Consider the following 64,032-nt stretch of genomic DNA (forward strand, 5'->3'; position numbering starts at 1 on the left):
ATGACTTCATCATATATACAACCTTTGATCATCATTTATGTCCAGTTGAGAATGAATCTGTGCACTCACATATTAAATGAACTGAAATCAGTAGTGTGATCTCCAGTCTTGATATAAGGAATGAGAGAACTGACAGCTGTTATTTTAATCAGCCTGTCTCAGTTGTTTTAACTCTAAGTATCACAAAGTAATGCGGTAACATCTGGACTGACGAGTTTACTGTCAGCATTTTAATCGCTAGTTTAAAGGCTGTAGGTTGCAGCCGTTGCTCTAACACTGTATAAATGTAACAGGGCTCAGTGCTGGTTCCAACAGTCTGAGCTGCTTCCAGCTTTATTTGTGAAGAGCACAGCAGCTTACAAAACACGCAGCGAGCTCGTACAGCTGCGACGTAAAACTTTCATAAGCTAAGATGTCCTCAAAATAACGGGGCTACGTGCGGTGATGCTAGCGTTAGCCACGTTAGCACGTTACCTTCAACAGGTGGTCAGACTGCGAAAACAGGCACTCAGTCAGAGGTTGGGCTCTCCGTTTCGCTGCAGAGTCCCTTCATTCTTCACATATCCGTGTCGAGCCGAGTGTAAATCCCGAGGCTGAACGGCCTTTGTACAAGCACACACGCTTCTTAGCAGGGAGAAGCTATGAGCTAGAAAAATCCAGGCAGACAGCCTGTGTCTGACCAACCAATCAGAGAGCTCCTTACATCCCACGGTGTGGCTAATTTGAATAGCCTCCAGTAAATTGTTAATCGAAGAGCTAATCCAGCAGCTAATCCAGCACCTAATCCCGGAGCGAACAGGAAAGGGAAATGGATTTTGAACTGCAGTTTATTAAATTGCAAGTGGAAAAAGGATTTTGAACTGCAGTTTATTAAATTGCAAGTGGAAAAAGGATTTTGAAATGCAGTTTATTAAAGTGCAAGTGGAAAAAGGATTTTGAAATGCAGTTTATTAAAGTGCAAGTGGAAAAAGGATTTTGAAATGCAGTTTATTAAAGTGCAAGTGGAAAAAGGATTTTGAAATGCAGTTTATTAAAGTGCAAGTGGAAAAAGGATTTTGAAATGCAGTTTATTAAATTGCAAGTGGAAAAAGGATTTTGAAATGCAGTTTATTAAATTGGAATTCAAAAATGAATTTACAATTGCAGAATTTATTCTACAATTCATTATTTAAGCACAGAAATTTTTATTTCGATGCGCGTGGCTCTTGTGGTCCTCCATAGTATGTACATGTACACTATTTTTATTAATAGAGGTTTTACTACTGAGGTTAACAATGATATATAAGTCACTTAGATCACTTCTAAATGTTAATGTTTGGTTTATTTCAGTGTTTTATTTGTTCCTGAGTAAACCGGTTTGGCTGTGATTAAAGTTAAGCTTCATAACATGTTACTCACAGTTAAATTAAGAGGGGACGGCAGTAAAAACTCCGGACCTGTGACATCATCAAGTACGCTGGTACGCTCGCCGAGAACGCGAGTACGTACTCGCGTACTTGAGAATTGAGAAACGGCCGATGGTTAAAAGTGGCAAGTATGGCACGGATGTAAACAAGGTCACGCCCTTGACCCTTACAAAGCGGGACTTACTGTAGTATAAAAGTGGGCTTTGCTTTCTTGCACCTGATCTGAGAGATCGGGTGCAGGTAGGTAACTGATTTGCTTTTTTAAAGCCACCATTATGTGGTGCGCGTGCCCTGTATTCCTCCATCGTTTTTTCTTGTCTGCCAGTTAGAGTTAGCTGGCATGCTAGCATGCCAGCTAATATCCAAGTGTTTGTGTAGACTTTTTTCCTTTGAAGGCCCTACCCAATCAAACATAGCAAAACTTAACAATAGAAGTATTTTGCTAGGTGATGTCTGGATATTTTATTGCTCTTTATGTAATTAGGATTTGGCACTACCTTCCAGCTGACTTTTTAAATGGCTCCGAGGAGATGTCGTGGAAAAGACGCCCAGCACAACATCTCCCGAAAAATTAGTTAATTGTTTTCTGCATTGTTTGTTGGGATCCAACGTCATTTGTACTGGTATTGGAGGCAGTTAGAGCCAGTCTTCTCCTGAACTATGTGTGTTTGCACTGAAGGGAGGGGGGGATAAAAGAAGCCAGAACAGGAAACAAAGCTATTGGAAAGTGCTCTCCAGAACGTCTCACTTTTCAAGTTGTTGGGGCATCTCCTTCTCTGTAACCTGTCAAGCTCCTGCATCCATAAAACAGACATGGAAGTAAAACGTGGACCAGTAGTGCTGTGAAAGCAAGTTCCTCTGTGTTTTGATATCGACATCTTTGATATTGCATGTCTGAGGAAATTTGAGTGTTGCTCACCTGGTTCAAGAGCAGCAGAAGGGGAGGAGTTTGAGAGAAACTGTTTACTGAAACATGTCTTCTGACAGTGGTGCCGACATAAGTGGGATGATGGCCTCTCCATCAAGTGCCTTCAGAGAGCACACATGTCTGACCAACTACATGGGATTCCTTAACTACGTAAGAAAACAGGTGGGTGTTTAAGAATACAAAAGCCTGTAGACTAATGCTGCCAGACGGCACGACTGTGGTTGTTCCCGTCTTGGTTGTTGTGCTTTGTAGTACAAAGCAAGGTTGACAGGTTAGCGACGCATACTGATGTTAAGGTCAGAATTTTCTGTGTCACAAAAGTAACACAGGAAACTCTGATTTACCTGACTAAATAATTGGCGTCTCTACATTGGTAATCTCTGACTGGGGCTTTAGGTTAGGGTTAGGTAAGGAAAGTTTGACAAAGTTGAACTTGCTATCTAGTACACCTCTTTGATGACTGATTTTCTCCAGGGCAACCTCTGTGATGTGACCCTTGTGGTTCAGGGAAAACGCTTTGCAGCACACAGAGCAGTGCTAGCTGCAGCCAGCCATGTCTTCAGACTTATGTTCACCAGTAAGGGTAACACAAAACTACACAAAAGAACACACATTAATACTCTGCCTTGAGGCCTTACTACAAAACTGTCTCCAGAGAAACATCAGAGGAGCATCCCTTAGGTTGAGTAAAATAGAAAAAGAGACATGTGAGCCAAAATTTAAATATCTTGTAAAGACTAAAAATAAGTAACTGTGTGATGAGTTGAAGAATAAGGGTAAATCTACTTTGGTTTTGCTTGCCTTCCTTTTAATTCACAATATACATTTCATTTAATAAAATGGACTGCATTTGACTTCAAAAACAAAAGCTCAATGGTTTATTTCAACAAAGATGGCTAATTTCTGAAACGCGTATGGCTGTTGATGTAGTTCTGTTAATTGTTGTTAATTGGAAATGTTTTTTTATTTGTTTGTTTGATTTTCTTTTCACTTTCAGCCAGAATGAAGGAGTCGGTGTCTCCTGAGGTGGAGCTCAGGAGTGTTGAGCCTGAGATCCTTGAGCTGTTGCTTGAATATATTTATACCTCACAGTAAGTGTGTTTAAAACAGGGCTATACTGTGAAGCAAGTTGAACCTAGTAAGGCTTTGTTTGTGTTAACTTGCTTGACAAAGCCTAAAACCACAGTCAGTGGTAATGGGTATCACAATAGTAGCTAGTAGTTTTTTTGGGTTTTTTTTGTTTGTTTTCTTTTAAGCCAGCTTTCTGCTTCAGACTCTGTGTGCACTCACATAAAATGGGATTTTGACGTGTCACAAGTCTTATTCTGCACAGAATAATCCCTACACCACGTTCCAAATTATTATGCAAATTGTATTTAGTGTCATAAAGATTAGATATGTTGTTTTTCAATTAAACGCATGGATGGCACTGTGTCTCAGGGCTCTTTGGATCACTAAAATTAATCTCTAACACCTGTGACTATTAGTTTACCAGGTGAGCCCAATTAAAGGAAAAACTACTAAAGAAGAATGTTCCACATTATTAAGCAGACCACCATTTTCAAGCTATATGGGAAAGAAAAAGGATCTCTCTTCTGCTGAAAAGTGTGAAATAGTTCAATGCTTGGCCATGGAATGAAAACCTTAGATATTTCACAAGAACTTAAGTGTGATCATCAATCACTGTTAAGAGATTTGTGGCTGAGTCACAGCACACACGGGTTCATGTAGATAAAGGCATAAGGAAGGTTTCTGCCAGACAAATGCACTGGATTAAGAGCAAGCCTTTTTTTTTTTTTTTTTTTTTTTTTTTTTTTAATAAATGCTTGGCTCTAAACACATGCTGTAAATAAAAGAATTGGAGAAAACATGGCATTTTTGTTCACTTTTAAACCAGAAAGCCTTAACATAACTAGTGCATTAATTTTACTTTGCAGTACACTCATCATATGGCGATAAAAGATTGTTTTGTTTTTTCATACTTTGTGTTTTGCCGTGTCCCAGAATCACAGTGGACAGTACTAATGCAGAGTCATTGCTGAATGTGGCCAACCAGTACCAGATTGAACCAGTGAAGATGATGTGTGCGAAGTTCATTTTTGGACAGATTGATGCAACAAACTGCCTGGGTAACAACAGAAACACAGACCTGCCATTGTGGATTTCTTTGAGTGATTCCTGTTCTGTGCTTTTGCAGGTATTTCAGTACTCGCAGACCGCATGAACTGTCCAGAGCTGAAGGCAGCAGCAGAGGAGTTTTCCTATCTCCACTTTACTGATGTCTGCAGACTGGATGAATTTCTGCATCTGGACATTGCACAGCTCACGCATCTACTGCACCAGGACAAACTCACTGTCTACTGTGAGACACAGGTACCACAGTGTCAACTAAAATTTTGTATTTAAAACAAAAAAAAAATGTAGCTAACTGAAATCAAACTAGACCTGAAATTTAACTAAAGCAAGTAAAAAAAACACTGTGGAAAGCCTTTGTTCCCACATGTTGCTCCATTCAGGTTTATGATGCTGCAGTGCGCTGGCTAAAGTATAACATCTCAACTAGACAACAGCATATTGTGGATGTTTTGGGGTGCATTCGCCTGCCTCTGGTCCCCAAAACCTTCCTGTCAGAAACTGTAAAGACTGAGCCGCTCTTCCAGGACAACCCACGCTGTTTACAGATGATCACCTGTGAGTACCAAAAAGGAGAGCTTGCACTCAAATTCAAGTTTAAGACATTAATGCAAGAACAGTGGCGTAACCAACATTCCCAATGAAATGATCTGCATCATTCAATGGAAGCAAAAAGTTTAAACTGATGAATTTCGGTAAAACTTGTTATACATGTACAACATAATATTGTGGCTAATTGAATTCCAGGGTTTTGCTGGAATATTTTCTGGGGTTTGTGTATATGTTGTTGCTCTAAATGGCCAGTATTGGTAATTTGGCTCGTCACGTGATACAGGCAAAGTTCAAATAGTTGCGATATTGCTTTCCACTGTGTAGATGGATATATTCACTCATTCACAAAAAGACCTCATTGCTTTTGCCTTAGGTGCGATGTGGGGCCTTGGAGAGCTCAGCCAACCACGTCGCAAGAAGTACGACAACTGCATTGGTCTGTTTGATGGTAACCGCTGCTACTTCTTTGACCCCAAGGTAACAACAAATATTTACCAATTCTAGCCACAGGGGCAGCACTCCAGACTGTGATATCGTTTAGGTATGGGCTTGTTTAGCAGTTGCTTGATTTTTATTTATATTGCCACCTTAGGTAAATGTAGAGGAACGCCACTGATTACATATGAGCTACCTTTAAGCTACTATAAGGAGGAAAAACTCTTAAAGTGACTTCCAGCTCAAGGCAGGCCAGCCATTTGTAGTGGAGGGTTAAGGGGAAATAAGATTGAGAAGATGAGTACGAAGCAACAAACAGTAAATGGGGCTAAATAGTGGTGCACATTAGTAGAATAACGATGTGGTTAATCTTCGGTTTTTGTAATTTGTGTGTTTGTTTTCCTTAAATAGTTCCATACAATAGCAGGTCTCTTCTAATCATTACACAAGTGTTGGTATTGCTTTCCATTCAGGATTACAGCTGGATGAGCATCAACTGCAAACTGTCAAAATGCCAAAATACCACAGCTGTCCTCTGGAATAGGGTGGGCTGCATTTTAGGTGGCTCACACAGCTTTCACATCAAACACACAGACTTCTACAACATTCTGAGGAATAGGTGCTCCTGGCCAGGGCCACCAACACCTCGTAAGAACATGTCTGCGTGTGCTTTTGAGGGCAAGATCTTCACATCTGGAGGATCAGAAGCGGGTATGCATGGTGATATGTGTATCTCTTGTAGAGACTGTGGGCAGTGAATTGCTATAGTTTTGCTATGAATGTAGTATAGCTAGTTATCAGTGGGGGAAGTTTCTAGCCATGTCTGCAAGCATATGTTTCTAATATTATGTTGTGTTTTTGCAGGTGGGTCAGCTGTGGACCTCTTTGAAAGTTATGACACAATGACAGAGTCATGGCAGGTCAACACCAGCATGCTAGTGTCCCGCTGCAGTCATGCCTCAGTGGAGGCCAATGGGCTCATTTATGTTTGTGGAGGAATGACTGGCAACGGTGTTTCTGGTAGAGTCCTCAGGAACTGTGAGGTCTATGACCCCAGCACACAACAGTGAGTCACTACAGCTCTGTACACTGCTTTTTTTTTTTTTTTTGTCTGTGTATGTTTGCAATGTTTGGGACTTTGTGCTTTAAAGGAGGTGTATGAATCAATGGGCATCAGGAGGCTAGCAAAGTTAGAGCTAAATGTATACCACTTTATTGCATGACTGACCAGTGTCACTGGCGATTGTGCATGGTGTTCCTGCATTGCTCTGGAATTTTGATGAATTTAAAAAAAAAAAAAAAAAAGTGGCAGCTGAAGTATAAATCTTGCATAAGTAAGCACAAAAGTTACTGTTGTTGTACTGGCCACAGTGGACGCCAATGTAAAAATACATGGTTTCCAGGTTTCTCCCAGTGCACAATGGATCTTATAGCCACCCCGGCAGGTGGTCAAAAATGTGAAATGGGACGGTCTAGCCTTCAGATTTGCGTCACCGCTGCCTAAGTGGAGTTTATTAAACTCAGCTGTCTGCTCCTTGCTATCTAAAATATAACAGGACATTTGAGTAAATTCTCTACCATCTCACACTTCTGTTTAATCAGTTTTCTGTTTGACGTTTATTCAGCTGTGAAAAAACTATAACTTTAATCTCAGCCAAACTGATTTTTCTCAGGAACAAATAAAACACTGAAAAAAGCCAAACAATAACTTTTTTTAGGTTATCTAAGTGACTTGTATCATGTTTAAACTGAGTAGTGAAAGACCGTGTGGGGAGTCTGGTGTTCTCACCAGCGCTAGTGAGCCTTGACCACCCAGTCAGCTATCGAGCTGGTAGGTAACAGACGTCTCCGAAAACGTCAGAGCACTTTTGCAAATATGTGATGTCTTAATAAACCGAGCAGATATTTGAAGTTGACACACCTATATTCTCGCCTGAAAATATGTTAAGTTTATTTTGTGACCCAGAAAGAGTAATATTTCAAACTCTTTAGCCAGGCTCCTCTGCCATTGCAGTGTTTGAAAAGTATTTTTATATTATTAAACTATTATTAATAATATTTTTATAATAAAGTATTGAAAAGAGTAATATTACAACTAGGTAGCTTCCGCCATTATTGGGATCTGGAATTGGCTGGGCTGTGCTATGAATTCTGGGATGGGTTGGGCCACGAAGCATACACCGGACCCATAGTTCAAAACCAGGGAAATGAAGGACTCATTTGGAGCAGCCTTCGTTGCCTGGCTGTGACATAAACGGCCTTCAAATGCGGCCGCCGAAGCATGCAGCCCCTTAATTGGGGCATATCATAAGTAACAATTGGTGGTTTTCAAGGCTTCATGTCAAAGCAGAGAAACTGATTATAGAATAGTTTTTGTACGTGGGTGTAAACCAGTCTATTTCTGCTTTGAAGCTGCGCATTTTAACAATGGAATTTGGAGATTAACTTTGAACCAGATTTCAGTGACAATTCTGGGAACTTTAGGGTTTTTGACACTTTGCTTTGGACATCGGTTTTCAGCACCAAGGTTGTCATTATCAAACATTTGAAAATTCTGCTGAATAAATTCCCTTAAAAGCTTATTCAGTGGGTCATAAAACTCTCAAGAATACACATTAGATTTTTTTTTCTCTACACTATATTTCTTTTCTGCTACAACCTTCCAGGTGGAGAAAATTACATGAAATGAGGGTTGCCAGGAAGAACCATGGGCTAGTGGTTGTCGACAACAAGATCTATGCTGTTGGAGGTGAAGGGTCAACTGGTAAAGAAAACAGCTGTTACAGTGTTAAAGAATCAAAGTACTACTGTAGTTTATCACGATGGCCATAGCTAGTAGGTCTGTATAATGCATGGTGGTTTGTTTTTTGTTTTGTTTTTTTGGGGGGGTTCCCTATTTTCCAGGTGGACTTGACTCAGTAGAATACTATGATATTACCACTAACAAGTGGCATGCTGCCTCAAGGATGCCGTGGAGAAGTCTCACAGTGAAATGTGTGCCTGTCGGTGACGTCATTTTTGTGCTGGCAGGCAAGGGACTAGGGGCACAATGCCTCACAAATGTCCTAGAATACCACACAAAAACCAATAGGTTGGTACATCAACTAAATACTGTTGGCATAAACTATATAAACAACTAAATATAAAAATGGACAGCACTATATTTTTCAGAATGTCTAAACATCTCATATTAATATGAATTTATTCTTAGTGGTAAATATATATAGTCAAACCATTTTGGTTGCACTTCTTTAACAAAATGTTAAATTCTTGCTAGAAATCAACATAAGCGATTGGGCAGTTGGGTTGTAAAAAGTACTGCCTAATATGACTTATCTTATTATTTTATGATGCTTTAGCAACTGCTGATATTTGTAAAAGAAGCATCATTACTATAAAGTCTGAGTAGTAAACACTCTATTTGCTCAACTTTTTACTGAAACGTTTCTTTTGTGTTCAGGTGGGTAACATCCAAAGCTCAAGCTTTTTCCTCCGCCAGCTGCATTATCTGCACGGTTGGTCCATGAGAGTTCATTGAAGGCAGCCACATAATGTTTTTATTTGACTCATCCTCATAGGACAAGATGCACATTTGATTGTTATGATGCTTGTTTGAGACCCCTAGGATTCCTGTAGTGGAATAGTAAACTGATTTGCACAAGGACCTACTTCTGAAAGGGTTACTCATCACAATATTTAATGTGTATGTTTACAGAATGGTTATGTTCTTTTAACTTTGTTTAGCAGTAAAAAATTGTCTCGCTTGTAAATGTTTGGCAGATATCTGCTGTGTAGATGTGCTGTGTTTTTTATTGATTCATGACTAATTTAATAAAAGTGCTTTGCTAATGACTTGAAATGTTCCACATTCTTTTATTATCCTTACACTACATTTGTATGTTTGGTTGTTGTTCGTGGTGTTTTTTTTTTTTTTTTTTTTTTTTTTTCCCCTTAAGTTTATGAAACAACTGGCACTACTCTTGGGAAAAATTAAATTTTTCCCAGTAGAGGCAAGAGTAGACTAAAGGAAATTTAAAAAGTTATGTAACTATATAACTTTGCTTTACAAAAAAAAAAAGAATTGTAGATGAGGCCTGAGGGGCTGAAACAGGTTTAGTCTGCACAAGTTATTAACATTTCAAAAGTCACAAAGCAAATTTGGTTCCACGTGCGCTGGTTTAAGACAGTTTCAAGAAACCGTGTGCAGACTCTATTAGATTCTAACTCTAAAAGCTGATTGTTAGTTTGTAGACTGTTCCTTTCTGTGACACACTTAAATTGAGTGTTTTTTCATGGATTGTATCAGAATCGATCAGCCTTACAACAACTGCCTGCCACCAACGTGAACACAATTCTTCAGTTTACCTTTATCGTGTCATGCATATTAGTACAGTAGACATGGGTTTTCCACAGATTGTACACTAACTATTCACCTTAACTACTGATATTTTTTTTTTAAATTAAATTTGGTTTCTTCTTTTGTCAATGAGGCATGAACATTTCAAGTTGTGAAACAGCTTCCTATGATTGGATGTCATAGCCATGCCACTGCATCATGTGACTAGGAGGTGTGATTTCAGTTGCAGATGAGCTGAGTGCATAATTGTCTGATGTAGAGCTGGTGTGCTTGAAAGCTATTATTTTTGTGGAGTAACAAACTGGCAGCCCTGGAGTGTTTTCTGCTTGTTTTTAGCTCAGCACTTATCACCTTAATGTGGATGTGTCTGTGTAAGCCAAACAATAAATGATTCAGGATAGTTATTAGTCTATTGGCATATTTATTTATTTATTTTTTTTTAGCATTGTAACTGCCGGTTAAACAGGTGAATACACTCCAGCCTCATTCTGTGGGAGTTTCCTGAAAACACAATGTTGAGAATCTTCAGCAGAATTATGGTAAGCAATTCAGTGTAGTTGTTTAGGATTTATCTTACTGAAGTCATAACAAAAGCCCATTACCTTGTATTCATAATTATGTCTGAGGTTTTATTTGTTTTTGTTAACGTAATAATTAACAGAAGCAATTTCTTCATGTTTTAACCAAATTAATGCTAGTAAAAGTCTCAGGATTTATTACCTGATCTTCTTTTATTCTATATTCATTTATTTTTTTGTTGTCCTTCTGTCTCCCAGGTGAAGGTGGGGAAGATGAATCCTTCAGACAAGGTCAGATCTTATCAGTTAGTGAAGCCTGTACAAGTGATTCTTATTAGTGACAGATACTTGAACCAGCAGAAGGGACTTCCCAGGGTACCTGTCCCTCCTCTGCGGAAAACATGTGAGGGCTACCTCAGTGCCCTGGAGCCCATAATAGAAGAGGATGAGTTGAAGCGAGCGAAACAGCTGGTTGAGGCGTTTATGAAAAGAGGAGGGGTTGGAGAGGAACTGCAGAGAAGCCTGGAGAGGAAAGCATGCAACACTGACAACTGGGTGAGCTCATTTACTGCCACTAAAGAGGTTCAAGTTGCAGTGACCAGACATAGGGAACTGACTGAACATGAATGATCATGTTATAGGGAAGGAAGAAGATAGAATTAAATAGATCTCAGGTAGGATTGGTTAGAACAAAAAACATCAGGTCTTATTCATTAGTAGCAGTAGAAAAGTACTATAGAAATGCTATTCCAGAGGACTATACTATGAAGAAATTTCAACATACCCAGTCTTTCTTTATCTGGCTTCACAAAACCTAAAAACTGCAGGCAGCAATGAAGAGTACTGATAATTAAATGTATTGTGTCAAACAAAGCAGCTCTGTTTCAGAACATTTGGTAACTGAAAACCACTGTGGTTGAAAAGTTGAAATGAATCTTTATTGGTCTTATTGATTAACAATGTTGCATTAAACAGTAAAATGAAACACTGTTGCTGCAAATGCGATGACGTAAATCCAAAAGAGAACTTGTTTTTTGATCATTGCAAGTGGGGAAATAATTCATTAAGTGAAATTTATATAAATTTGTCACTGTGCTTCAGGTGCTGCCATCAGTTTCTAATCTGACAGCTGCTCATCAGAGTTTTGAAACTTAAATGTTTATATGCATCGGGTTAAAGTTTACTCTGTGTGTTCAAGTCTGACACTGTCCCACAGCCTGATTTGGAAACTAGTTTATCACTAACAAAGTGAAACACATTTTATTGAGTGAATGCTATTCACAAGCAGCAGCAAAAGTAATATTTAGTCTAGAAGTAATCTACATTAATCATAACATTTTTGGTTTATAGGTGTTTTTATAAAAATATAATTCTTTGACTGTCTTAAGTGAGCTGTGGTACTGCACTCAATTGATTTAAAAAATGGGATTTGATGTATAATTTGTCTATTTGCCCTGAGCCTTATCATTAAAGGCAATGGCAGAATGTATAGCTGTAGTTATAGTAATTGATGAAAATACTCCAATTACAGAAAATGGTGTAAATTTGTCAAGAACTGCAGATAGAGTAGGAAGACTGAAATGAAATTTTGCAACATCTTAGAAACTCAAGTGATGACACTAATTTTTATCAGCTGCTTTCTGCAGGATTAATTAACAGCCTGCTACTGTGTGTAGATGGCAGACCTGTGGGGGAAGTTGGAATACTTTGAGAACCGGAGCCCTGTGGTGATTAACACAAATCTTCCGATTGTGTGTCCTCGACTGGACTTCAGGGATAAACAGGGACAAATTAGGTAAACCAACACACACTCTTACACAAAAATTATACCTGGTATATGTGTTTATAGCTTTTTAAAACAACTAACATGTTTTGTTTTTGGGGGGTTTTGGGGTTTTTTTGTTTTGTTTTTTTTGCTGCTTAGGTGTGCAGCCAAACTAATAGTAGCTCTTTTGGAATTTAAGACAACCATTGAAAAGTAAGTACCAGAATCAAATTAATGTTTAATTAATTAATTAATCTTCAGAGATCTAAGATGCCATAGTGCAGTTAACACGTCATATGCTCACAGGACCTTTTGAGAATAAATAATGAGGAAACTGATCTCACCTGAGCATGAAACTATTAGTCGGTAAAATTAATTAGGAACCTTTGAATCGGACCCTGTTTTATAAAAATTCCTAATAACTAAAGTTCTAATTCCATCAAAATGTTCCAAAAGACACCAAAACTAGAAAAGTGGTTAAGAGATCCAGTTTAGTAGTTTTTGGTACTTGTGTATTGCCTCTATTTTTCAGCCCACCTTGGTTTACTGATGGAGGCTGTGTCTTTTACAGTGAGACATTACCAGCTGAGAATCTGGGAGGGAAACCTCTTTGTATGGAGCAATATTCCCAGTTGCTGTCAACCTGCCGCATCCCAGGTCTGGAGAGGGACTCGGTGGTGTTCCATGCCAAGATCGGCAATCCACCCAAACACATCACAGTGGTATATAACTCTCAGGTGAGATTTTTTTTTTTTTTTTTTTTTTTGCACAACATATTACCAGAGGCTTTGTGGAGATGCTTGCAAAGAGCCAAAGCTGTGTTATAAGCATAATGCGGTTGTTTCTGTCCTGGATGCAGTATGCACTTTGCCATTGTGCTTTTGTGGAATAGAAATAAAAGTAATGTTTGTATCCACGCTGTAGACTGTGCCACTATTTTCCTCCTCCTCTGAGACAAAATGAAATCGGCTGATTGGACTCAATGGCAAGTGAGCTAACAATTCCAACAAACTGAACTACTGGGATTCTCTATTCTTATCCCTAATGAGAGTGGGCCAACATCATATTAAAGTCTATGGGTTAAGAATGGGATATCACTCAAATTCACATGTGTGAAGGCGGATGAGTGAATAGTTTACTGTGTATAAGGAAATGGGTGAAATGAGCACACCTTTTTAAAAAGACATTTAATTATTTGCTTGAATATTGTAGTGTAGCGAGCACCATTTTCACAGGTTTGTTACCCCTGGCTATTGACCTGCGAAAACACTGTATTATATAATGTTAGCTTAATATTTGCTCTATAAACACTACTCGTGACCTACAAAAAACAGTCAAATGGATTCCATTTCTCACGCATACCCTATCTTTGCATGTTCTTTATTCTCCCTTGCTCAAAGGGTATTTTCCTTCCTCTTCTTGTCCTCCACTACCATGTCCGGTTGATAAGCCATCACCAGTTTGTCTGTCTATATCTGGAAGTACAGGATCTTAGCTTGGTCAATCTCAATAATACACCCTGCTGTTATGTGCTGGATTGTCTCAGGGGCATCTTTGCACAGCCTGCACCTGGGGGTTTTACCTGGTGTGGTAGACCCCAGCCTCTATGGATCTTGTGCTGAGAGCTTGTTCCTGTACTGCCATTAGAAGTGCCTCTGTGCCATCCTTCAGTCCAGTTTTTTCCAGCCACTGGTAGGATTTCTTGATGTCAGCCACTTCCTCTATCTGCCAGTGGTGCATACCGTGCAGGGGCCTATTCTTCTACAATGGTTCTTCTCCTTGCACACAGTTGATGTCGGTGGCGTCAACTGTTGATGTCCATCTCATGTACCCTCTTCCGCTGAGGTTACTTTCATAGTAGTATTCCAACAGTTCCCTAGCACCTGATGTGGGCCTTACTAATCCAGCAAGTATGGCTTCAGTTATCTCTCCCTCTCACTCATAACCAAAGCAGATTGGTTAGCATCTGGGGCCTAGCCTGGCGACCCTTATTGAATACAGTCCCCCTGGTCGAAAGTTGAACCCCAGATAGGAAGAGAGAGTTTGCCAGAGATGACAATCCAAGCAAACCAAGTGGAACCCAAGTCAATTCTCCTCTCTGCAGACACTGTTGAACACTACCTGAAATGTTTGAAAGAGTAGCTGAAGAACTCTTTGCTGTTAGCCAAAGGAGTGGGCTGTTCACCTAGTCCCACTACCCAAATGTAAGGCATATAGTGCTGAGTTGGACGGGAAGCATGTGCTCAGTAATGCTATTAATCTGTGTCCTCCCTTTGAATCAGTTCTTTGTGGTGGAGGTCTACCACAATGATGGGACTCCGCTGACAGTTGATCAGCTTTGTGTTCAGATGGAGAGCATTTGCACCTCCACATCAGAGACTAACATGGAGCCTGTCGGTATCCTCACCACCCTGAATCGTGACTCTTGGAGCAAAGCATATCTCAGTCTGATGAAAGGTAAGGCCAAGCTTAGCTTTAACTCAGATTAAACTAATGAAAAAAGTGTGTGGCATAAAGTGGTCAACAGTAAACTGATCTTGGCAAAGAAGGGTAATCTGCATCCTCTATGATGTGATGAACCAGAAAATAACACAGAAAAACATTTTTGGCATCTATTTCATCCTAGCACATACAGTATCATCATCATTATTCTCTGCAACCTTGGTGAGCTTGCTGCAGGTTCTAATGGGAGACCCAGCTAGTTTGCAGTGGATCTCAGCTAATTATTACAAAAACACAATTTACAGGTTACAATTACAGAGTTACAAAAGACTGTTATCAGCCTGGCTAGCTGGTAAATAAAACATGTGAATGGAAGAGCCAAAGCTAGCTTGTTAGCAACAACTGAATTTGTAAAATGAAGCAAGAGAATTTTCCTTAGTAAATTTAAAAAAAAAATAGAAAAGAAGAAAAAAAAGATTACAAGTCAAACTTCTAGACTTGGGCAACCATCAATACTGCACACCTCAGGGTCCTATCCTAAAAGGACAACACTGAAATAACACTCAATAAACATAAAGTTTTAAAAAAGGCACTTTTTCATTTTAAGTACCCTATGATAGTGGAGAAAACATCAGAGAATCCTCCCTTAGCAAGTGCTTGCTGACAATGGGAAGGAAGACCTACTATTTAACAGGAAGTAACCTCTGGCAAACCTAGCCCAGCAACTCGAAAGGAAACCTTTTTCTCCCATTTGTGCCCAAAATATCTTTGTTTTGGTAAACCGAGTTCATGACAATGGGTGAGGGCTAGAAAATCAAGTGTAGACTGAATTCTTTGCTTTCACTGTCAACTCTTTGTCATAATTCGCTACTAATCTAGTGATCTGTTTCACTCCATTTTGACAACACTTGAGAACAGAATCTTTAGATATTTGAACTCAACTCAAATCTAAATTGCTCCTCCTGTGTCTCTAGTTCAGTGAATCAGTCTTGGCCTCTTTCCAACACTCTGGAGTACACTTTTCCAGGAAGGCTGAGCAGTGTGATATTCTTCTCTATAAATTAAGCCTCCAAAAGTGGATTCTGTTCATCTGGACGTAGCGTTTTGTGGGAGAAACGTTTCGTCACTCATCCAAGTGACTTCTTCAGTCTCAGCTGACTGCAGGTTTCCCCAATCTTATAAACAGTACATTTGCATAATGACTGAAACCAGCCCACTGATGGGACAATGGGCTGGGAGGTCAGTTCCTTAATCTTAATTATGCAAATTCTCATGACCATTGATCAACAACCACTGACCAAAACCCACTGATCAAAGACCACTGATCAATGGCCATGAGTACCATTCACAGAGAGTTGGGGAATGGCTGCAATCACAGCATTGTAAGATGGCGAAAGATGTACAACAGAATCAAACAGAATCAACTTTTGGAGATTTACTTTCCTGGATGATTGAGAATGCATCAAGACACTCTATAAATTAAGAACTTGCTTTAGAATCATTTTCCACAAAGTCCAGAATGATCAGCCCCACCACAGCTTAAATATCATACTACCATGTTTTCAACTACAGGCTTATTTGCTGTAGAACCACCTCCTATTCAGGAGAAAGATCCACTCCAGTTTTAAGATTAGATGTCAGAGATTCAATTTTGATAAAACTTGACCCTGAACCATGCTTTAGTTATGCTGGTAGAGGACCTCCTACACCATCAGTACCCATGCCATTATTGGATTGGCATGGGAGGAGGAAAAAAATACAAGAGGTACAATCTTTTAAAATGCTCATCATTTCCACTCAGCATTTTCATTAAAAGAATATATAACAAATTCTCACCAGATGCCATGTTTACTGTTTAATTAATGAATATTTCACAAATTGTAACAATTACTTCAACAAAATCTTTCGACCAGTAATTTTGTATATTCAAAGGTATTTTATTGTTAAACTAAAATGTCTCATTTAGGATGAAAAATGCACCAGAGAGGAAACTAAAATATGTGTGACCTTGGACGTGCATATGAACATACTATTTAATAAGAAGGTGCCCCTATTTTTGTATTACAAACTCTGAGGTTGGGTGGGGAAGAGCATGCTGAGCACTTCTCTAGTTGGTGAGTGAGTGTGTTTTATGAATGTATGGATAAATAGATCAACCAATTCCTACACCCCTGGTCACGCTAGTAAAAAAGAGGCGAGAAAAGGAATGAGGGCGATGTTAACTGTCTTGATGCATGCCTAATTATTAGGGGTGCAACAATACTTGTATCGATATTGAACCGTTCGATACAGTGCTTTCGGTTCGGTACGCATATGTATCAACAATACAAAATTTTTAATTTATTTTATCAACTTTTCTTCTGACGATGCTGTCTGTGTTGAGAGCTCAGTGGATCTGTGTTCGACCTATCCGCCTAGGCTGCACTGTCGAGCGCAGATCCACTGAGCGCAGCGCAAGCTAGCGAGACAGAAGTTAAGCTTGTTGCAACATGGCAAATTGAACCCCCCCCCTCCCCCACCCTAATTCAGATCTGGCGTTTGGAACTATTTTGGTCTTCATGTGAAGTATGACCCTGAAGTAGGGCTGGGCGATATGACCCAAAATTCATATCTCGATATTTTTTAGGTGGATGGCGATATAAGATATATATCTCGATATTTTTTTAAAGCCATAAAGTAAGAACAAAAAGAGAGTTCTTAGTCAAAGCTGTGTCCCAGATGTCACACAGGCACTTTTATTAACATACAGCATAGATGTACATGAAAAAAAACTACTCAAAAATAAATTATGAGCATTTATTAAATAATGATGCTCCATAAATAAAAGAAAACTATGTTGTTTTTGTGCATAACAAAGAGCTCACAATTGTGCAGTCAAAATGTAAACTAACAGACGCTGAGCATAATAACAAAGACAGATTTCACAGCTGCTCTGTTCCCAACTTCTACTGCGTGACTGACAGCCTGGAGTTTGAAATCCGCTTCATAACCATGTCTCTTATAAGGACCATAAATGGCACCTGTTACACACACAATACGGTAATATTACGTTGAAGCACAGTACGTATTACTACGCGAGGCTCCTCGGTAGCCGTAATGCTCCAACAATTCATCAAGCGGTGCGGCTCCGTAGCTTACCAAAGTCATACTAAAACATTTTTTGACAGATTGCTGAGCGCTGTGTACCACATTAAATCGGTTCGCGGTCATCAAGCACAACCAGAATTCATACATAAGGCGCGCTGTCAACTTTTGAGAAAATGAAAGGATTTCAGGCCGTGCATGGCGTTAGCGTGGTTAGCTCATTAGCGTGGTTAGCTCGTTAACACGTTGACGCCGTCCAGCCCCACGCACGGGGCGATGCGCAGTAACTCGTTAACGGAGATTTGCCGTGTCCATCTTGTCGCTGCCTGCAGGTGAAGCGATGGGGAAGGAGGGGGAGTTGTGTTCAGTGAAGGAGAGAGGCGAGGTCGAATAACGTTGCGTAAAGACAAAAGTGGACGAAAGAGAGGCAAACTTGCGGCTCCACAACTATAATTATAACGTAACATAGACTATATCGATATAAAGGATATTGTCACATCTTATATCTCGTATAAAAATATATCGATATTTTTTTAAAAACTCGATATATCGCCCAGCCCTACCCTGAAGGTAAGCGCGTCATGGACAAAAGTAAAACAGTATGTCGGATGTGCCACGCAATGCTCAATTACATTGGTGGGAACTAGTGCGTTAGCGCAGTTTGCTCGTTAACGTGTTTACGCCGTCCAGCCCCACACACGGGGCGATCCGCGGTACCTCGTTAACGGAGATTTGCCCCGTTATGGCGTTAATGTCATTTCAACGAGATTAACGCTGACAGCACAAGTGGGAACACAACAAATATGACTGCACATTTACTCCGACATCATCCTAGTGCAAAGACAAGTGGAAGCAGACAAAAACAACAAGCAGGCATGCTACAGACTTTACCCGAGTCATTTAGACAGCCGTTAGCACATGATTCTCCTTATGGGGACCTGATATGTTTAATATGCTGCTGAGAATATAGCCCAGAAGAAGCGTATAGTATAGCTTTTATTTTAGAAAGAGCCATTTCTCTAGAATAAACTCTTTTTCCAAAGATGAGTGATTTCTCGATCAGATTTATTTTTTTTATTACTTTGTTGTTTCAGCAACATTAAATTTAAAAACTGTACTTTTGAGTTAAAATATATATTTATAATTTTAATAAATTACAAATTAAAAAGGCATGAACATTTTTTGTATCGAAAAAATATCGAACCGTGACACCAAAGTATCGAACTGAACCGTGAATTTTGTGTATCGTTGCACCCCTACTAATTATCCAGGTAAGGTTAGGGAAACCTGCAATCAGATGAGACTGGGGAAGTCACTTGGATGACGAAATGTTTCTCCCGCTGAAAACGGTACCTCCAGGTGAACAGAATCAACTTTCTGGGGCAATGTTAACCTTTTTTTTTTTTTCTTTTTTTTTTTTTGCACATAAGTGAGGGGTGAAATTGTATAGTGTACTTGCCTTTGTGTATTTGCATGTATACCTGTGACTGCTTCATGCGGTCTGTGATGGAGACGCTCTGTCATAGCAAGATCTGTTAAATTGTTAAAAATCATTGGGTTTGGTTGGTTTTGTTTTTTGTAGATCAAACAAACAAAGAATCACTGTCAGCCATTGAAAGGAGCATCTTCACATTGTGTTTGGATAGAGCCATACCTCGAGAGTCTGACAAGTACTGCACATGTGATTTCCACCTAATAACACATGGAGGAGGCAGCCAGTGGAATAGTGCCAACCGCTGGTTTGACAAGTCACTGCAGGTGAGAAACAACCTGAAGAAATGGGTGTGTGTGTGTGTGTGTGTGTGTGTGTGTGTGTGTGTGTGTGTGGGGACAGAAATTCCCAACTGGCTCCCTCAGAGTCACCTGATATTCATTAACTTATTTAATGGGCAACATGGTGGTTCAGTGGTTCACTGTTGCCTCACAGTAAGCAGTTACTGGTTTTCCAATCCATTATTTGGCCGGGACCTTTCTGTGTGGAGTTTGCATGGTCTCCCAGTGTCTGTGTGGCTTCTGTTTGAATACTCCGGCTTCTTCCCATGGTCCAAAGACATGCAGTTGTGGGGTTGGGTTTATTGGTGATTCTAAGACTATGTCCACACTAGCCCGGATAGATTTGAAAACGGCGTTTTCGTCTGAAAACGCTCCGCATCCACACTAGCGTTTTCAGTCGTTTTCACAGAGCTGTGCGTCCACATTGAAATGGTGTTCTGACAAAACGTCCTACTTTAGCAAAACGTCCTACCGTAAGTAGTTTATGCACATTTCTGCTGTCACAGAGTAATTCGAGCACAGATGTAAGTAGGTATGACGGTTTGCCACTTAACTTTGCCCATTAGAGTATGCTTGTAGGTCACATTCATAAAGCAAGGACGGTTTGCCACTTCATTTTACCCGGTAAAGTATGCTTGTAGGTCACATTCACAAAGGTCGCATGGTTTGGCACGTAATTTTACCCGGTGTTCTGAGAAACCATCCTACTCTGACAAAACGTCCTACCCCTATTATAATTTGACGGTGACTTGCGACTAAACCTAACCCTACCCCTTACCATAACCTTAAGAAGTATTCTGGATGGGTGACAGAAAAAGAAGTTAATTCGGCGTTGGTTTTGTGCGCATGCGCCGCGTCTGCACAGAAACATTGGGTAGGATGTTTTTTCAGGTAGGATGATTTGCCACTGAATTCTAGCTGTAAAATTATGCTTCTAGCTCATATTCACAAAGGTAGGATGGTTCGCCACTTAATTATAGCTGTTAAAGTATGCTTGTACGTCACATTTACAAAGGTAGGACGGTTTGGCACTTAATTTTACCCATCAGAGTATGTTTGTAGCTTATATTCTTATATTCTTCATGCGTGAAGCGCAAGAAGATTCGGTCTGCCTCATTTCTGTCTGCCTTTTATTTACTTTCCGGCTCGTTGAAACATCGCGGCAAAAGGTCGAGGGAAAGCACCGAGTTTTTTTAAATGGACTAACAATGAGGCGGAGTTGTTGCTGCCAGTAACACAAAAGTACAAAGTTGCCAAAGCGAGTGAGAATTAAATAATTTGAAGAAAAGCTATCGGAAGCATGTACAAACTGATATAAATCTTTAATAGGGCTGTCAAAATTGAGAGCAAACAAAACAACTGCTGTATAATGCCCTCCGCTATCTTTGTTTAATTGATCACATGACTGCATCACATGACTAAAATGCGTCATCGTTTATGAAAGTCTGCGTTTTTGAGTGTCCACGCGGGACAGCTCCGTTTTGAAATGTATGCGTTTTTGAGAGCGTTTTCAAAACGCTGCGTTTTTCCTTGGGGAAAGCGTCATCTCAGTGTGGACGGGAGGCCAAAACGGAAAGAAAACGATGCGTTTAGTGTGGACGTAGCCTAAGTCTGCTTTAGGTATGAGTGTGAATTGTTCTCACTCTGTGGCTGGTGGGATAGGCTTCAGCCCCCCCTGCAACCCTGAATTGGATATTTAGAAGAAAATGGATGAATTTACTTTAGTATACTTAATGAAGCCATCCAAAATGTTGTCTTTGTACGTGGGTGGGTATTTTCTTATACAATTTCTTATTAAAATTGTGTAGAAATGGGTTGAAATCTATGCTTGTAATTGCTTTTTTGTCTTCCTGCTACTTCTATCAGTCAATAAACCCTAGTGACCCATGCATACATAACTGTGCAACAGCATTGGCTCCACTATGTTTGAGGACTGATGTGAAATGTTTCAGACGATGATGAGCTGTTCCTTTCCTTCTCCATGCTCTTTTCTTCCAGTCATTCTAGTTTATACAATAAGGTGCAAATCACTGGTTAAACTGAAAAACTTAAGAATAACCTTCTGTATTTACATACATGAAGGGATCTCTTGATTGTATACTTGACCTTCTCGAGTAATGATGTGGTTAAGGAAAAACCCTTTACACAATGTAGCTAAAGAGAAAAATTCAGTGTTCATTTTATTTCGTGGCCTTTTACTCTATTCGCTTATTTTGCTATCTTTCTGCCTTTAAAAAAAACCCAGAAGACCCGTGTCTTGCAATGTAAGTTACATTTTTGTAATTAAAAAGTTCAAAAATGTTACAGTACAATACACCGACTTCACTCATGTAGATATCATAGTGTACCTTTTTATCTGTTTTAGTTGACTAAAATGTTTTTTTCTCCTCTGTTGTATTCCTCTATACCTGAGGTATGTCCAGCAGGCATTCCTGGTTTCTAAGTAAGAAAGTAATTTTTTTTTTTTCTTCTTTTTTTTCCTTTTTCTTCAAATTCCTGAATTATCTGCCAGTTCTCTGAGTATGTGCTATTCCCCCCAAAAAAAGATTAGTTTCACTGCACAAAAGTGTGTAAAGCAGCTTATTCGTGGGGTATGTTAGAGTTTCTAATCCACAACCATTTAGTGACAGGTAGGATCATAAAAATTTCAAACATGGAGACAACACAATTGCAATTAAATCCTAATACTGTTTCTGTCTTTCAGATAATTGTTGCAGAAGATGGGTCATGGGGTTTAAATCTGATTCATATTGTTGCTGATGGTACAGTTATTATGGCCTTCACTGACTATCTTGTCGCATCCATGTAAGTGGAACCAAATTGTTTTTCGGTTATGTAGATTTAGCCTTTTTCTTTTGTTATGACATTACTGAAAATTCAGATGTTAAATTTTAAAATCATTACATGGCATTAACGCAGATGTATGGTTTTCGTGAATCACACAATTTGGGTATATGTATGTATTTATGTGTGGAAGGTATGAATGAATTTAATTGTTCACGCCTGGGCTATGATCACTTGGCTGTGCAAACATCACCTCCTTCATGACTTAATGATTATAGGAGGGCACATGCTCTGTTTGTTTGGCATACTGTATGGTGCCTTTGGTTTGTTACTTCATGTGATATTGTTCCACCAAATGTATTTGCCCTCATTTTTGAAACAGGAAGAAGCCAGAGATGATGCAAGCTTCCATTCTGCCTTTACCTATGCCCCAGAAACTACACTTCCGTGTCACCCCTGATATCAAAGAGATCATTGAGCAGGCTAAAAGGAGCATGGACAGGTGAGTACATATCACTTTTAAATTGTTCAATATGGCTCATGTTGAACAAACATCTGCACATCTGGCACGAAAAGACTGTCATCCACTAACAAAGCTAGGGCTAAGGCATGGCTATTAGAGCAAATAAAACATTTGGTTATATGTATGAAAAGAATATGGTTAAAGGTTATATTGCACTTAGAAATGATGTTGAAAAACAAAATGAGATGTTACACACAACACATTTTGTGTGAGTTTTAAAATAAATTTCACAACACAAAGCAACAAATGTGTTCAAAATTGAATACGTTGTGGTATTTTTATTGTGTTGTTGTAAACCTGTCCTTCATAAAACTCAAGTGAGCTACAAAAAAGTGGCTTTTGGTCTTGCTGCATAAAAATTTCAATGTATGTAAAGCACCCAATTAATAGATGTGAATACGTTCAGGTTTTCTGTAATTAGAATTAATAGTGTGTAATATATCCCTGACCTTTATTACAGTTTGTTATCACAAGTCAAGTATCAACAAAGTGCCTAACCATAATCTCGCCTCGGGCACCAAAATTGCATTTGTGTGTATTCAATGGTTATTTGTGTTTGACATAGTCTGTTATTGCATCTGTATAATGTTTGTTCCATTCCTCCAACTACAGAAACATCCAAAACTTTGATCTGAGTGTTTTGGTTTTTGACCACTTTGGGAAAAATTATCTGAAGGCCCACAACATGAGCCCTGATGCTTTCATCCAAATGGCCATACAGCTGGCCTACTACAGGTGAAATCCTGAAACCTCATGGAGAATGAGATGTGTATGCAGAATGTTGTCAGATCTGACAGACAGATAAGCAGCTTTACTAGAATGTTTCACACATGGAGATATGTGAAATAACACTGAGATGTCTAGCTTGTTCATAGTTTATAAGCACTTTGGAGAGATTGGGATGCCCCACAATGTATTTCATATGGTATTTAAAATTCTGGCATTTATAGTGAGGAAAAACTGCTGTGATCTCAGCCAGTATGCTCTCATTAGCCCAAAGGAAGGAGGAATTACTACATCGCAGAGCCAGTATTTCTCTCATGAGTCAGTAAGTTTTAGAACTTTGTTGCAACGCAGTTTATGGAAAATATTTCTCTCCCTTCTCTTGACAGGATGAATAAGCAGGTCTGTGCATCATATGAAGCTGTCAGCCAGCGAATGTTCAGGCATGGACGTGTGTCCCTACTGCTTTCGACGACAAGTGTCTCAGCTGCTTTTGTCAAGGCCTTTGATGACCCTGAAAAGCAGGTCTGGCAAGATGGGTAACATTAAATCCAACTCTTACAATGAGGTTCATAAATATCTGCACAGGGACAGTTGTTGTTTGTAACTTTGAATGTGTACAGCACTAAAGTGGAGTAAGTCAAGATATGACTAAGTGTAGATTTTCAGGTTTACTTTAATTGAAAGATTGTTAACGAAAGTAATTGCATCAGCTATTTAGCATTTGTTATGAAGGGGTTAAAGGGGTGCCTGTAGATCAGGGGGTAGAACAGGTCGTCAACTATAAGTGGAAAGTTAGTAGTTTGATTTCTGACTGCTCCAGTCTGCATGCCAAATAGAATAGAAAAGCACTTGGGCACAGAAAAAAGTGCTTGAATGAATGGGTATGAATGAGGGATGTTATGTAACATGTGAGTACAAACGCACTATATAAGAAACAGTTCATTTGTCTTAACAGAGGAAGAATTTGATCGCTGACTTTAGTTGCCTTTAAGCATGTTGAGCTATGTGCTACCGTCACTTACTTCCACATCTCTTACGACCTCATTCTTAGTTGACTGTTGATACCCGCGCTTTTTGGTTTTTTTTTTGTTTCGTTGTTTTTTTTTTTCTCCATAATATAAACCTTCATACTTACAGATGTACAGTTAAAACAATGTTGTCATTCTCAGCTCAGTATTTGACACAGTTGAGATGCTGTGTTTGGGTCAGAGTACCAAATGCTTCTGCACAGCAGTTCACTAAACAGATTTCATCTTTCTGTTTTACACAGAACACGGAGAAGATTGATCTGTTAGAAAAAGCCATAAAAACACACAAAGAGAATATTAAGGCGGTGAGTATCATTTACAACATTTAGTTCTTCAGTTTTGTGGAGTTTATATCTTCTGACAGCAACTGTTCTCTCCATATACTCTGAATTAGTTTCAATTAATTTTCACTCTTGCATGTTGCTGTATCAAATAAAAATTTGTTAAAGTATAATAATGACCTATTCCATCAGTCTTCCAAGGTGTGACAGTGAAAATATCTGACAACGAAAAAGAACTCTAGAGAAGCAAAGAAGACCTGTGTACCTACACAGTTGAATAGTGGGAGCATGGTATACCAATGTGCACCACTGCTTTGGTGGGAAAACTAGACAGAAGGTCTTACCATCAATCTTAGAAAATGGAGTAGATGCAACTATACTATATTGAATTTGAGTGACATCCCATTCTTAATCTATGGAGTTTAACATAATGTTGCCAGCCTTTTGCAGCTTTAACATCTTCAACTCTGCTGGGAAAGCTTTCCACAAGGTTTAAGAGTGTGTTTATGGGAATTTCTGACCATTCTTTTAGAAGCGCATTTATTATCTGGAAGTCCAACTCCTGAAAAACAACCCCTCACCATTATCCCCCCTCCACCAAACTTTACACTTGGACAGTGCAATCACACAAGTACCATTCTTTTGGCAACCATGAGCCTCAAACTCGTCCACTGGCTTGGCGAACTCAAAAGGGTGATTAATCACTCAGTACTCTAGAGTCCAGAGGCAGTGTGCTTTACACACCCCTGTCAATGCTTTGCTTTGCCCTTGTTGATGTAAGGATTGACTGCAGCTTCTCAGCCTTTCAAACCTATTTAATGAACTTATTTAATCATATTGTAATTTTGTAGATTTTCAGATTTGAATTCAATGAGATTGCTGCAAATATTCATCTAACGAGAATGAATATAAAGCTGGCATGATCGAGGAAGTGTTTTTGTTTGATTGTTAGATAATGTTGAATATTCACATCACTTCAAAAAATTGTAAATGAATACACAGTGTGACTGCATTAGTAGAACTACAAAGTGTGTACTTCATAGTGCTACTGACAAGGTCAGAACAATAGTGGGTTATTTAACTACTAAGCAACAGAAAGTGTTTCTGTGCGCAAGTGCATGCAGTGCCTGTAGTTGGTGATGGAGCCACCACTTATTTTCATTCTTGTCCTTGTACCTGACCCCCCCCCCCCCCTTTTTTTTTTTTTTTTTTTTTTTTTAAACATCCCTTAACATTGACCTATAAACCATTTAAGGATACTCGATGTATAAACCACACTCATCTACACATAATGGAGAACTAGGCCAAGATCCTATTTTAAATTGGGTTAGGGGTTGCAAGCATAACTTGGTCCTGTGTCTTTAATCTTTAATTAAAGATATGAGTGTGACAGACATGTAATAGTATCCCAAAGAGTTGTTGGTTAAATATGTAGTATTTTTCTTTTCTTACAGGTAATTGGAGGACATGATATTGTAGCCCATATCATTGCTCTCAGATTGCAAGCTGTTGAGAATAAAATCCCCATGCCTGACATCTTCAGAGACATCTCATACAAGAAATTCCTTAACTACCAACTCACCACAAGTCAGGTAAAAACACATTAATGTTGCTTTGTTTATGTTGGTGAAGGGCTTATAGGTAAAACTGATGTTTCTCACTCACACATGCATGTGATTAAATAGCTACCCAGCAGAAGTCCTTGCAGGTCATTATGTCATGTCCAAAAAAAGGTAAAATTATAAAAATCACACTAAACATCAGTTGTATGTGTCTACAGATATTTTTAGTTATTAACAAAATTGGACATTTATTTAAATTTTCCTTCAAATTTCATTAAAAAAACTCAACCAGTGGAAGTGTACTAAAGTGGAAGAAATCCTCATTAAAGAAGACCCTTTGTAAAATTGTATAGTTTACATTTCTTTTAAACTCTGATATTGAACATAATATATAGAAGTCAGTTTGGAGTGGAAGACACAAAACCCAACAGTGACTTCATACAGCAGAAAGACCCACAAACAACTGTGGATGGCTGCAGGGTGCAAGTATTCTCATGGCCATGGTTCATCAAGCGATCATTTTTCTGCCCGATTCTTGATGTTGTATTAAAAATTAACCTTTTTATTTAAGACTAGATTTCTTCACATTCACACAAAGATTTAAATTGGAAGCAATGTTTAAGTCATCGCAGCTTTTAAACATCTGACACTTTTAACATGACTGAATTAAAGTAGAAGTGCATTTTAGTTGCATCTCTAACATTTCATTTCACATCTTTTGTGGTGGGACTCACAATGTTATCTAAAGGTCTGTAAAGCAACGTTCTCACTTAAATTTCTCTTCACAAGGTGACATCCAATACCGGCTCTGTGGCAGTCCATCAGGTTGATGAATGCTTTGGATACAGTTCGTGCTACAGTGTATATAACAGTCACTTCGTCATTGAGATGGCAGCTTCCAACACCCACAAGAGACGAAACACACGTCATCTGATCCAAAATATGAAGGATGCACTACTGGACATGAGGGCTTTGCTGGAACAAACTCCAAGAGCAACTTAAAAATCATCCATAGCTAAACTCTCACCTTACTCTGCATTGGCATTTTCTTTTTTTTTTCTATTTGAATGATAATTGAATTTTTGAGGGGGCGGGGATTTCTCATCACCTCTTTGATTACTTGCTCAAAAATGGGAAATTCCATTCTAGATTTAAGTTTTGATCTTTTGTGAAACTTGCAGAGACCGGGTAGTCCTGTGAGTGATCTGTGGTAGGTGGGCTGGAGCAGGCAGTGTCATGGCACACATGCTAAACACAAAGACACAACTGAGGAAAGTCCTTACACAAAAAAACACTAGGTGTTAGTCTTGATTATCACATCCCAATTTCTATGTGCATTTTATTTGAGAAATGAGTGCTGAGCTTGAAGCCTAAAGACTAAATGTATTATGCTTCTGTAATAAAACACCAATTTCAAACATTAGCTGTCTGACTGAAGTTCAGTCATTTGGATGTAACTCCTTCCTATAGAGATGCATTGATGCAAATGTCTAAAAGTAGTTTCTGTCCAGGTTTTTAGACTGTGGAAGTGAATATTTTTTTTCTTTTACAAATGCAATCTATCTTGAACTCAGCTTTTAGAATGTTAGGTTATGTCATCCATGGACCTGACCAGTGCAAGTTAGGTTAAGAAAACTGCATGCAGCTTAAGACAGGGAATTTCAACACTTTAAATTTAAATTTACAGCTAACAGTGGAACTATGAAATCTACATGCACATGTACTCACGCAGTTTTGTAGTTTGGTTTTGTTTTTTTTGTTTTTTTCCAGAAGCTCAGAGCAGATATTACAATATATTTCAATATTCACCATTCAGACTCCTCTCCCCTCCGTCAGAGCTCCTGTTTGTCAACTAGTAGTGGGTTGGAAGCAGGGAGTTTCTGGAGCAAGGGCGTAGATTTGGCATGGACGGAAGGGACATCTCCCCACCAATATCCAGCGATTATTGAATTGTCCCCACCAATAATTTGATCTCTTCCAGTAAAGAAAAACAAACCCGATAGAAAAAAACGATCTGTCAACGTCTCATTCACCTAACGGTGCAGAAAGAGTTAAATTACGTTCTCTACTGGAGTCCTACGTCATGTGACAAATATGGCCAATGTGATTGGCTGTGCCTTTCAGGGAGCTCTGTTTAGTTTTAGCAGCGGCAAGCCTGCGCTGCCAGGACCTGCAAGGAGGAAAGGAGGATGGCAGCAAAAAAGAACCTGGATATAAGAAAGTATTTTGGAAACTAACTGCACCACAGGCAGCACTATTAGTTATCTCAGTCTCAGAGTAGCATTTCTAATTTTGATTGAAACTGTCAGAGAAAACGGCAGCCTCGAGTAAGCCAGGATATTAGTTTACAGAGGCTGTTAGAATTATGTCTAACGTTAAAATGTCGGTGACACAATAATTTCAGCCTAATGGCACTGACATATTCATAGGGTTAATTTTTGAGACAAAATATCATGAGGTAGTCATGATTTTGCAAATATTCCACCTTGTAGTGCTGTGTTTTAAAAATGCACTCACCCTACAAACATTACTGATGAGTCAAGATCTGCTCAAAGTGACAGAAACACTGAAGCAGCGACCCATTTTATTCTTATTGTCATGTATGTCCTATTTGTCAGGTGACAGAAGAACCAACACAAAGCTCAGAGAGCAATGGTGATACAAGATCACAGGTGAAATTGGATGATGACTTGTTGGTTCATGACTGTATTTGAAGCACATGTGCTGCATGTATTTGGAATGTCTCACTGTTATTTATCAGGTGACAGAGGCAGCTCTGCCATGTTGTAGCTCAGAGGTGAAGAGGCGAGGTCACAGGTGACTGACTGATGATTTGGTGCTATAGATTAACTAGTTTTTATTATCATGACAATTGTCAGGCTGCTGATGTAAATTGATTCATTAGTGTATATTTGACAAAGAATCTGAATTGACATGTCTCACTTTTTATATGGCACGAATCAATGTGTTATTTTATCAGGTAGCAATATGTCCTAGTGCAGTCAGAGGGGAAGAGCCAGGGCCAAAGGTGGGGCACATCAAGATTAATAATTTTAATCTGAGGATAAAACACATGTACTGAGGCTGAAAGAAGCTTCAGTGCTCTCAGAAGACTAAAAAGATGGCTAAGGTCAACAATGACTCAAATGAGTTTAAACATGAACAATAACAGTAGTTCGTGTTTAGAATAAAAAATCCCAGCTCACTGAGTTGATAGGGGCAACAGTGTGCCTAAAATGTTGCATAATTTTGCTGAGAGATCTTTTACTTTGTGGTAATCTTAGATGAGTAGTTTTATGGACAAAAACCACCAGGTCATTCAGTGTTCCCTTAGTGCTAATGTATAAGAGATGTTGGTGTACTATAACTGAAGTAATGTTGTTAAGTCCTTAAAGTCATATTCTTTTATTGTCATGACTGTATTTGAAGCTATTTTTATTTTTGCATGATACCTGATTTATATGGAATATGGCTGAAGTAAACTAAAGCCTAAAATACTTAGTCATTTGTTTAATAGTAATGTAACATTATATAATTCACATATAAAACTATGAATTGTAATTTTAAATGGTTTAAAAGCATGCAAAATTGCATATGTAGGCAAGTATATTTCTTTTTTTTTCTTTTTTCTTTTTTATCAAGAAGCAAAGACAAAAAGGAAAAAAAACAGAAACAGGGCAGGGTTCAGTGGTTGACTCATCCGTCCCCACCAATGGCAAAACCAAATCTACACCCTTGTTCTGGAGCACTATTAGAAAACCAATCTGTCAATAAACACTTTGAACCTGCCAAGTGGTGTTTTTTGATTTTGCTCTTTGGGTCCTTTTTTACCAAAATATGACACCAGGTCATATTCTTGAACAGTAATATATGACAAGAGGGCAAGATGCAAGTTATGCGATTAAGAAAAAGAAAAAAAATCTAGCGAAGATGGGACCTGAGAGATGCATCTGGCCGTTCATTTGATCCGTTGACTGTTTGCTGAAGCGTCATCAGAAATGAAATCAATGGAATGATTTTATATAGGAAGCAAAGGATTCAAAAGTGACTCTATTTGAAGATGAATTGAAGTTAAAAAAAAACAAAAATGGAGCCCTGTGGATAAAAACACCAACTTTTCAACAGTTGTAAAAGATGCATTCAGTTCATACTGCTATCTCATAAGACGAGCAGAGAAGTATGGATCTTAGGCTACGTTCACACTGCAGGTCTTAATGCTCAATTCCAATTTTTTTTTTATCAAATCCGATGTTTTTGTCTGCTTGTTCACACTACAAATAAAATGTGACAGCAAACGCGCTCTGGTGTGAACCCTCAAAGTGACCCGTATGCGCAAAAGAAGACGTCACACACAACGCGCTCTGTTTAGACCCAGACCAAACAGTATGGTTTGACTGATGGCCTTAATATAAAGACTTGTTTCGGACTTTACGTTTCCCAATTTTGCTTTAAGTTATAAAGTTATTTTGTTATTTACAAATGGGCTAATAATTATCCTTATTGCTGTTTTAGAGAAGAGCGGTGCTTCAAAGGAGATTGGAAATTTCTGTCAGAATCTGCAGATTATACAGTACAAATAAAATGTTCACGTTTCTCCAACGTTGTCTTCCCAACAGTTTCACTGGATGGCCAGGAAGCGTTCGCGATGTCTTATCGGGCGCTTCTCCGGCGCTGATGATTGGCGTCTGTCTTGTGTCAGTGACGTAAAAGACGGATTTAATGCGACATGACCGTTCAAACAGCGGTCGTTTTCTGAAACATATGATATGGGTCGCATAGGGTCAAAAAAGTCGGATTTGATGCGCTTTCGCCTGCAGTGTGAACGTAGCCTTAGTTTCGAACCTAGGCTTTGGAAGACACCCTAGTGCAAAAAGGTGCTTATTTAGTACAACTTTCAAAACATTTTGGCAAGTTGTAGAAATATCCTTTGAAAGGTTTTCAATTCTGGTAATATTTGTATTCATTTAGGCCAACTGGGGTTTGTATCTCATTCAAAAGTGAAGCTTAGTTCAGCTTTAGTAGCACAGATTCACTGCAGTGTATGTGTGATGGACCAGTGGCTGTTTTGATCATAAAAATTGTAAAATAAATTAAAACAACGAATACTTTTTATTATTATTATTGATCCTTTCTGCCCAGTCAACTAAATTGTCTTTGCTTTGCAATCCAACCTCACTATGGCAAACCTTTGGACCAAAAAAAAAAACAACAACACATGTAATTATTTTTCTAGAGTGCATCTCTGGACATTGATAAGCTATATTTAGCTAAGAGGACATCTCTCAGAGCACACAAGATTTTGAATTTTTTAATTTTTTAGATAGTTATTGTTGATTCTGAGCATGAAAAGAGTAAATGTAATCACTCAAGCTTGTTTCTGCTTTGAGAATCTGAGTGTTTTAAAATTGCTGTTCCAGACACTGATTAAGCTCCATTCCCCCCCCCCCCCCCCCCCTCCACACACAGACACACACACAAGGACGTCTTTGAAAGTTGCTGAACTTTGCTGGACAAGTGCACAGAATGAAATGACAATTCCTGCCTAAGGAATTAGAAATAGGCGGTAATGTAACCTACAGGATACCAGCTGCTGTTAACCCTATAATGCCCTTTGTATCATGTTTGATACATGAGTTTCTGAGACCTGAGATCTCATCAACATGATCAATACTTGCCATAATTTCAAAATGTTATGGACAAAATTCTTTTTTGTCTAAAATAACATTGTTGTTTACAAAAAGTTGCCAAAAACACCCGATGTATCAAATGCGATACACTAAATATGTCATACACAACATGATATAGCAAAAAAAACAACCTAAAAAAACCCCATGGATTTTGTTATAAGGGTTAATAAACATCTTAGTTCCAAAAGAAAAATCAGAATTTTCTTGCTATTTTTTGATGGGTTGGGTCTTACAAGGTTAAACGCCAGACTTCACGTGATCATTTTTGGCCACTTCCAGCACCCGTTCCGTAAATTCATGAGGAGACGCGCAACAAAATTGAACCGCTGCTGGTTCGGCAGGAATTTAGCCATCGACGATTCACTTCATCGCAGTGGGAGTTCTGCGTAAGCTAACGTTTGTCACTGGTTAGTGTTAAATTATGTTTCTGTGTGGCTGGTGTAAAGTTGTGTTTGTAGGTTTTGCGAAATTTCGCGTAGCGATATCTTGAATATAATCTTTAGATTTGCTAAGAGTGTTAGCCGGGCAGTGCTACCAGATTTGTAGCTTAGGGTTACCAGTTTGTTTGCAGTTGCTAGCCCAGTGTTGTGGTCTCGTTATGGGACGTGTTTAAAATGAGCTAACGCTAGAAAGCTGATCCGTTAGTTTGACTAATCAACTGGTAACGTTTACTAACCTGCTACCGTAAAATGGACCATTTATCAAATTTCTTTCTAACGGCTGTCATTTAATTATCTGACATTCCAACTTTAAACCAAGGTGAGGTTTCTTCACCTAATTAGCTAAAATCCAGTTAGCCAATTTAAAGTAGTGTCATTGCTATGTACTCTGACAGAACAGTGTATCAGTGCGATTGTTTTTTTTTTTTTCAGTTTGTATGTGAATAGGAAAAACGGTTATTCATTTAAACAACTGTATTTAGCTTAATGTGTGATTATGCCTGTTGCTGTGGTATTTTACGGTGATAGCTGGAAAAGTCTTAGGAAGCTTAGTTTTATTATGTGCAAGGGAACGGCTGCTCAGGTGTAAGTGTCAGGTAAGCAGTGTCGCTGCCTATCCGATACCTTAACCAAGTGGGTTTCTCTTTTTGTCCTTAAAGGTAGTTAAAAATACTTTTAACCCTTCCCGAATCAGCTAAACCTGTTAACAGAGTCTGAAGAAACAAGTCATTAGCACGTGTCCAAAACATCTATATGTTGTCTTAAAGAGACACCAGCTGTTTGAATTAGGACTGGTATTTAGTTCTTTGTAATAAACCTTTCTAACACAAGGTAGTGTAGTGAGCTAGTGGAACCATCATCTTCCACAAAGTTGTGCACAAGCGCGGATATCTAAAAACACATAATTTACAGAAGTTAGGCACTAGTACTTATCCTAAATCAAAACACCTGCTTGTAAGCGGTGCCATCCGGTGGCAGAATTTCACTTTAACCTGTGTGATGCTTTAACCATGAGCTGAGATGTAATTCACTGATTGTTTTCACCCCAGCAGTGTCAGATTTGGGCAATCTATTGCTGAAGTGTTACTAAAGCTGCTCTTTAGGAAGACAAGGTGCCAAGCAGCAAGGATTGGCAGGTGCTTCTCACCATGTCCAAGAGCAAGAGCTCGGAGTCAGTCAAGGTGGTGGTCCGTTGCCGTCCTATGAACGAGAAAGAGCGGGCCGCCAAGTATGAGAGTGTGGTGTCTGTTGATGTCAAACTGGGCCAAATTATTGTGAGAAACCCAAGGGAGTCCTCGGGCAACGAACTGCCCAAAATCTTTACATTTGATGCTGTTTATGGTTGGAACTCCAAACAGCTAGAAATGTATGATGAAACCTTCAGGCCCCTGGTTGAGTCTGTTCTTCTGGGATTTAATGGGACCATCTTTGCTTATGGCCAGACGGGTACAGGGAAGACTTACACTATGGAAGGGGTGAGAAATGATCCGGAGAAGAGAGGGGTGATCCCAAACTCCTTTGAGCACATCTTCACACACATTTCACGGTCACAGAACCAACAGTACCTTGTCAGAGCGTCATACTTAGAAATCTACCAGGAGGAGATCAGAGACTTGCTCTCAAAAGATCAGTCACGTCGTCTCGAGCTCAGGGAGAGGCCCGACACGGGTGTGTATGTTAAAGATCTTTCATCATTTGTTACCAAGAGTGTGCGAGAGATCGAGCATGTCATGAATGTGGGAAACCAGAATCGATCAGTTGGAGCCACTAATATGAATGAGCACAGCTCACGCTCTCACGCCATTTTTGTCATCACGGTGGAGTGCAGTGAGTTGGGTGTGGATGGAGAGAACCACATAAGAGTTGGCAAACTCAACCTGGTGGATTTAGCTGGCAGTGAAAGGCAAACCAAGACTGGAGCTCAGGGGGAGAGGCTTAAAGAAGCCACAAAGATAAATCTATCCCTTTCTGCTCTTGGTAATGTCATATCAGCTCTGGTGGATGGCAGGAGCAGCCACATCCCTTACCGAGACTCGAAGCTGACACGTCTGCTACAGGACTCCCTAGGGGGCAATGCCCGCACGGTCATGGTTGCCAACATTGGCCCAGCATCCTACAATGTGGAGGAGACTTTAACAACTCTGCGCTATTCAAACAGGGCAAAAAACATCAAGAACAAACCACGTATCAATGAAGATCCCAAAGATGCCCTGCTCAGGGAGTTTCAGGAGGAGATTGCCAGGCTGAAGGCGCAGCTGCAGAAACGCTCAGGAAAGAAAAAGAGGAGAAGGCTGAGGAGGAGAGCAGGGGAAGGGAGTGATGATGAGGGTCTGGAAAGTGGCGAGACAGAGGACGATGAGGAAGATGGAGACGACAAGGGGGACTACTGGAGGGAACAGCAGGAGAAGTTGGAAAAGGAGAGAAAGGCAATCCTGGAGGATCACAGCCTGGTAGCTGAGGAGAAAGCCCGGCTTCTTAAAGAGAAAGAGAGGAAAATGGAAGACTTGCGGAAGGAGAGGGAGGCCGGAGAGAAGCTTGCAGCCAAAGTTAAGGTAAGCAGATTTTTAAGTTCCAAGAGTTTCAAGAAGTTTGTCATTTCGTATGGTGTTACCCAGGCTGAAATGAAACACTCACCAGCTGGTGAAATAGTCAATAAAATGTTTTTAAAAAGAGCAGTAAAAAGGCAGTAATAAATCGTAACAATAAACAGGGATAAAAAACATAAAATCTAAATTCTAAAGCAAACTCAAGTCTAAATAGTCACACTAATTCAGGTAGCAGCAGCAGTCCTTTCACAGAAGGGGGTAATTATATTAAGTCGTGTGTGTATTTGAGGTGTATATTGTATGCGTGTGTGCATGCATGTGTAGATAGGGATTATCAAAGTCCGCTTGTGGATCTGACAGTATAGCTGTGTGTAGGGGTGGGCGATAGAAACGATATACGATAGAAACGATATAAATTTGGCCAATGATAGAGATTTTGACTATACCGCTCTATCGCGATAGTGCATGTTGATGATGTCATTAAGCCGCGCCTGTTTTGGTCGAAAGCATCGCAGCGGCTACAACCATTATCATCTGCAAATTATGCCGGGCGACAGTCATAGCAAAGAGATGAAGCACTTTTGAAATATGGGGAAAGCCAAAAACTGCGCTTCCTCCACTTCCGTAACATTGATTCATTAATGTTGAATTCTCTCGCAGCTGTTCTATTCCCATGTTGTTGCAGTATATTAATAACTAACCTCGTATTGTGGATGAATAATCTCAGTTGTTTTCCTGACTGAAGTTTGGTCCGTTTACAGCATCGTGCTATGCGATTGCATTTGTCCCTAACCACCAGAATCCCTCACGTTAACTTTTATCGAGTGGAAAAAAAAGTTAGCGTTCATCCTCCAGCTTCACTGTGCTAATGTTATGCTAACATAGCTGTGTCGCTAGCAATCACATAGCACAACATTATATACCAGGTAGTCCAACTTCAGTAACCCTACAAACGCCACTGCTGTTTAGTTTTCTGTCTTCATTTATGTTGGAAGTGATAGCAGAGCTGTACATTTTAATTAGTTTCAAAAATCTCCCAGTCAGAACATGCTATATCATGTTTAGGTGTAAACTAGCGAGCTAACTTCCTGTTAACTTCTAACTCCGTTAAATTTAATAAATTCTGTTTTCATGGATGCCTGGATGTTAAACTTAATTGTTACACCTGATAAAGCAGCAACGCTGATGATTTTATTAAAGATGAAAGAATTTAGACCGTTTTTAACTCTTAGTGTTCGTTTGACTTTGGGACCTGAAGTAGACGGAGTTTTGGACCCAGATTACTCCGCGAAGCTCCTCACTACGGCAGCCGTAATGCTCTGACAATCCATCAAGCAGTGCGGCTTACCAAAGTTGTACTAAAACATTTTTTAACAGATTTCTGCACGCCAAAATCGGTTTGAGGTCAGTAAGCACAACCAGAATTCATACATAAGGCACACTCTCGATTTTTGAGAAGATTAAAGGATTTTAAGTGTGCCTTATAGTGTGGAAAATACGTTATACAGAAGAAAAGAATATATCGCGATATATATCGTTACCGAACATGCTTCAAATTATATCGCGATATGAATTTTAGGCCATATCGCCCAGCCCTAGCTGTGTGAATAGCGGAATGGATGGGGAGGGGGCACAGTTCATTTGTCAGTCTCGCGGCTTGTGCAAAGAACCCTTCCAGCATCCTGGTGGTTCTGCAGCTGATGCTCCTCTATCTCTTGCCAGACAGCAGGAGGGAGAACAGGCTAAGAGAGGGGTGGTGGGAGTCTCTGATGATGGAGATAGCTAAGTGTATGCAGCTCTGTTTGTAGACTTCTTCCAGAGACGAGAGAGGGGCACCAACAATCCTCCTGGCAGTCTATTGAGTTGTTGCTTCTCATTGGACTTGCAGCTGCCAAACCAAGATGTAAAACTTTGTGTCAGGATGTTTTCAATGGTGCCTCTGCAAAAAGTTGTGAGGTGAAGTGTGGAGAGTCCTGCTTTTCTGAGTCTCCTGAGGGAGTGGAGGCGCTTTTGTGCTTTTTTTTTTTTTTTTTTTTTTTTTTTTCTTCTTTTTCAATTTAAACTGCTGTGGTATTAATGGAGAAGGACAGATCATCAGCTAGGTGCACACCCAGACACTTAACACTGCTGGCCCTCTCCACAGCAGCACCATCTATGGTGAGGTCTGTGAACTCTGCCAGACTTCCTGAAATCAATTACCATCTCTTTTGTTTTATACACATTGATGGTGGGATTATGGGATCTACACCACACTTCAAGCTGCTCCACGTCCATTATTTAAGTGGACTCATCACTCAGGTCAGTGATGAGGCCAACCACTGTTGTGTCATCTGCGAACTTCACAATTTGGTTAGTGTTGAATCTGGCCGTACAGTCATGTGTGAGTAGACTGAACAACAGCGGGCTCAGGACACCCCCCTGAGGAGAGCCTGTACTCACTAAGATGGTCTTTGATGTGTGGCTGCCCACCTTGACTGTCTGTTGCTGCTTTGTCAGGAAGCTGAAAACCCAGTTGCAGGTTGCAGGGTTCACGCCTAATAGAATCAGCTTTTCCACCAACTGCTGTGGAATGATCGTGTTAAAAGCTGAGACAAAGTCAATGAAAAGGACTCTGGCATAGGTGTTCTTACTTTTAGAACTAGCAGTGGCTCCATAGTGTAGTGGTTCACACATTCACTTAAGAAACAAAAGATCCCTGGATGTAGACACAAAGAAGGGTATCCAGTGTGTTAAAAATAACACAAAAATCTGTCAAATCAAACATGAGCACCTATGTGCTGTGGGAAACTTCTACTGTTGAAGCAATTTTGAACAAAAGGAAGCGTTCAAGCTCAAAATTATTTAAATTACACTCACAAAAGTTACCATAGCTTCTTTGAGGTTGTACTGGTCTTGTGCTTGGAGTCATTTTCTTTTATTATCCCTTTTCCTAATTTTTATTTGCATCCAGGCGATGGAGAGTAAGCTCCTAGTAGGGGGGAAGAACATTGTGGATCACACCAATGAGCAGCAAAGAATGCTGGAGCAAAAGAGGCAGGAGATTGCTGAACAGGTATAGTAAAGGGGTTGGCACCAAGGCCAAGTACAAGGGTAATACTTTCTATATTACCAAAACATTACTCTGTTAGCAGTTTTCTATCCCGTGTACTTATGATTCCAAATTCATCAAATTCCTTGTTAGGCATTTCAGACTTCTTCAGCAGACTAGGCACTGATTTTTGAAAGTGAACATTTTTGACCATTTAGTACCAGACGAAAACATCTTTCAGCCAGTAAATTCTCTTTGACCTCAGAGACAGAGCCCATTAAAAGTTGTGAACACATGCAAGTTTGTTTATGTGTGTCCAGAAACGGCGAGAGCGAGAGATGCAGCAGCAAATGGAAAGTCGTGATGAAGAGACACTGGAGCTTAAGGAGACCTACACTTCTCTGCAACAGGAAGTTGACATTAAAACCAAGAAGCTGAAAAAGGTGAAGATGGTTGTCACATTTGCCCAAGGCATTATCAACAAATTCGGTTCACATGGGTATGGAAGAATTCTGAATCGATTCCCAAATGTCAAAATAGTTTTTGTTTTCATGTTGACACAAAAGAAAAAGAGGAACTGAGTTCTGAGAGTACATTTTTTTTTAGAGGCTATGATTTTACAATATCAGCCCCTGACATTTAAAATGAATATAGAAATAGAAATTAATGAAAGTGAAAACAAGTGAAAAGTGTTTTGCTTTGTTACCAAAGATTAATGATGGCATTGCAGAGTATAGAGTCGTTAATAAACCAGACTGGCTGGAAACAAACTCTGCACTTTATGTAGAATGAGGTAAACCTGCAGTGTAAACATGGTGTCTTTCATTTCAAAAGCCATTACCCTAATCTCCAGCTGATGGCCGTCTATCTCTGAGCCTCGTTTTCCCCAGAGTTCTCTTCCTGTTAAAAGGCACTTCTTCCACCCCACCATTATTACCAGATCTCAATAACCTTATAGAATTTTTTTTTATTACAATATAAGCACATTGAGGTGATTGTGAGCTGACTCAATTGAACTGAACATTTACAATGCTGTGAAAGTATTTGCCCCCTTCCTGAGTTAGATTTTTTTGCATATTTGTCTTACTTAAATGATGTAATCATTTAAAAACCTTTCATATTTACTCGGGTTATCTTTGTCTAGTATTAAAATTTGTTTAATATGAAAATAATTGTGATGAATGTGCAAAAAACAACTAACTATATCAACATGTATATGGATTTGGATGGTAAAAACAATGTTGAATTTCATAACCTTCATTTAACAAAAAGTAATAAATAAATAAATAAAACCATCAGAATCTAATATTGAGATTGACAAAGATGGCATATCTTGTCATCATAATGACACTGTTTGAAGGTACAGTGTTTTTGGTTTGTCAGGTAATAAAGTTTCTTGCAAGTAAGTAGGTCAACTGCTATTTTAAGTCGGGTATTGTCTGTGGTGTTCTGTTTGGGTTGTTCATTATTCCTCATGACAATCAGGCATTTAAACAAAAAATTTTAAGGCTGAATGCTCTAACAGTCTTTTTCTGGTCACTCTAGTTTTCTCTTTCTCTCTCCTCTAGCTGTTTTCCAAGCTGCAGTCAGTGAAGGCAGAAATCCAAGATCTCCAAGAGGCACACATCAACGAGCGCCAGGAGATGGAGCAGATCCAAAACGAACTCACCAGGGACCTCAAACTCAAGTATGAAGTCTGTATATCAATGTTGGCCTGACACAAATCTCTGATCAAGACAGTGTGTCATGTGATCGAGGAGGAACCGTAAAAAGATTGCTAGCGAATTAGTGGAGCTTTTTGTGCTTTAAGACTTTTTCTCACTGTAGTGCATGGAAATGAAATATTTAATGAGGAACAGATACATTACATTCAAATGCTTTCAACCATTAGGCTTCCTGTTTTAATAACATGTCCGAGTTTTCTTTGTCTCTCTCTGTCTCCCTGTCTGTCTATTAAATGTTCATGTGTTTCTTTCAGGCATCTGATTATTGAAAACTTCATTCCTCTAGAGGAGAAAAACAAAATAGTCAACAGGGCTTTCTTCGATGAGGAGCCTGAGGAATGGAAGATGAAGCCCATCACACGTATTGAGGAGTAAGTCTGGGAATATTCAGAGTGGGTCTTTCCATCTCAAATCATAACATTTTTAGAATGTTTTCTGCTTGACTAGCTTATATTTACCTTTCTTTGTATAGGTTCACAAATAGTGCTTTTCCTCTACTACCTACTCGACTCTGTTTTGGTTGTCCATTACAATCGAGTACCACCCAATGTACGTGGGGTCGTTATAAACACCACAACAAAGGATCACATTGAGTCGGTGATATACTTGCTGCTCGGTCGGGAACAACGCTGTTGTTTTTTTGTGTAGCCATTTTCCTCATTGCAGGGATTCATAAGTAGAAGTTTTGATTCTTGTGAAGGAGACTTATCGAATGACATCACTGACTAGCCAATCGGTGGCATGCAGTCTTGACGTCATGTTTTCTGATCACTTCAGATCGCTTGGAATTCCGGCCAAGTAGGTACTAAAAAACTACCTGGTACCAGGTACTACCACCTAATGGAAAACCCTAAAAACTGAGCCAACCTGACCCTAATAGGTTCTACTGGAAAAGAGCTAAAACAGACAAGTGTTGGAGAACCAGCTGTGGAACCTGTGCCTTATTAGGAAATGTCTTGATGCATTCTCAGTCATCCAGGAAAGTAAATCTCCAAAAGTTGATTCTGTTCATCTGGACGTTGCGTTTTGTGGGAGAAACATTTCGTCACTCATCCAAGTGACTTCTTCAGTCTCAGCTGACTGCAGGTTTCCCCAATCTTATAAACAGTACATTTGCATAATGACTGAAACCAGCCCACTGAAGGAACAATGGGCTGGGAGGTCAGTTCCTTAATCATAATTATGCAAATTCTCATGACCATTGATCAACAACCACTGACCAAAACCCACTGATCAATGGCCATGAGTACCATTCTCCAACTCTCTGTGAATGGTGGGCTGGTTTCAGTCATTATGCAAATGTACTGTTTATAAGATTGGGGAAACCTGCAGTCAGCTGAGACTGAAGAAGTCACTTGGATGAGTGACGAAACGTTTCTCCCACAAAACGCAATGTCCAGATGAACAGAATCAACTTTTGGAGACTTATTAGGAAAGGGAAACTAAAAGTCCCTTCAATAGATGCTGTTTGGCATGCAATTCTAGCAAACGGTGCACACAGTTGCTCATTATAGTGCTGCAGAGTGGCAGAGCTGGCAACTGATTTATTGTAAAACACCAAAGCAAGAAGCAAATTTCCCATGCTGCTTTGTAATACTCCTTTTCTCTCTGTCTCTTTCTCTCTCTCTCTCAGTGACCATCAGATGATGAGCAGGCCTCGGTCTGCAGTCAGCTACTGGAGGCCCCTCAGTCACCATGCTCGTGTGGCCATGATGTTGAAGCCTGACATGAGATACAAAGTAAGCTTTTCTCCCTCTCCTTTACAGTGTTGTTGTTATTATTATAGTTAAGTTATCACTGCATATAAAACTGTATTTTCCCTCAGCTGTAAAAAGCTGATGGGGACAACAAAGGTTGTGCATGGGAGCGCAACGCGTTGAAATTCACCTCGCTCTCATACAGGGCTCTAGAGTGTGACCAATTTGGTCGCATATGCAACCTAATTTCTCAATGGTGCGACTAAAAAACTCGTAGGTGGCAAAAAGACCAGCCGTACAAAAAGTCTCTGCAACTCTGAAAGTCTCCGTGTGGTCAACAACAGACACACATTATGCCTATATCGAGGTCTAAACCAATCAGAGATAGTCAGGGGCGAGACCTCTCTGATTGTCCATGGTCCAGATAGTCCTGTAGTCCTAAACGTGTGTACGTTTGAAAGTGCAGGCGGATAGAGAGAGGTGAGTAGCCTGAATGAAGCGATATCGATTCATTAAATCCTGAATCGACTTTTAAATATAAATGAAAACTGACAGCTCAATGATTTTGATGCTCCGGGTCCGCGCTTTGTGTTTACGTCTTTTTTTGCGCTAGATTCTGATGCTGCAAGTTTTGTCTCTCTCCAACCAAAACTCATTGAACCAGCATCAAAACAAGATCAAAACTACACTTCACATTTGATAAACATCTTCATGAATTCTCTCTTACTTTTGCTGCTTTGCTTCAACCACAATAAAAATCACACTTTCTGCACAGCGCGCCCCCCCCCCCATGTACTTCAAGAACACTTTCTCGTTTCAAATCTGTTTTCTGCATTATTCGCTTACTTATTATTCACCAGTCTACCGTTGTTTACAGCGCTGTCGGCCGCTGTTTTTTTTGTTTTTGTTTTTCCCCAAAAATGACGTCTGACAAGAGAGCCTCATTTCTGCTGTTCAATAGCGAAGAAATTTAAACTTTCAATAGCTCCCATTTCATCTAATGAGGACTGTGACAGTTTTCTTTCTTTTCTTCTTGCAAAGATTAATAACATAAGAATGAACTTTTCTCATTCAGCACTTGTTATGTCAATCTCCACCTCATCAAGCCCTGTCATTTTGGATACTTTCTCTCCTGTTTCACTACCTGAGCTGGTAAAACTAGTGAATTCAGTGAAAGCATCCTCTTGTCCACTTGACATTGTACCTGCATCATTATTCAATGATTATTATTCAAGCCCATCTGTGCTCACTCTAATCAGCTCTTCACTGGCGTCTGGTATAGTTCCGGTTCATTTTAAAAATGCTGCTATTCTCCCACTTTTAAAAAAACCTCAGTTAGGTCTGTCGCTGCTCCAAAGAGAGGAGTCTATCTCTAAGTTACTGTTAATTGCTAAGCTTCTAGAAATGGTTGTGGCTAAGCAACTTATAGCAGCTCTGGACAAACATAACATTTGCGATAAGTTTCAGTCCGGCTTTTGCAGAGCTCACGCCACAGAAACAGCCCTTCTTAGGGTCTCAAGTGACATTTTAATGAATAATGATGCAGGAAAATGCTCGGTCCTACTTATGTTGGACCTAACATCGGCTTTTGACACTGTTGACCACCACATCCTCCTTGAAAGGCTTAAACATTGGGTTGGTGTATCGGGTACTGCCTTAGAGTGGTTCTCCTTATATCTACATAACCAATCTTTTTCTTTGGTGGTCTCCGATTTTAGGTCATCCTCTACCTCCCTTACTTGTGGTGTCCCTCAGGGTTCGGTTTTGGGGCCTTTACTGGTCTTAATATATCTTCTCCCCCTCCAGCATATAATGGGCTCTTTTGAGGACATTTCTTATCACTGTTATGCTGATGATGTTCAGTTGTACGTTTCTTTTAAGCCCCAGGATTTATCTAAGCTTCAGCTTTTAAATGACTGCTTAGATTCCATCAAGCGTTGGATGGCTGTAAATTTCCTCCAACTCAACAAGGGGAAAACTGAAGTCCTCATATGTGCTTCAGACAGATAGTGAAAGCCCTTGGTCCTCTTACTGTGTATGTTAAATCCTCTATCAGGAATTTAGGTGTCACTTTTGACTCGACTCTCACATTGGATCGGCATGTGAAATCTCTGGTTCGGTCTTGTTTTTATCATTTAAGAAATGCGGCTAAGTTAAGCCCTATTTTATCTCGCCCTGAACTGGAGATAGCTATACATGCATTTATTTCCTCACGCTTGGACTATTGTAACTCTTTGTTTATGTGTCTAAGCAAAGGTTCTCTGGATCATCTGCAGGCTGTGCAAAACCCTGCAGCTAGGCTGTTGACAAAATCCTCCAAGTATTCACATGTGACACCATTGCTATTTCAGCTACACTGGCTTCCTGTTGAATTTAGAGTACATTTTAAGATCCTGGTCTTGACATTTAGAGCCTTGCATGGACTGGCACCAGGCCAGGAAAATCTCCTTCATGTTTTTCTGAGTTTTATCCTCAATTACTTTGACACAAAAGCATCTGCTGGGATTCTTACACCACTGATGAAGTCTCACAAGTGTCAGTGCTGAGTAATGATCAGAATGAAAATATTTCAGATTGTCGGGGTCAAAATTGAATCGAATCAAATCAGGACCTTGCGAATCGGAATTGAATCAAATATAGAAATCAGTGATGATACCCAGCCCTAGTGAGTAGCCTAGCCCCGACAGAAGTAGATGTAGCTGTGGGTAATGAGAAAAGATGAAAAGAACTTTTTTTGTTAAGTTAACGTAAAGTTAAAGTGAACATGTAAAACATGGGGGTTAAGTGATGAGGTTGAAAAATTTGGGTGCATCTAACTTTTGTGCTGGTACTCCTAAAGAAAAAAAGTGCATCAGTGCAACTGTGGCAAAAAGTTATTCTAGAGCCCTGCTCCTAGTTGAGAAGAAGTCAACTAGGATTTACAAATTGATACCATAGGTGCATCAAACGAGCTTGTATCAAACGTCCAATTTTCTGAAGATCTTGTGAATGCGATAACTCGAATGCTGCAGTGTAGGATTTTCAAAGCCATAGATGCGTCTATTAAAAATCTTGGACAACTTCAAATCTTAGAGACCTTGACCCCAAGGTCAGAGTTAGCCTTCTAAAAATCTTATGAATACCAAAACTTATGAAAAAGATGGTGCAGAAGACTAGGAGGCTGAGACGTAGCAATGGCAGTTGTCAGTATTTGAAAGATTAACGTTACTGCTGCACAGGTTTAAGATTGAGCTCATTGCAAATACTTTACTGGTTATTAAACATAATGCAATGCATTATATAACATCATATTTTTTTTCACACTGGTGCTCTAGTAGTTTCCAATTCACAGTAGGCCCGAGGCATGGTGGTTCCTGGGTTGTTCTTAAACAGCTGGTCTTCTTCAAGATCTTGGCAAACTTATACTTGCATACAGGAGTTTGAACTGATGATCTGCAGCTGTTTATAAAAGTCTCTAAGAGACCTTCCCAACTTGTGTAAATCTTCTGACCACATTTGTATATAACTGAATTTTCCCAGATGAATGTGATTCTGTGTCATTGTTCTAGGCTGAGAACATCATAATGCTGGATATGGACATTCCTGCACGGACCACTAAAGAGTACCAGGAGCCAGTTATCGCCCCAAAGCTGGCGGCAGCTCTGGAGGATGCTCTTCGGGATGAGGATGAGATCGAGGTAGATGCCACAAGCTTTCACAGCAGCTTGGGACAAATGCTGCCTGCTGGTGCTAGCGGCAGCCTCAAGAAGCCAAAGTCAGGGTAAGCAACAGTACCACAAGTTATATTCACTTTGGAGTGCCGCATCCTGTTGTCGGGCTGATGGAATTGGTTAAGAAACTAGTGCTTTTTTTTTTTTTGGTAATATTTTACACCCACCATGTTGCAACAGCTTTACATTGGCTTGTTGTACAAAAGAATCTCTTCCTCTTTGTTTCATTTCTGTCCAGAATTGTACAACACAAAAGGAAGGAGACAGCAGATTGTAAATTTGCATTCAGAGTAAATGATTTACCTTGTTAAATCCTCAAAGACAAAAATTAAAGACTCTGCAAATCTTTGATATGTGACAGATGAACCCTGTAAACAGCATAGACAGCCTTTTGGTGTCACACCATCAGTGAGTTTAACCCTATGCTAATCTTTTCTCTCCCTTAGACGACCAAGAACAGGCAAGAAGTCGAGTACCCCGACCTCTTCATACAGCCCCTCCAGCCCAGGATCCCCTCTTTATCCCCAATCCCGTGGCCTGGTGCCGAAGTGATGGTTCCTACTGCTACTGTCACTGCCTGCCAACCTCTGTTTTGCACCTGTCCACATTGGGAATGACCTTTTAGAGGATGGGTATAAAAAAAAGATTAATGCTGCTTTTTAGTTTTTAACTACACCACTGTTAACTGATCTCTTGAATACAACAAAACAATAGTAGCTGTGCATGACATTATACTGCACTGCTTTTACAGTTCCCTAGATATTGATGAATACACACACACACACAAAGAGACTCATCACAATGTTCTTAACGTACAGAAAAAGTAAAGGTGGGCTTAACCTTCCCTTGCACTACTTCATATCTTCCTAGATGTGTGTCAGGTGTCCTCCATGTTACTATAAGTGTGGACATGTGGGTGTGGTAGAGGGGGGAGGGGGCTGAGAGCTCTGTTGAACCTGGCACTAACATAGTTGTGTGTGAATGTGGTGTTGTACATCTGGCTGCATGTCTGTGCATCTTTGAATCACTGTCTGAATAGGTTTGTTTGTTTTCTGTTTTTGTCCACGACTTTAATTGTGTTGCTTTAGAGGAGCTTTAAGATTGCGTGTGGCTGCATGTGCTGGCTTCAGTCTTAAAGGAATAGTTGCACATTTTGGCAAATACACTTACAAAAGAGAAGCGATAAGAATTTTTACCACCTTTACGCTGAAGTGTGAAGCAGAAAGTGATCGGCTGTAGACATAGCTGGTGAAACTGCCATTTGAATTTCAAAAATTCTCATACTAAATTTTTAATAGGCAGCATGTCAGCTCAGCTGAAAAGGCAAAACTATGCAAATGCAGACATAGAATCTAGTTAATAAATTATAATAAACTAAATAATAAACAATAAACTGCAAAGCAGTTAGTCTATTACAATTACCAAATAAAATTTTGGTGTTTACATTTAATTGTTTTTGGTAAATCCAGTCAACCTAATGGATGTTACTCTGTACAACCTGAATATTGGTGTCAAATCTAGCTCAGCACAACACAAAAGCAATAAGAACAAGTAAATTATTAGTCAAGTTGAATTCTCAAGCCAAAAAGAGCTTTTAAGTAGGATCTCACCAAAATGCCCTCCAAAATGTTTTTCTCTTCTGAAACCAAAGGCATGCACAGAGCGAAGCCTGTTTGCATGTGAAAATGCGACCAGTGTCAAAAGAGCCTTTTGCTTTGATTACTTCCCTTAAACTGTGCTGACTGGGTAACAAATCCAATAACATCACTTTTAAAGTTATTAAATAGTTACATTTCCCTTGTAATGCAGTGCCACAGTACCTTTGCCATACTGTGGCTAACTTTATGTCGTGATGATTCACAAGCTAGTTGGTAGCTTACTATGAACAATCTGCATCCCTCAGCTGTAAAGCTGCATGTGCTGTAGACAGTACTGAAAGGTTTACTAATAGCAGTCAGAGCTCAAACTATGTGATGTCACTCTTTCTAAATGAGAACAAACACATTTAAAATGAAATATTTATTGGAAAAAAATACACACGACATATTATGACTGAGTACCTTAGAACTGTTTTTGTTCTTCAGCTGAGCCAAGCTAAGCTTCTTAGTGTGAAATCTGTACGCTACATAAACCACAAGCAGAAACTAATACATAAGCAAACTTTCTCAAATGGTGGACTATTTCTTTAAGTCTGTATGATTGCAAGTGTGCAGGCCAGGAAGTAAAGCATGCTCCAGATCTGGACTCAGTCACAAGTTGCTGTAATCAGTAGATGCTGTTCTTCCTGAGACACACAAGGGAGGTGGGGAACATGGGGGGAGAGCCCGACACATGTACCCTCTGTGGACAGTTTCTAGGTTGCATGACATAGCAGTTGGTGGTCTGGTGGCCACCAGACCACCAGGCCAGAGATCAGCTTGAAACACAGCATGAGTCACGTCAAAGGTACTGTCCCGGAATGTGCCTCAGATTTGTCAGGGTTCCATGGTGCCTTAATCTGCATCCTCAGTCTCTGCTCCTTCATTTGAGCCGTGCACACACAGGCCTCCTAGTCTTCGTCAGCTCATCTACAAATTCATTCCAGGATCAGAGAATTGTTAAGAGCGTGAAGTTCAGTCGGGGGCATCCTGGGTCTTTTGGATAAGCACCACTGCAAAGTTGGGCAGATGAAGGGTCAACATATTCTCCTTGTGATTTTTATTTTTATCTACCTTGGTATTGGTGTGAGTGTAAAAGAACATTAAACCCCCACAGACTCCAGTGGATCTGAATGCACAAACCATTCCACATTTGCCTCCAGGTGGACAATATGCAGTTTTAACCTTCATGGTTCAGCCTGCCTCTCTGCTGCTCTCTGTTCCCCATACTTTTAACCGTGAAGGGGTGCGCTCTCTGCTCGCTGCTACCATGCAGGGTTTTCCAACCCACTGTGACATTTCAGCAAGCGTGGGTCAAGTGGCAAATTAAATCTTTTTAAAATACTTGTGATGTGTGCCGTTTGTGAGTTGAAGACTTGTAAACCATCAGGGCTATGTCTCTAACAATCCCTGTGAGGTCTAGGTAGCCCTAACTCTACCTCTGTGCAATAAAAGTATGTGACTTTTGTTTTTTTGAAAATTGTTCTCCTAAGTTGTGGCAATCGGGGAGAAAACGAGAAAAAAATTGTAACTAACGTGTATTTACATTTATCCCAAAAACTTTTCTTTTTTTTTTTCTTTTTTTTCTTTCTCCTCTTTTCAAACCACCGACTTAAAGTTGGGGTCGGACCTCACAGGGTACCTCAAGGATCTCTCTGCTGTTTGACCCATGCCTGCGTATCTATTTAGATACTGTAATGAATATAACTTGTTTAAAGGCAATCCTTAGTCACTTTTAGATCTGTAAGAAACACATGAGTTTCCATATTGAAAAAGTCTAACTTATTACGATCCTATGTTTTTATATACAGATGTAGATATAATTTTTTATTCATTCTTTTTCTTGAAAATAGATTGTTGTTGTTTTATTTTTGGAACTCTGTAATTTAATGTTGAAATGTTATTTTATTTTGCATCATATATATATTATGTGTCTTTGTATTCGGCAAGGTACAGGCTTGTTTTCCCCACTTAGTTGATGAGTTTTCCACATGGATGTTGAAAGCATAGGTCATGTTGTTGATGTGGGCCTGTGCAGAGAGAGTCACGGTTCAGTATTGGCACATTAGCTGTAAGTTGTACTTCACAAACATAAATATTAAAATAAGAGCTAACATTGAAATGCTGTATACGCATGACTTTAGCACGCTTGAGTAACATGTTTTGGTTGTGACTGTGTTCATCGGTCATAGAAATTTAGTGAGCAAAATGTGAATGTATAATTTAATTGAAAAATCTTGTATCACTTAGCTACATCACTGGATCCAAACTCCCAGACTGTTTGCGACCAATTTTTACGTGCTGTCATTGTAGCCATATGACGATTCTGCTGGTGCGCTTATGTATCTGACTTGGCTATGTCTTCTACTTGTTTAGTGTCTTTACATTAATAAAGAAAAATTAATGGGAGTACTGTGGTGTGTCTTTGAGGTTATTTAAGAACGTGTTACACATTAAGACCTACCCTCCCCTCTACTTTTCCTTATTTTCTTTCATTCACATATACACACACGCACGCTAAGTAGATGCAAATTAAACATGGTTAATCAGTAGAAGGGTTAAAAAGGCAAAGCTAAAACTTGTTTTAGACCAGGAAAAGCAGAAGGACTGTGGCCTCTCACAAAGGTCCAGTGCAACCATACTATATAGACAACAGTACAAGGCCTACGCATTACTCCAGCCATGGAAAGTTGTGTCATGAGGCTAACAGTTTTTATGTTAATGTTAATTATAGAGGAGGCGTGGAACTGCAATTTTTGAGTTAGACCATTGCTGACTTTTCCACACTATAAGCCTCAGAACTCAGTGATTCTGCTCTGTAACTTTATGTGGACTGTGATTGCTACATGTGTCCACTTTGGAATAATACAGCTGATGTCAAGCAGGGGAAGAAATTTCACTTGTGACTTGCAGCAATAGTGGCATTGTATTACCTGAAATTCAGTGAGCTCTTAGAAAAACCCACTCTTTCAGTGTTTGTAAAGGCAGACTGCATGGATAGGTGCTTAGGTTTCTAATTCTGTAGCAAAGGGACTGAAAAGCCCTAAATTAAAAGCTGTGACCTGTTTTCCTCAGATTGTAAAACAGGGTTTTTTGGACCTGCTCTGGTGGAATCCACCAATAAATTAGCATGTCGCCTTTAAATTATATATTATATAAATTCATATATTTGCAAACCTCTTATCTCTGGGAGTCATATTTCACATTTATTCTCTAAGAAAAAAAAAAGCTCAATACCTCACCTGACAAAACAACAAGAAACTGTCAACTTTTGTATAATGAACTTTATTATCTGCAGGTCAATATTACAGCTCAACTCAGAAAAACAAGCAAGTCAGTCTCACTAAAATGTGATCTTTAGGAAAAGGAGAAAAAAGAAAGTGTGTGATCGTATACATTCAGCAGAGGAGCACAACAGCACAGCAGAATGGTATTTGTATTGAATAAAGGAATGGTGCACATACAGTACTTGAAAGTAGATCAAGCAGTAGAAAAAAAAATCACAGTTAAGCGTGACGTTACACTCAGAAGGAACTATTTTCTCTGATTCCTGTTATTGTGGTCACATCCATGATTTATCTGATACACTGTATTACTGATACAGAGTGGCTTCTGCATTGCCTTGTGCTTCAAAACCGATTCTTCGAATGCAAACAACCTTCAAATGGAAAAAAAAAAATCTAAGGCTTTAGATGATTTTTAAGTACCAAACAGTGGAAGTGGTGTAGTTTTAGAAATGTATTTTTTTTCCTTGTGATGAGTGACTTGCTGTTGATCTGCTGGTCCCACTCCAGATTTGAGTCCATGCAACTAAAGTTTGGCACAGAAGAAGGTGTAAAGTACAAAGGAATAATGCCCATCAAACTAGAGTCCACAGTGGGAAAAATGGTAATTAAAAGAAGTATCTTCTATTTTAAAGTACCTGTTTAAAGTTGCTTTTTCTTATGATTCACAAAACAAAAAGTACAACAGTTTCATACATACACACCACTTCAAGTCTCAAAAAATTATTTCATTCAAAAAAACCTAAATATTACAAGGAACATGACAGCACACACCCAGTCATCAGAATAATTACTTGTGTGTTTTAATCATGCTGGTTTTTTTAATGTAAAATGGAATATTAGTATATTTTATGGTCATTCTCTTTTGGTTAATGGGATGCAGAGAAAAACAGTGAGACTGCCCTTTGGATGCACATGTGAGGCTTAAAGTCAGCTTTATCTCCAAGGAGACGAAGACAAATTCACATGATGAAACGTATGCATAGGAAAGAAAGAAAGAAGAAAAAAAATAAAGGAAAACTCAGCCCAGTAGATCGTCAGCTAGGCTCTTAAAACACAGGGAAAAGATGACCGAGCGTCAGCCTTAAAAATAAGATCATTTAAAGGGTAATTCTGGTTTTATTTAAATTTGCTGTGTTCCCCTGGTTATTGTAGTTCTGTGGGTTCCTTAAAGCAGCAACCTCTCAGGCTGAAAAATTAAGCGAGGGCTCAAACTTTGATTTGACTGAAAGTTGTGCCAACACAGGCAGCTGTATGCTAGCCCAGACTTTTAGTATGTACTTATCATTTGTAAACATTTGAATCCATCAAGGAAGCATGGCAGAAATGCTCAGCTGACCAGTTAGCATGTATTAGCAGAAGACTAGAACCAGCTTCCTTGTTTAAAAAAAAAAGAAAAAAAAGACGAGTACAATTTGATTTCCAGCCTGACATATTATCAGTGTTGTGTTTTTATTCTAGAAGCAGGTGTAAAAAAGCTAGTAGCTGACCAGCATCCTCTGCAGCAGCCTACTCTCTCTACACTGGGATTAACAGCAAGTGAAATGGCTCTTAGAGCATCTCTGTTAGTGTCGAGACACAACAGAAACAAATAAACCACAATTATCCTTTAAGGGCTTAAATTACATCATGGACTGGGGGCTAAAGGCACAGCTCCCATTTTATTTAGAAATCTGTGGAAGAAACCTGCCACGCTATCTTGCGGTTGTCTGCTATAACTACAACATCACCAAAGAAAATCTATTTAGTTCTCATACCCTTTAATCTGCATCTTCTTTAGTAAAATGACATCATCCCAGTGAGATGATAACAGCTGCTTGTGGACAAACTGGCTTCCACTCCATCATTCTGTACTCTCCAGCTGTAATCAGTTCCAGGCTGTGGCTAAACCGATCCCTCTGCTACAGTCTTTGATCTTGGGCTGTCTTGTTTAGCCTCTGACTGTAGCTTCTCTGAGTGCCACTAAGATGCCTCTGTACAAGCTATGTACTCAGGCAACAGTGGACTGTTAAACTGCTGTTTCTAATATTAGAGCTGCAGAGCTAATTCATAAATGGTTTATTTCATACCAATTTCTGTCTTTTTGCACCCCAAAGGAGGTCCAAAGTTTACAAATGGAAAACCCTCCCTCCCCTGGACGTACGGAGCTGACTTTCACAGCACCAGAAAATGACTCGAGTAAAGAGCAGCGGGAAAAAGAGGGGGCAGAAACAGGATGGATGACGGAGAGGATGAGGGCAGGTAAAAGAGAGAAACAGACCCGTGGCGGAGCTTGGGGTCAGTAAGGTGTATCGTCCTGCCTGTACAGGAGGTGGTGGGATTGGAACAGAGGCTTTAGCCCCTGCAAGATTCCAGCTCTGGGCTCTGACTCGGGACCTGGCTGCAGCTCATTTCTCTCTGTAGTACAGCAGGTACATCTTCAGAGGCTCGGGTAGCGGCAGGCCCAGGATCCTTTCTCTCAGGACATTCACAGCGGGCTGGGGTCGGAGCAGCTCGCCCGTCTCCTTCTCTTCTTCCTCTTCCTGCTCCTCCTCTTCATCCTCCTCCTCCACCGTCTCCTCCTCCTCCACCACGACTGCCCTGCCTCCAGATCCCCTCCCCACCCTCCTGCCCCCTCTCATCTGCTGCCTCACTTCTCTCTCTCCTGCCTCCTCCTCTTCCTCCGCTCCTCGTGCCCCCTGGTTGTTGTTGTTGTCCAAGGAAGCAGGACCAATCCCACTGCTGGCTACAACCTGGCGGGTGGCCAGGACGAGGGCGTTGCAGTGCCGCCGGTGGACCCTCCTGCGTTTGAAGCGAGGCCCATACTTATGAAGCCCTGCCACTGCCAGGCCCCGGCCAACGCTGAACGAGGAGCCTCGGCCACGGGAGTGGCTGTCTCCTCCATCCGTGGTCACTCTGAGGGTGTGGCGGATGCAGATACGGGCCAGTTCCTGTAACGATCGCACCTCAAACTTGGCTGAAATGTTGAGAATGGCAAGTCAACATCGGGGAAATGAAAATGGCGAGAAATGAAAGAAGGACAAATGACACTCACGTAGTGGGACAGTCTTGGGTTTGCTGTTGGTGCTGTGTTTGGGCAGCACCAGAGGGGCGAAGGACACAGAGATGATCTTTTTGGTCTCCCAGCTGTTCAGTCCCGTTCGAGTGATCTTGGTCAACTGCATAAAACAGAAGGGCAGTCCTTTAATACGTTTGTGTGTATAAATGATTTTTTTTTCATCTGATTGAATTCAGTAACATGACGAGTTCATACTATCAGTTCGTGTGCCAAAAACTGCAGTTCCTCTAATCACCACTGTAGTTCCAAAAGCGAGGGTGACATTACTACATGCAGATATTTATTTATTTATAGAGATTATCTCTTGAATATTTCCAGTTACACTTATATTTTAAAAAGTAACATAAAATACCATGGAGTCTCAGACAGACCACAAACCTTTTCCTCAAGAGGCATCACCAGGATGCCCCCCACCTTGAGCAGGTTCTTCATATAATCCTCATGCTCTTTCTGCACGCCGGCCCCGCAGTACACCCTGTCATACTGACGGCTCTCTGGAGGGATCTCCAAGCAGTTTCCCACCACGAAGGATGGCTCACAGAACTCAAATCTGAAGTGAGAGAGCAGCAATGCACAACAAGCCATGGAGGAGATAAAAAAGAAAATGCTGCTGACAAGTCAAAAGACCTACTTGTCAAAACTGTCGCTGGTTTTAATGAAGGAGTCGAGCTTCTGGTAGGCGTACTCTATCACATCTGCATGTAACTCTATGCCGTGATTCACTCCAAAGGGACCTGTAACAGTCAGCACAGCACAGTGTCTAATCAACCTTATGAATATTTAATTCAATTCAATTTTATTTATATATCTCTAAATCACAACAACAGGTGTCTCGAGGTGCTTTATATTGTAGGTTAAAGACCCTACAATAACATAGAGAACCCCAATAATTAGATGAGCTCAGCTTTCCTGGGAAATGGAGCTTGTTCATCCCCTTTTGTACACATCATCTGTGTTGGTGTTCCAGCTGTTGACGTGGCTGTGCTGCTACTTGTACTCCTCCACCACATCCATATCCTGTCCCAGGATAGACACACGTACACACCTATACCTGCACTTGTCCTTTTTCTTCTGAAGTTGACCACCGGTTCTTTGATCTTACTCACATTCAGAAGCAGACCACTCCACAAAATCACTATCAGTAAAACATCCAACCACTGAAGGAATATCAGAGTATCTTCAGTGTTAATATCTTCAGTGTACTGGATTCATTTTGTCCTTTTCTTTTTGTTCCTTCTCCCTTTCTTATATTTTCCCACTCACTCTCCAACTGTTCAGTGGTTGCTTCTGCCTGAGCCTGGTTCTGCCAAAGGTCTCTTTGTATTAAAAATGTTGTAGGGTCTTTATCTTATAATATGAAAAGCCTTGAAACAACCATTGTTATTACTCTTTTTGTGAACATGCAGATATTTTTGCCAACTAAGAAAACACCATTATCCATCTCTACTGTGAATAAAGAATTTCACAGACAGCACAGGAAAATGATGCTTCTTTTTACATCAAAAACATTGCGGAGTAATCCAGTGACAGCTGTCATTGTTTGGGTACGCTAAAAGCATTAACTGCTAATAGCTAATTTGGTGTACTTTAAATAATAACCAAAGAATATATGCTGAAAAAGTGAGGAGCTGCATACCCAGAATGAGGCCGACCATGGTGCTGAGGTAGCCCGTCCCACTGCCAAGGTTGAGAAAGGAAAGTCCAGGGTGGAGATCCAAAGCCTCCATCACTTCCGAGTAAATACACGGAGCAGATAGGTGGATGTTTCCGTGCCGCCATGCCAGATCCTAAATGCAACAACAGCATATAGTACATTTACCAGCTTGGACCCCTGTGGGTTGATTCCACACACTTTCACTGTGCTGACCTTATATGCGTTATCCCGGTATTCATCCAGGTAATAGTCTGCACGGTCGATAGCTCGGAAAGCTCGCTCCACCAGGTCTGAGCGGATGTAGTAAGCCTCCTTAAGGTTGTCAATCAAGTCATCATTGTCCTCACCGGCACTCACAGCTCCACCCATCCTGACTGAAGACCAGATGACAAGAGCATAAGGCACGGTTTCACTTTGAGACACAGTTCCAGTAGCTGTTCATGCTTGTGTTGTTGTTGTTTGTTTGTTTTTTAAGTCTTTCAGTGTTTTTTTAAGTTCATTCATTAAAGGAGGACTTCTAGGCTGGTGCCCTCTCACACCAGAAGTTTACACACTTTAAAGGTTTCCAAATGACACTGCCTTTGTTCTTTTATTGTCAATTTCACAACCCTGATGCTTGTGGGGAAAAAAAATCTGAAACAAATAAAAGGCATTAGGACAGGATTCTACAGTGAAAGGATAGGCGGTTTTCCTTAAAAAATTAAATATCTTAGAGTTTTGTTCTGGTTTGTGTGCAAAGCAAACAGTGTCAAAAACAACAAGAAATAAGAAAATATGCCAGTGGGTTCCAAAACTAATCTGTAACAGACACATAAAGATAAACAGGTTAGCAGGCTATCTTAAACTAAAAAAAAAGTGAAGTTAAACTGAAGCTGAACAACATATCTGATTAAATTATTAAGCAAATTAAGTAAGGGTCCTTGCCCTGCACATTTCAACAGTATTCTGGCAGCTTCAAGCTTACTTTCAGAACCATTTACTTTCATTTACATGTAGACAAACGCCATCAAGCTTTGGCTCAACAAAGAGGCAGAATACATTGTATTATATTTGATCTTTTTTCTAGGTAAAGCTAGCTTCATCGATTCATTTTCTTAACCTCAAACGGATGAAGTGAATAGAAGGTGATTATCAACCTGTATGGCTGAAAGTGAGCAAACACAGAAGTGCCAAAATGTCCAGGTCTCCTAATGTGAACTTAAGGTTAACTTTAAAAGTCAATCAATATCCACAGACTCACATGTTAAAATAGTCACTTTGATACATAGTCTATGTTTTTTCTTAAGGATTGTTACACTGGCAGCCATGGCCTCTAGCTGTCTACTAAGCCTCACCTCTGTTGATTCAGGCCACTGAACTGGACCTTTTCATCTTGCTACTGCTGTTTCCTTTCGGAGCATTTTTAATGGAATTATATTACAAATAATATGACTTGTTGTAAGGAGCAGACAGAGTGGAATTCTACCAAATTACTAGTCTTGTCAGCACTAATTAGCACATGAACAGTACCCTTACAGCCATCAATGCACACTGCTAATCAAGCTTATTAGCATTAGTTGCTATTGCTCTACCTTCTCATCTCAGTGTCCATCAAAAAGTTAACATGCACTAATTTTGAGGCTTTAAAATAAACCACTATGCTTACTTCCTTCTTTTATATACAGGTACTGACAAAGACACATCCAAGGGCCCCTGAGAAACCAGCTGTATATCTTACATATTTTGAGTCTCAATTTTTGGACATTTTGATCTTTTTCTTCCCTGATGTCTATGTCTTTCTTATTTTATGTTTCTGTCTTTTATTTTGGCTTATGTTTTGATTATTTGGACTTTAATCATTCTACTTTTCTGCCATATTGGTCAGTCTTTACAAAACTGCTTTCATATTGCTTCATATTGAGGGCTGCCCCTCTCTCAGTCTATTTCTGCTGTTAAAAGGGAGTTTTTCCTTCTTAGTATTACCAAGTGCTTGCTCATAGAGGATTGTGTGATTCTCAGGGCTTTCTCTGTATTTTGTAGATTATTTACCTTACAATATAAAGGACCTGAGGCAATTGCTGTTGTGTTTTGGTGCTATATAAATTTTAAAAAAGAACTGAATTATTGCATTGCAGCAGAGTAGTATTCAAATTTTTCCTTTGTTCTCACTACAACAGGATGCATCTGGATCAACTCCTGGATAAATTTAATGGCACAAAATGGCACGCAGTATCTTATTCCAGTGTTTATTTTTTTTCTAATTTTTCTATGTAACTTTGCACTGTCCACTGCTGTAACAAAACAAATTTCCCACGTGTGGGACTAATAAAGGTTATCTTATCTTAGTAGTGAACATTTCCCATGGAGACTTTCAGCACCAATTACATGATCAAACCTCATTATTACTGAGGTGTGGCTTTTAGCAGCAGAATGTGACTAGGATGTGACCAGCTCTGTTAAAAACAACACCACAGGGCAGTGCCAAAGGACAGAGATCACTGCAGGGTGCACTGTGTGCCAAATGTTGGACACCCTCGTTAGGCTATAAAAGAAGAAAGGGCTGAGTGCATTTAAATAACAGAGGATGTACTGTTTTTGTTTAAAAAAAAGTGTCAGGTGGTGAAGCCCTAAAGGAACATGAATTCTTGGGGGGAGAAGAACAATGTTTTTGCCTCGTTATTATTATTATTATTTTTTTTTGGCATACAATGGGAATCTATGCCCCCGTGAGTATGATCACCCGCCTTTTTCTTCTTCTTTTTTGATTTGCTTTGTTTTGTTTTGGGCTGTGGACACAAATGGCCACAGCAGGGCGCTACCGGTCATTTTCGTCATTTAGTATCTAAGTGTAAGTGGTTTAGTAGGCTAGTAGGGTACACGCTTCCTGCCAAACTGTGCCAACTGAACTTGGCTATTTATTTCCTGATTTAGTGATCAGCTAACACGCCCTTTCCTTTATAAAAACGCTTTTCACGTCGAGTCTAAAGTCCGGCTCCGGCCGGGACCTCCAACTCCAGCAGGTCTCATACCCGTCTGCACGCTGCTGTGCTGCGGTGCCATTTGCGCCACTCAGGTGATCCAGTTTCGAAATAAATAAATAAATGGAGCTCTGTTGAGCCAATAATCACCCAGCCTAAAGGATAACAACAGCACAATGCATTCGTAACAAACCTCCATGCAACGACAAGGTCAACACAAGCAGAAACACAACTGCATTCTTATCTTCGGTGGAAGATCAGGAAAATCGAGAGAAGAAGGAGCCCAGCGAGCTGCTGCTGGTCTGCAGGCACACAGCGCGCCTCCACACACAACACGGACCAGCTGAAGCGTGTACCTCTTATTAACGCCGCCTGATATTCTCTGTCTCTGCGCTTTTCCTTGTGCTCAGCCTTTTGTTGGTGGGGGATCCAGTCAGAAACACATCACTGCTGGATGTAAACATTCGGCCAGCTGACGCTCTGACGTCAGACGCAACACACGCAGAGTAACGGCCAGAGGAGGATGGCCTACTTTCAGCAGTGTGGGCTGTGGAAGTGGAACAGGCCAGATGCGGGTGGAAACCGACGGAGAGCGCAAATGTGAGCGGCAGCGAGAGGAAAACAGCTTCATCCAACTGAGTCCCGATGCTGCTCAGTGTTTGTTTGTTTGTTTTCCCGCCCACCTAAGCATGTCTTCGCTCTGATTGGCCTGTCACCGTCTTACTAATTATTACTGAATTACAGTCGCTTTGGTAGTTACTGTGTTCCAACATCTGTAGGTCAGTAGGTTAAAAGTCAAGTCAGTACCTTACTTGGATACAGTACTGTGCACAAGGTAAAAGAAGCCTGGCGGTAGACACTAATGGATCTTCTCCATACATATAATAACATGACAGTTATTTGAACCAAAACTTTCATATTTGGATTTATCATCCCACAAGACTTGTTATCACTGCTTTTCAGTCCAGCTAATGTGTGGTTTGGCATTTCTCAGCCTTCTCTTCCCACCCGGTTCCCTTCCTTCAATGATTGGTACATGGATTAACTGAAAGGCCAGATTCATCTCTCAGGTCCTGTGTGAGGTCTTTGCTTTCCCATCTCTTTAGGACATGACTTTCAGAAAATGTTTATCTAGTGTAGGTAGGTTGTTTTTTTAGGCCTCATGCTTCTTTTGTCCTCCGCTTGTCCAGTATCATTTTGTTATGGACACATATCCCGTTTTGTGTTAATATGTCTTTGAGGACCACCTTGTTGGTGGAGAAATACTATTTTACCTTTTTAAAGCTGTTAAAGTTTAAAGTTTATTTATTAAGCGCTTTTCATAGACATGTAGTCACAAAGCGCTTCACACAGAGATTAAAATAAACAGAACAATAAATAGCAAAATGCACAATATACACAATATAGAATTTAAATGTAAATTAAAAAATATAAAAATATAAAAGGCATTGGTCAACAGAAAGCTTGTTTAAACAGTAAAGTTTTTAACTGTTTTTTAAAGGATTCCACAGAGTCAACCAAACGTAGTTGTAGAGGTAGACTGTTCCACAGCCTTGGTGCCACAGCCTGAAAGGCTCTGTCCCCTTTCGTCTTCAGACGTGTTCTGGGAGCAACCAACAAACTCTGAGTCTGTGAGCGGAGACGGCGAGCAGTAGTGTATTTTGTGAGAAGCTTGGATAAATAATCTGGGGCTTGGCCATGTACTGCTCTGTATGTTAAAACAATAATTTTAAAACGAATTCTAAAATCTATTGGGAGCCAATGTAAAGAACATAAAATAGGAGTGATGTGAGCTCGCTTGCTAGAGCGAGTTAGTAGTCTGGCTGCTGCGTTTTGTATAGCTTGGAGGCGAGAAAGAGATGATTTATCCAAGCTGGTAAACAGGGAATTACAATAATCTAAACGCGATGACACAAATGCATGGACAATTTTTTCCAGTTCAGCAAAGGAGACCATATGTCGCAGTTTAGAAATATTCCTTAAATGAAAGAAACAGGAACGAGACAGAGATTTTACGTGTGAGTCAAGGCCCAAAGAAGAGTCAAATATTACTCCAAGATTTCGAATATTTGGCTTAGCGGAAGAACAGAAAGGGGCAAGAACCTGACTGATTTTAGAATATAGATCAGGAGGAGCTATGATCATGGTCTCTGTCTTGTTCATGTTTAAAACAAGGTAATTGTTAGAAAGCCAATCAGAGATTTGAGTTAAAGCCTGGACTAGGGTGGACAGCCTATCCAGCTGATGAGGCTTAAAGGACATATACAGCTGAATGTCATCGGCATAGAAATGATAAGAAAGGTCACTAAAAGACTGAATAATGCCAGCTAAAGGAAGCATATAAAAAGAAAATAATAATGGACCCAAAACTGAACCCTGTGGAACCCCGCAGGTTAGGGCAGCAATGTTAGAGGAGAACCTATCAGTCCTAACAGAAAAGGTCCTGTCTGATAAGTAGGAAGAAAACCAGTCTAAGGCGGTGCCAGATATACCAGCCAAAACCTTGAGCCTGTTGAGTAGGATTTTGTGGTCGATGGTATCGAAGGCTGCGCTAAGATCTAGCAAAATGATCACGGAACAATTTCCTGCATCAGATGCCATTAGTAGATCATTATGGACCCTTAAGAGAGCGGTCTCCGTAGAGTGCTGCTTTTGAAAGCCAGACTGAAAAGGGTCAAAAATCTGCAATCGGCATAGTAAGGACCTGAACTGATTTTCTACAATTTTTTCTAGTAATTTACTTATAAATGGCAATCTTGAAATAGGACGATAACTACTAGGGGAGGTAGGATCTAGATTCTGTTTTTTTAACAGAGGGGTTACCTCAGCGTGTTTAAAATAGGACGGAACACAGCCTTGCCTCAGTGAATTGTTGATGATGGATAGTAGTGTGGGACCAATGCTGGTGAGAGTCCCGGACAGGACGGAGGGAGGTAATATATCTAAGGAACATGATGAGGATTTCATTTTACCTATTCCTGCAATTAAGTCATTGAGTGTGATTGGAGAAAAAGAAGTAAGTGACCCGGGACAACAAGGGGAATCTTCATAAGGGGAGGCACTTGAGGAGATTTTGGATCTCAAGTCCATCACCTTATTTACAAAGTAATTGAGGAAAGTGTTACAGTCTTCATCAGAAAGTAACACAGCATGCTGAGTTGGAGGAGAAACAATACTATTGATGGTATCAAATAGAATTCTTGGGTTATTTTTATGACGATTTATGAGATTATTGAAGTAAGAGGCTCTGGCCTCTTTAACTGACTCATTAAATACGTGAAGAAGTTCTTTGAAGTGTTCCCGATGGACAACCAGCCCAGTGGACTTCCAGAGACGCTCTGCTTTTCGACAGGAGCGTCGAAGACCACGGGTTTGATTATTTAACCATGGTGTGCAGGAACTAACAGTGCAATGACTAGTTTTGAAAGGAGCAACCTGATTAAGAATGGCAAGACAGTGTTCATTAAAAGAATTAATAAGGATGTCAACCTCGTCAGAAGAAGGTTTAAAATTAAAAAGTGAAGAAAACTTTAAAATGACAGAGTCATCAATGAAGCGCCTGCGCCTAATAAAGCTTTGGGAAAGAGACTCTGAATTGAACAATACATTAAAAAAGACTGACTTATGGTCGCTAAAAGAAACATCATTTAAGTTCATGTGGTCAAGGGAAACACCACAGGTGAAGACCAAGTCCAGAGTGTGCCCAGCTGTGTGAGTAGGACCTGACACATGTTGAACAAAATTGAAAGAGTCCATAATGCTCAGGAACTCCTTAGTGGTACTATTTGATGAGTCCTCTGCATGAATGTTGAAGTCACCAACAATGATAACCTTGCCCAGTTTAATCGTGGAAGTTAAAAATTCTTGTAGGTCTGACAGAAAAGATGTAGCAGATCCAGGTTATCTTTGAAAAGACTAAGCTGCTAGTAACAAAATGCCTAAAGATACAATTTATAATCAATTCTTTGCTAAATTGTGTGTACACGTAGATACAATGCTGGTCTATTCCAGCAGGTGCCTTTTTTATGCTTGAACATTCATAAGTCAGTGTTAACCCCCCCCCCCCCCCCCCACACACACACCTTCAAAGATAGATAAAGTTCAAAATATGTCTCATACAACAAAGGTTCAGAAAATGATCCACTAGATGGCAGTGCTGCTCAAAATATAAATAGAGCGATGAAAACATAAATAATCTAGCTACATCTGATCTGAATCTAGCGAATTCAGATCCCTAATTTTGTTTAATATGTAGAAAGACAGTGTGTCATATATTACTAACTGGCTAAAAGCTGAAGGCTCTGCATTCCATTCTTTCTGTGAAATGTCTAGAAATCACAGGTAAGCCAGCAGTCTGTAAGAAAATAGAATAGAATAGAATAGAATAGAATAATCCTTTAATTGTCCCACAAGTGCTCTGTCAAAAAGGTAGTATGAGGTCTTTAAGATATGATGGAGCCTGATTATATAAGATTTTGTATGTGAGGAGCAGGACTTTAAATTCAGTTCTGGATTTAACAGGAGGTCAATGAAGAAAAGACAATATAGGAGACATATGCTCTCTCCTACTAGTACCTAGTCAGTATTCTTATGCAGCATTCTGGATCTGCAGGTAGTTTCTAGAGCCTCCTGATAATAATGAATTTAGAAGTAATAAATACTCTAGTTGCTTTAAAGATGCTGTAGAAGCACTCGGTTCTGTCCCTCTCTTCTGACCTCCTGGGTAAATATTGGTGACAATTTGAACTGAATTTCACAAATCGGATTCATCACTTATACCACATGCTGTAACGGATTTTCAGTCCAGTTCTTGTGTAAATTAGCATACCTCAGCCTTTCCTCCCCATTTTCCTTCCTTAAGAATGACAGTCACCCTTCCACTTAAAGCATTACAGATGATGCTGTAGATGGATCAACTGAAGGGCCAGAGGCATCACTCCAGACCTGTGTCAGGTCTTTGCTGGATTTTCTTCTTAAGGACATGACTTTCAGATACTATTCATCTGCTGTACACAGCTTTTTAGTCCTGCTTCTTCATCATTTGCCCTCTATTTTTCCAATTCCCTCAGTGTTTCCTAAGGACACACTGCTCACTATGCCAAGTTTTCAGCTAATAGTTCTCTGGGAATCGCCTTGTTGGTGCAGAAATACAATTTTATGCCCATCAAACTCTTATCTTTGTCATTTTTCATAGACTCATCTGAAGAAATGGGATCAAATTAGGTCCTTTGTGACAGGCTGGTAGTAACAAACTGCCTTTTTTATGCTTGATTCATAGGTCAGTGTTGAAGGGGCCGAACAAACAAAAACAGTCCTTTGAAAATTGTCAACGGAATATATTTAAAATGGGTGGATAAAGCAGAAAAACAAAAGGCCTGAAGAGCTACTTCTTAAAAAAAATACAAGAAGATCTGGCTCCTTGGAAGCAAAATAAGAAGAAATGCAGACACTTTTGCTCAAGCATTTCTTTAGTTTGGAAAATAAATCGTAACGACTTTGAATTTTCCAAAACTTTAAATAAATTTTACTCAACACTGGCAAAAAGCTTTCAGCTGTGGGCAATCAACTTTGGTTTCTGAAGGGACGAATGATTAAACTGTTGTAACTTTACTCTAAAACCAAATCTTAATCATCAGTCCATGTGATGCTGTTAGGACCAGCCAAAAGATCCACACATTGGAGAGATGTGCTTAAGATTTTTCTTTTATCACAACAGAAAGAAGAAAACACACATGTATTTACTTTGTGGGGACCCTCAAAGACATTATGGATTAACCATTCTAATCTGAACCTGATTCCTCAGGCAGGGATCAACAAATGTCCCTCGCAAGGTGTAAAACTCCCCACATAGATAGATATACAAGATCACACACACACACACACACACACACACACACACACACACACACACACACACACACACACACACACATGCACAAAATGATATAACAAAGTCACACTTGTCTATGAGTCTTTATTTGTGTTTTTCATAGAGAACATTTAAAATGGTTCATACCCCCACAATAACTGACATCACTTCTCTGCTTTATAACACTGACACAGGAACAGGGGAACGTACACAAGTACACAAACAAACAGTCACAAAATTGGCCCATCTACAGTGTTTTACTTTCCAAACAAAAACAAATTAGGCAAAAAACCGAAACAAACAAACAAACATGAGACCCCAAGGACACACAGCCAAGGCCTGTCCCACTTTAAAAAACGTTGCTGTAGCAAAGGAACGACCACATCTACAAAAGTAACAAAAACCACCGTACAATCTATCGTTGTGGAAGTGCTTGTAATTTTG

At 39.9% G+C, this 64,032-nt stretch overlaps 4 protein-coding genes across 8 annotated transcripts; 3 read left to right on the top strand and 1 right to left on the bottom strand.

Moving 5' to 3' along the window:
* Positions 1-2,379: 2,379 nt before the first annotated feature.
* Positions 2,380-9,065, top strand: LOC134619310 (kelch-like protein 7). The gene is made up of 12 exons (XM_063465072.1): positions 2,380-2,496; positions 2,809-2,911; positions 3,332-3,425; positions 4,339-4,463; positions 4,532-4,707; positions 4,851-5,025; positions 5,372-5,496; positions 5,928-6,165; positions 6,319-6,520; positions 8,121-8,218; positions 8,359-8,545; positions 8,915-9,065. The coding sequence occupies exons 1-12, from the start codon at positions 2,380-2,382 to the stop codon at positions 8,979-8,981; spliced, it is 1,707 nt and encodes a 568-aa protein (XP_063321142.1). The 3' UTR covers positions 8,982-9,065.
* A 1,258-nt stretch (positions 9,066-10,323) lies between these two features.
* On the top strand, positions 10,324-27,299 carry LOC134619311 (carnitine O-acetyltransferase-like). The gene is made up of 14 exons (XM_063465073.1): positions 10,324-10,350; positions 10,588-10,884; positions 12,006-12,124; positions 12,254-12,307; positions 12,666-12,831; positions 14,377-14,551; positions 19,203-19,378; positions 22,098-22,198; positions 22,560-22,679; positions 23,313-23,435; positions 23,813-23,948; positions 24,697-24,759; positions 26,190-26,327; positions 27,087-27,299. The coding sequence occupies exons 1-14, from the start codon at positions 10,324-10,326 to the stop codon at positions 27,297-27,299; spliced, it is 1,908 nt and encodes a 635-aa protein (XP_063321143.1).
* A 4,981-nt stretch (positions 27,300-32,280) lies between these two features.
* On the top strand, positions 32,281-49,170 carry kif3b (kinesin family member 3B). Of its 4 annotated transcripts, none has more exons than XM_063463476.1 (9): positions 32,281-32,391; positions 33,474-34,976; positions 37,921-38,022; positions 38,319-38,441; positions 39,567-39,685; positions 39,977-40,093; positions 41,356-41,461; positions 44,968-45,179; positions 45,576-49,170. In XM_063463476.1, the coding sequence occupies exons 2-9, from the start codon at positions 33,573-33,575 to the stop codon at positions 45,679-45,681; spliced, it is 2,289 nt and encodes a 762-aa protein (XP_063319546.1). In that variant the 5' UTR covers positions 32,281-32,391; positions 33,474-33,572; the 3' UTR covers positions 45,682-49,170. The 4 variants fall into 4 exon arrangements, with proteins under 4 accessions (XP_063319546.1, XP_063319547.1, XP_063319548.1 ...); XM_063463477.1 differs by having other exon boundaries at positions 32,282-32,391; positions 33,477-34,976; XM_063463478.1 differs by having other exon boundaries at positions 32,310-32,370; positions 33,477-34,976.
* An 875-nt stretch (positions 49,171-50,045) lies between these two features.
* LOC134619095 (protein-L-isoaspartate O-methyltransferase domain-containing protein 2) lies at positions 50,046-58,315 on the bottom strand. 2 transcript variants are annotated; one of them, XM_063464832.1, is made up of 7 exons: positions 58,076-58,315; positions 54,976-55,136; positions 54,745-54,895; positions 53,740-53,842; positions 53,487-53,658; positions 53,085-53,208; positions 50,046-53,006 (listed from the first exon to the last, which is right to left on the bottom strand). In XM_063464832.1, the coding sequence occupies exons 2-7, from the start codon at positions 55,129-55,131 to the stop codon at positions 52,438-52,440; spliced, it is 1,275 nt and encodes a 424-aa protein (XP_063320902.1). In that variant the 5' UTR covers positions 55,132-55,136; positions 58,076-58,315; the 3' UTR covers positions 50,046-52,437. The 2 variants fall into 2 exon arrangements, with proteins under 2 accessions (XP_063320902.1, XP_063320903.1); XM_063464833.1 differs by lacking the exon at positions 58,076-58,315 and adding an exon at positions 57,913-58,065.
* Between the last annotated feature and the right edge of the window lie 5,717 nt (positions 58,316-64,032).

This window comes from Pelmatolapia mariae, linkage group LG20 (assembly GCF_036321145.2).
Source record: "Pelmatolapia mariae isolate MD_Pm_ZW linkage group LG20, Pm_UMD_F_2, whole genome shotgun sequence".
Classification (NCBI taxonomy): Eukaryota; Metazoa; Chordata; class Actinopteri; order Cichliformes; family Cichlidae; genus Pelmatolapia; species Pelmatolapia mariae.

Coding starts and splice junctions, on each gene's coding strand:
- kif3b (XM_063463476.1), top strand. CDS start 33,573: ATGTCCAAGAGCAAGAGCTCGGAGTCAGTCAAGGTGGTGGTCCGTTGC. Junction 38,023..38,318: donor GGCAGGAGATTGCTGAACAG/GTATAGTAAAGG, acceptor ATGTGTGTCCAG/AAACGGCGAGAGCGAGAGAT. Junction 41,462..44,967: donor AGCCTGACATGAGATACAAA/GTAAGCTTTTCT, acceptor TCATTGTTCTAG/GCTGAGAACATCATAATGCT.
- LOC134619095 (XM_063464832.1), bottom strand. CDS start 55,131: ATGGGTGGAGCTGTGAGTGCCGGTGAGGACAATGATGACTTGATTGAC. Junction 53,843..54,744: donor CATGGTCGGCCTCATTCTGG/GTATGCAGCTCC, acceptor TGACTGTTACAG/GTCCCTTTGGAGTGAATCAC. Junction 53,209..53,486: donor TGATGCCTCTTGAGGAAAAG/GTTTGTGGTCTG, acceptor TGTTTTATGCAG/TTGACCAAGATCACTCGAAC.
- LOC134619311 (XM_063465073.1), top strand. CDS start 10,324: ATGTTGAGAATCTTCAGCAGAATTATG. Junction 10,351..10,587: donor GAATCTTCAGCAGAATTATG/GTAAGCAATTCA, acceptor TCTGTCTCCCAG/GTGAAGGTGGGGAAGATGAA. Junction 24,760..26,189: donor ACAAAGAGAATATTAAGGCG/GTGAGTATCATT, acceptor CTTTTCTTACAG/GTAATTGGAGGACATGATAT.
- LOC134619310 (XM_063465072.1), top strand. CDS start 2,380: ATGTCTTCTGACAGTGGTGCCGACATAAGTGGGATGATGGCCTCTCCA. Junction 2,912..3,331: donor CTTCAGACTTATGTTCACCA/GTAAGGGTAACA, acceptor TTTCACTTTCAG/CCAGAATGAAGGAGTCGGTG. Junction 3,426..4,338: donor GAATATATTTATACCTCACA/GTAAGTGTGTTT, acceptor GCCGTGTCCCAG/AATCACAGTGGACAGTACTA.